The following is a 72,089-nucleotide window of genomic DNA, read 5'->3' on the forward strand; positions in this document are numbered from 1 at the left end:
TAACAAATCCTACCATCAGTAACACACTACGCCACCAGGGACTCAAATCCTGCAGTGCCAGACGTGTCCCCCTGCTTAAGCCAGTACATGTCCAGGCCTGTCTGAAGTTTGCTAGAGAGCATTTGGATGATCCAGAAGAAGATTGGGCGAATGTCATATGGTCAGATGAAACCAAAATAGAACTTTTTGGTAAAAACTCAACTTGTCGTGTTTGGTGGACAAAGAATGCTGAGTTGCATCCAAAGAACACCATATCTACTGTGAAGCATGGGGGTGGAAACATCATGCTTTGGGGCTGTTTTTCTGCAAAGGGACCAGGACGACTGATCCGTGTAAAGGAAAGAATGAATGGGGCCATGTATCATGAGATTTTGAGTGAAAACCTCCTTCCATCAGCAAGGGCATTGAAGATGAAACGTGGCTGGGTCTTTCAGCATGACAATGATCCCAAACACTCCGCCCGGGCAACGAAGGAGTGGCTTCATAAGAAGCATTTCAAGGTCCTGGAGTGGCTCCAGATCTCAACCCCATAGAAAATCTTTGGAGGGAGTTGAAAGTCTGTGTTGCCCAGCAACAGCCCCAAAACATCACGATCTGCATTGAGGAATGGGTGAAAATACCAGCAACAGTGTGTGAAAACCTTGTGAAGACTTACAGAAAACGTTTGACCTCTGTCATTGCCAACAAAGGCTATATAACAAAGTATTGAGATAAATGTTTGTTATTGACCAAATACTTATTTTCCACCATAATTTGCAAATAAATTCATTAAAAATCCTACAATGTGATTTTCTTGATTTTTTTTCTCAGTTTGTCTGTCATAGTTGATGTGTACCTATGATGAAAATTACAGGCCTCTCTCATCTTTTTAAGTGGGAGAACTTGCACAATTGGTGGCTGACTAAATACTTTTTTGCCCCACTGTATACTGTATAGCCATGTTATTTTCTACTCCCTATATACTGTATAGCCATGTTATTATCTACTCCCTATATACTGTATAGCCATGTTATTTTCTACTCCTTTTATATAAGGACCTCTACAACAGGTGGTGTCTGAGGAAGGCCCCAAAAATTGTCAAAGACACCTGCCACCATAGTCATAGAATGTTCTCTCTGCTACCACATGGCAAGCAGTAACTAACCCAAAGCAATAAGAGTCCTGAACAGCTAATGAATGGGCTACTCCGACACCCTTTTACACTGCTGCTACTCTCTGTTTATTATCTATGCATAGTCAAACTCTACACATTACCTCAATAACCTCGACTAACCGGTGACTCTGCACATTGTCTCTGTACCAGTACCCCCTGTTTATAGTCTCACTATTGTTATCTTACTGCTGCCCTTTAATTATTTGTTATTTTTATTTTCATTTTTATTTTTTTATTTTTTTACTTACACTTATTTTTCTTAACTTCTTAAAGCTTGTTGGTTTATGGCTTGTTGTAAGTAAGCATTTCACTGTTGTAATAGGCGCCTGAAACAAATAACATTTGATTTGAGCGAAGGTTTTAATGACGAACTTAGACTTAAGATGCTTTTGGGAAACCAGGCCCTGTTGTCTATGAAGCATGTGGCAAATAAAATGTTATTTGATCACATCCTGATTAAACTGGACCAGATCCCAGAAGACACTGAAGCCTTCCAGGGCCAGTTCTAACACACCTCTGATGTCGCCTAACCACTACTATTCCAAGGGGCCAAGAACACACAGGAATGAAAGAGGGACAGAAAATACATGTAGAAGAGGATATTAATCCGAGTTATTACATTGATTAGATTTCCAGAGAGCTAATTAAAGGATGTTAGGACACGGGCCCTGCCAAGGATCAGTGGGCGCTAATGAGAACCAATCGGCTTCAGCGCTGTAATTTCACCACTAATGAGAGTGGTTTAAATGTAAAGTTTGCAGGGAGGAAAGTGGGGGAGGAGGAATGGAGAGAGGGATGGAGAGATGAAGGAGGGGGAGGGAGCAATCACGGAGAGCTCCCATCTTATACTCTTTCTCATTAGTACCATTAACAGTCATGTTTTACAACCTCAGCAAAAAGGAGAATTCAATTATCCTAAAGGTTTTTTTTACACAATAAAAATATTTTATTATTAGTCAATTAACAGGACTGTTTAATGTCTGAAGGTCACATGGCCCCTTGTCTTGTGTTACGATAAGCGCTTCCAGGAGTAACGGGGGTTGTATATTTTAATGGATGATAAGTTATCCCTCCCCTCTCTCTCTCCCCCTCACTCTCTATCTTACTGTCACTGTCACTGTCTCTCTCTCTCTCTCTCTCTCTCTCTCGCTCTCTCCCCCTCACTCTCTATCTTACTGTCACTGTCACTGTCTCTCTCTCTCTCTCTCTCTCTCTCTCTCTCTCTCTCTCTCTCTCTCTCTCCCTCTCTCTCTCACTCTCTATCTTACTGTCACTGTCACTGTCTCTCTCTCTCTCTCTCTCTCTCTCTCTCTCTCTCTCTATCTTACTGTCACTCTCTCTCTCTCTCCCCCTCACTCTCTATCTTACTGTCACTGTCTCTCTCTCTCTCCCCCTCTCTCTCTCTCTCTTCCCCTCACTCTCTCACTCTCTATCTTCACTGTCACTGTCTCTCTCTCTCTCTCTCTCTCTCTCTCTCTCTCTCTCTCTCTCTCTCTCTCCCCCTCACTCTCTATCTTACTGTCACTGTCTCACTCTCTCTCTCTCTCTCTCTCTCTCTCTCTCTCTCTCTCTCGTTAATTCACCCGTCTCTTAGCCTAGTGGTGTGTAGGGTGAACTGAGGTGGTCTGTGAATCCCTCCCAGGCGGGATGTGATGAATCAACCACTTTCTGACGGCGTTTTGGTTAGCAGGAGGAACATAAGGACTCTGGTTACTGTTAAAGTACCTGTAGTTCTAATGTCATATTCTATTGAATTTGTTTCAGTTGTTTGTGTCTTTATGGAAACAGCGACCAAACAAACATTACAGTAGCAGTGGCAGAGATGACAGAGAGTAATGGTGTGACAATACACAATACCAGTACTACCAGGCCCTGCCACAAGTGATGCTTGATAAGAGAGAATATTTAAAGGGGAGAGAGAGAGATTGCTAGATAGAGAGAGATGGGGAGAGAGAGAGAGGGGGGAGAGAGAGGGAGAAAGAGAGAGAGGGGGGGAGAGCGAGAGAGAGAGAAAGAGAGAGAGAGAGGGAGAAAGAGAGAGAGAGGGGGAGAGCGAGAGAGCGAGAGAGAGAGAGAGAGAGAGAGAGAAAGAGAGAGGGGGGAGAGCGAGAGAGAGTGAGAGAGAGACAGAGGGAAAGAGAGAGAGAGAGAGAGAGAGAGAGAGAGAGAGAGAGAGAGAGAGAGAGAGAGAGAGCGAGAGAGAGCGAGAGAGAGAGCTAGAGAGAGAGAGACAGAGAGACAGAGACAGAAACAGATAGAGAGAGGGGGGGAGAGCGAGAGAGAGTCAGAGTGAGAGAGAGAGACAGGAGGGGGGGAGAGCGAGAGAGAGTGAGAGAGAGACAGAGGGAAAGAGAGAGAGAGAGAGAGAGAGAGAGAGAGAAGAGAGAGAGAGAGAGAGAGAGCGAGAGAGAGCGAGAGAGAGAGCTAGAGAGAGAGAGACAGAGAGACAGAGACAGAGAGAGAAACAGATAGAGAGAGGGGGAGAGCGAGAGAGCGAGAGAGACAGGAGGGAAAGAGAGAGAGAGAGACAGAGACAGAGAGAGAAACAGAGATAGAGAGACAATAATAATTGAGTGAAGCAACATTAGTGAGGTTTTTATTCATTAATCTGATGACACTTATTAGAGAATGAGTCTTCCTGATAGGTACGTCCCATTCACTTACTGATGAGGCCTATTTATTATTAGAATCAATGATAAACAACACCTCATTGTAATTAACTAATCTATCACAAGTAATGAGTTGGGTTTGAAACAAACTCTGGTAAATAGTCAAGAAGAATGAATGCCTTATAATGGATTGTTGATGATTAGACTGCTGTTAAACATTTCATGTAGAGGCAGACTTATTGTCTATTCCGTTTGTCTATGCCGTTTCAATGTTGAATTCCAGCTAACTAAGTAAGAAAATTCTAATTCTATGTCCAGTTGAACTGGATTGAAATGGAAATGAATGTGCTCTCTTGCCTCTATACAGGATAAAGTCACAATCAAGCCTGCTCTCTAGCCTCCACACCGTTCCATATCCAGTCCCACTGTCAACCCCAAAGCTGATATACTGGTCTGGCCAGAGCCTCAGTGAACGTGTCTGTCTGTCAGCTGGTTGGCTGTGATATGACACATGTGCCAGGTACCGCCAGAGAGATGTTTGTTTAACCGAGCTTAAGACCAACCATCCCACCGGCCTTATGATGCAGAAAGAGATGGCTGAAATTACCATGCGGATATAACTATGGTGATAGGCTATAAAACCATGTAATTTAACCCCCTGCCCACTCCCCTTCTAAGCCCCCTCATCAGGGCTTTCCAGTCTAGCCCCCATTAAGCCAATGTATCATCCCCTAAGACAGCCACGACGACAGATTCAGTTTACCTGTCATCTCCTTCTCACACAGACTGAAAATAGACAGTGGATGGTCTGGTCTTTGTCTTCTGGTAATGTGGCTTCCAGACATCTTGAACAATAGTCATGATGAGAGTGATCAGAGTGAACGCTGAGGTCATCTGAGCAATAACACGAGAGAGACGTGAGATGCAAAACACAAAGCAACAATAACCCAACGTAGAAATATATATATTGACACCCATTTAAGTATTGAAGCCCTAAATGTCTGACATCAAGTTTAAAAAATATGAAGGGCAACCACAAAGACTAGAGAAAAGTGAGATTTGAATTTGAAGAAACAATATTAATATGGTGGTATTGGACTATCTTGTCGGGTGTTTTGAAGCGGTTGTTGGATGTGTCACATTTCTAATGAGCTCCCTGGAGGGAGACATCCACATTTGCATTTTGGGTCCCTGCTCCTAGTAATGAAAAAGGTAGAGGGGAACATATTTCACTGGGCCTGTCAAAGCCACTGACGCCCCCTTACACAGAGCCCAGAAACTTAATCCGATCCCTCCCTCTCTTCACGGCCGGTGTCTGATATTGACAATGACAGAATTAGCAAATTGTAGTGTTTTTTTTTCAACTTTTCTCCATCCATCCAATATAATCTTGCCTTGGTATTCAAATATAAAAGTCTCCTTAAAAGTTTCTCAGAGAGGTGGCTCCTGTGCGATATAGACAGGCTAGATTTATGTAATCGGGAGCTTGTTAAGTACATTTCTCAGGCCTATTGACAGTGACGACCAGTACAGTTGGGTTGATATGACGTGTGGAGAGGGAAAGGATTCTGTTGCACCACCACACAGGAGCAATTAGAGGTCTATATTCCCAGACAGGTCAGGACTCTGTTCTATGTTGGAGGGCTGATGTGCGCTTTAGTGTCTTTATTAAGATGACATGGATGTCCGTGGATGTTACACCATCTTAGAATGACAATCACACGGTCGTCATTGAGAACGGGGGATGGCAATCAGTGAGATCATGTTCCGGGTACGAGTCCTGTGTTGACAATCCAGGGTCATCCAAGTGTGTTTTCCAAGTGAACTGGTTTTGGAAATGAGTAATTGCGAAACAAAGACGGACTGAAGTGACAGTGCTTGAGATAAGATAGAGGTATTTACCGAAGCTAGCTGGAGAGATGTAGAAATGAGACAGGAGTTTTTACACAGGGAGATGTCCTATTCAAAGATGCCACTTGGAGACAGTGTTCAGGTGGCTGCAAAAAGGAAGGGTTGTTAATTAGACACGATTCAGTTGCAGTTCGACAAGCTCTGTTTAAACACTTCATTTCCTCCCTGGCGTTACATGGATACACTCTGGCTACTGTAATTAGTTCAGTCTATTCATTAGTCGAATGAACCATTATGGTGTTAACCAAGTGTTGTGGTTAATCTATAACATGTTGCAGCCATGTAATGTTCCAGTAAAACACTGTTTTCAATAACGCTTCCTATCCCTGTAAGGAGGATTATACATCATTAAACAAAATTGAAAGGCATCTTCCCAGCTAACAACAAGCGTTCCCACAACTTTAGAGAACATTCCCTTAAGAGTCTCATTAGGTCATTATCTTCCCATGAAGTGCAAAGAATTTTCCAAGAGACCATTCCCTTCATGTCAAATAGCACGTACCCAGAATGTGGTTACCATGTTCTCAGAACTTAAGAAATTAATGTTCTAGACACATTTCATGGGAACAATGCAAGAACATTAACGTGTCCAGTTTTGTGTGGGTGAGGATAATATTCGGTCAACGTCCCTCGAAGAATACACAGGACATGATTGCCATGTTCTCACAGCATAAGATACTAATGTTATGGAGGACACGTGAAATTGAGAACTTTGCAAGAGCATTTTTGTGTCCAGTCTTCTGTGGGTTAGGAGAATATTCCATCAACATCCCACCAGACACACACAGAACATGGTTGCCATGTTCTCATAACATACGATATTAATGTTCTAGACATTTCATGGGAATGTTCCAAGAAGATTTGCGTTAAAAAAGAATAATAACTACACACACATCTTGTTGCCAAGCCAATCAAGGCCCTGATTGGTGAACCACTCACAGCTCTTTGTCTAGTGGTAAGGTTAGGCATACTCACACACGGTGCTTTTAACATACACGCAGTGTTTTCAACTTACACATTTGAAACACTTTGACAAACATGATTACATTTTGCATATGCATAGTAATTATTATTCAATGTCTTCCCTGGGGTTTGAATTCACAACCTCTTGGTTCACGGTACTCCATTTTTCCAGCTATGCCACCATGTCAGGTATCAGTTACAGTTTTTTCTACAATCGCTAGAACCAATTTCTCAATACTTAGGTCACTTTTTCAAAACTCTTCACACAGTTCTCCTAACCAACTTTCAGCTTGGCATGGCAGTTCATTTCACATCCAAAATGCACTAAAACTACCAAAACACTTCATACATGTCTCAAATCAACTCATTCTTCCATAACACTAGCAAAGGCTGTCACCCAACAAGCACACTTTGTCACTCATAAAACAATGACCTAAACAACACTAACAACAGGTAGCATTACACAATGTTTTCATTACAAAACAAGAATGACACCTCTACTGTTTAGAATTCACTGCAGTATATGTTACAGGAATGTATCAGACATGATGCAATATGCTTCAATATGTTTTATGTCATTCTTTGTCATTGCGTGATTCCAAAATCAAGAATTTGTATATACACCATCTACAGATACAGTAGCAATGCTAGTCAACCCTGTCTTCTGCATTTAGCCACAGGTTCTCATCCACATCACATCTTATGTCATCTTGGGCAATACACCTAGAAAAGAATATTTTGGCCTGGTCCATCCCTGGCAATCTTCTGCAGATATGTTCAGGCATCCAGCATTCATTGCGTCCAGGAGGGACTTTTGATCATGTGGATGGTGGTCGTAAACCTTAAATTCCTCTATGGGTTTGAGGAATGGAGAGTAAGGTGGGAGGAAAGTGACACCATCCTGGGATGGGCTGAAAACCACTCTGTGAACTTAAGTTTAACAGTTTTGAAAAGAGTATGTAAACATGTGCAAATTGGCCTGTAGGTACATAGAGTTTTGGTGGTGGTTGTGTCTGAGTGAGAAAATAATTCATTAAGATATAGTCATTGAATGCATTTTGTGTCAAAGCAATGAAAAATGATCCATAGTTTAGCCCACATGCTGTTGTGCTCACTGTGTGAAGAGTTTTGAAAAATGAAGTATTGAGAAATAGGTCCTCACGATTGTAAAAAACTGTAATCTGACTATCCTCTCATCATTGATTTTCTTCACTGATTTCAGCAACTTAAGGGCTTTCTATATAGTTGACTAATGTTGGTGGGGCATATTAACCTGTTTTAATGATTTCAGAATCAATATGATAAAAAAATATATTTTCTTCAGTGTACTTTTACCAGAGCTGATAGTTACTTTCCTGGTAAACTTACCCTATTGTTTACACCTATCAAGTTGTTTCAGATCTACACATGTGCCTAGGGAGGAGGGGTTAAGGTTTCTTCTGGACAGGGCCTAAATATACTGGCACAATAAGCACATGCCCTAGAGGTATCCCTTATTGCATGGGTCCCCAATTACATTCAGCAGTGGGACGACCTCCCCTTGAGTGGATGGTCTGGGGCTGGAACATAGTTAAACAATTTTACAGAGCAAAAATAAAATAAAATGTTATTTGTCTCATGCAACCTTACCATGAAATGCTTACTTATGAACCCTTAACCAACAATGCAGAATTGTTTAAATGTAAGTAAGAAAAATGTGCTAAATAAACTTAACTAAAAATAGTAACACAATAAAATAACAATGACGAGGCTACATACAAAGGGTACCGGTACCGAGTCAATGTGCAGTGGTATGGATTAGTCGAGGTAATTGAGGTAATATGTACATGTAGGGAGGGATAAAGTGACTATGCATAGATAATAAACAGAGAGCAGCAGCAGTGTATGTGGCGAGAATGAAGGAATGTGTGTGTGTGTGTGTGTGTGTGTGTGTGTGTGTGTGTGTGTGTGTGTGTGTGTGTGTGTGTGTGTGTGTGTGTGTGTGTGTGTGGAGTGTCAGTGTAATATACGTGAGTGTGTGGTTAGAGTCCAATGAGTGTACATTGCACCTGTGCTAGAGAGTCAGTGCAAAAAATCATAATAAATCATAATAAAATAATGGGGTCAATAGAAATAGTCCAGGTAGCCATTTGATTCACTGTTTAGCAGTCTTATGGCTTGGAGGTAGAAGCTGTTAAGGAGACTTTTAGTCCCAGACTTGGCGCTCCGGTACCACTTCCCATGCTGTAGAGAGAACAATCTATGACTTGGGTGGCTGGAGTCTTTGACCATCATTAGGACCTTCCTCTGACACCGCCTGGTATAGAGATCCCGGATGGTACACATTACCTTCTGTAGCGCCTTGCAGTTGCCATACCAAGCGGTGATGCAACCAGTCAGGATGCTTTTGATGGTACAGCTGTAGAACTGTTTGAGGATCTAAGGTCCTATGCCAAATCTTTTCAGCCTCCTGAGTGGGAATAGGTTTTGTCGTTCCCTCTTCACAACTGTGCTGGTGTGTTTGGACCATTATAGGTCAATATTGATGTGGACACCAAGGCACTTGAGGCTATCAACCCACTCCACTACAGCCCCTTTGATGTGAATGGGGCGTGCTTTGCCCTCCTTTTCCTGTAGTCTACAATCAGCTCCTTTGTCTTGCTCACGTTGAGGGAGATGTTGTTGTCCTGGCACCACCTGGTACCAAAAGCGTGCTTCTGATAAAGAGCTACAAAAGTACTTAAATAGACGTACAGTATTAGACCGAAAGATAAACTAATTTCGACAAACTTGTGAGGCTCTCCATGCTCACTAGTTGCTCATTCAACAAACTTTCTGCTACTTCAGTCAATTCCATTTTAACAAAAGGCTCCCATCCTAACTGTTTTACATTCCCCGAGACCAACCAGAAATGTTTTCTTGGCCAAATATTCCAAAATGTTCATAAAACAGCCACACATGCGGTCTCTCCTTTCTGCATCAAGAATAGGCTGCGCTTCAATTGCTTGGTCGGTGCAGTGGACTGCAGGGGGTAGTTCTGCCAGAGCATACCACACCGGAGCGCCACTTCTAGCAATGGTGCTCGTTTAAAAGCTGAATCAATGTCTTGGAAGATCACATAATGATTTAATAGTATTCTACATAACATAGCCACATATAATAGTTACTGTTAAAAAATAAAAACATCACCTAATTTTAGGATAGTTAGCTGAATAGTCCCCAAAAATTGTCATGCGGCCAAAACTCAACAGCGCGGGCACACTAGGAAGATTCATGTAAGTTATATTGTGCCGTGAATGTTCCGCAAAATCATCCTGTTGACTCGCATTTGGATATCTTAAATGTGGTCATCCTACATACACCATCCCCCTGGTCTTACCAGAGGCTGCTGTCCTGTGCAGCCCATGCACTCAAAACCCAGCTAACTGTATATGATCCATGTCCTTGTTCAGCCACGTCTCGGTGAAACGTAGGATATTACAGGTTTTAATGTCCCATCTGAACGGAGCTCATCCAGTTTATTTTCCAGTGATTGATTGCAGGTTCTCCAGACGTTAAAAACAGATTATCCCAAACAGACACAGTATTTGACAACAACTAAATCAACCCAAACCTTGATAACATCACATATAACTCTCTATCTAAATGCGGGAATACTTGGAAACAGATTTCCTCAATTAAAATCACTTTGAGATAATTTTCCTGGTAAATTTACAGTCTATTATTTAGATTTTAGATTTTTTTTGGGGGGGGGGGGTCTCAAAAAAACATGGGGGACAAAATGAAATCAACCATTGGGAAACCCTGGCTTATTTGGACAAGGGTTGGGGTGTTGGTGCTGGTAGCCTGGGTTTGAGACCCACTAGGGGAGTCACCGTACTTTCACATTCTTAGCAATATATGTTAATGCCATTATTTGGCAAATGTTACAACACCCTTATCTGATCTAATTAAGATTCGTTTCTCAACGAAAGATGGAAACCCGTAGGATTACCCCTTGAGCATGAATTACGACCACATTCACTACTTCTCATAAATGATCAGTATATAATCATTCTTATAGCTGAGCATCTCTCCATCGTCTTCTTGAAATCCACACTACATACCATGTATATCATTCATTTAAAGGTTCAAAGATGGATGCAGCAACTGCAGATTGTTCCTTTAACGTATTGTGATTTCTGTGATGTGTCCCAAGTGATTCTGTTGCAGTTTGGAGATGGAACCCTGTGTTGTGTATGGTTTTGCTTTAAATGGTATGTACAGAAATGCTACTGTAAATACACACATTTTTGATATTCTGAGAATATGGCAACCATGTTGTGGGTATGTTTCTACCAGAACCAACACTACCACCAGGACCATGTTTCTACCAGAACCAACACTACCACCAGGACCATGTTTCTACCAGAACCAACACTACCACCAGGACCATGTTTCTACCAGAACCAACACTACCACCAGGACCATGTTTCTACCAGAACCAACACTACCACCAGGACCATGTTTCTACCAGAACCAACACTACCACCAGGACCATGTTTCTACCAGAACCAACACTACCACCAGGACCATGTTTCTACCAGAACCAACACTACCACCAGGACCATGTTTCTACCAGAACCAACACTACCACCAGGACCATGTTTCTACCAGAACCAACACTACCACCAGGACCATGTTTCTATCAGAACCAACACTACCACCAGGACCATGTTTCTATCAGAACCAACACTACCACCAGGACCATGTTTCTATCAGAACCAACACTACCACCAGGACCATGTTTCTACCAGAACCAACACTACCACCAGGACCATGTTTCTATCAGAACCAACACTACCACCAGGACCATGTTTCTATCAGAACCAACACTACCACCAGGACCATGTTTCTACCAGAACCAACACTACCACCAGGACCATGTTTCTATCAGAACCAACACTACCACCAGGACCATGTTTCTACCAGAACCAACACTACCACCAGGACCATGTTTCTACCAGAACCAACACTACCACCAGGACCATGTTTCTACCAGAACCAACACTACCACCAGGACCATGTTTCTACCAGAACCAACACTACCACCAGGACCATGTTTCTACCAGAACCAACACTACCACCAGGACCATGTTTCTACCAGAACCAACACTACTACCAGGACCATGTTTCAACCAGAACCAACACTACTACCAGGACCATGTTTCAACCAGAACCAACACTACCACCAGGACCATGTTTCTACCAGAACCAACACAACCACCAGGACCATGTTTCAACCAGAACCAACACTACCACCAGGACCAGGTTTCTACCAGAACGAACACTACCACCAGGACCATGTTTCAACCAGAACCAACACTACCACCAGGACCATGTTTCTATCAGAACCAACACTACCACCAGGACCATGTTTCTATCAGAACCAACACTACCACCAGGACCATGTTTCTACCAGAACCAACACTACCACCAGGACCATGTTTCTACCACCAGGACCATGTTTCTACCACCAGGACCATGTTTCAACCAGAACCAACACTGCCACCAGGACCATGTTTCAACCAGAACCAACACTACCACCAGGGACCATGTTTCTATCAGAACCAACACTACCACCAGGACCATGTTTCAACCAGAACCAACACTACCATCTGGACCATGTTTCTACCAGAACCAACACTACCACCAGGACCATGTTTCTACCACCAGGACCATGTTTCTATCAGAACCAACACTTCCACCTGGACCATGTTTCTACCAGAACCAACACTACCATCTGGACCATGTTTTGGCAACAAATGAGGAATGTTTCAGATTGAAAGGCAATGATGAGAGCTGATGTGATTCATTATCAGAGACACGTTTGTTCTACTTGGTATTTGTGTTGTGGACGGTATGGAGAGGGATGCTCAGCTATCTAGAATTCCTCTGATTCTCATATTTCAACGAGAAACTCATTTTAATTAGATCAGATCGGTTTCTCATAGCTGTTGCCAGATAATGACATTAACATATATTGCTAAGTATGTGAGAGTAGGATGACTCCACTAGCATGTCTTAAACCCAGAATATCAGCACCAATGACAAACACCCTAACCACTGTCCGTATAAGGGATAACTGTAGAGCTTGTGCTTATTGGGCCAGTGTAGTTAGCCATGTACAGAATAAACCCTAACCCCTCCTCCCTCGGCACCTGTGGAGATCTGAAACAACTTGATAGGTATAAACAATAGCACTTTGAAGTAACTATCAGCTCTGGTAAAAATGTTTTTTGATCATAGTGATTCAGGAGTATCATTAAAACCGGTTAACATGCCATACCAACATTACACAACTATACAGAAAGCCCTTCAATTGTTGAAATAATGAAATCAGAACAACGATGAGAAAAGAGTCAAATGTATTGATGACTGATACAGACATAGTGGCATAGCAGGAATATCTAAATGTCTTGACCCAAGAGGCTGTGAGTTCAAATCCCAGATGAGGCCATACTTATTACTGCATACATGAACAAGCAGTCAAATATGTCCAGTGTATTTAAAACACTGTGTGTTAAAAGCACTGTGTGTGAGTATTCCTGACCTTTTCAATACACAAAAAGAGCTGTGAATGGATTAGCGGTTAACCAATCAGGGCCTTGATGGGCTTGGTGAAAGCAAAAAATGAAATTTATCCCTGTTTCTATGGGACCATCAGGTGACAACTAATACACAGAAATGTTCTTGCAACGGTTCCATGAAACAGGTTTAGAACGTTAATATCTTACATTCTGAGAACATGGCAACCATGTTCTGTGTGTGTGAATGATGGAATATTCTCCTAACCCTCAGAAAACTGGGCACAGGAATGTTCTTGCAACGGTTCCATGAAACTTGTCCAGAACATTAATGTGGTATATTCTGAGAACATTATAACCATGTTCTAGATAAGTTCTGTTTGACATTAAGGGAATGTCCTTCTAACTTTAACACCACAACATTCTAAAAAGGTTCTCAGAAGGTTTTTGCTGACATAGACAGAATGTTCACCTAACTAATGGAAAACTGGACACTCAACATTATGGGAACATTATGGGTAACATTACAAACATGTTCTCTCTCACTAGAATTGTTATCTGGGTTTCAACAAACATTACTCAGCAATATTGACTGCATGCCCAGCTCAGTTTCAATGTGTGTTTAAAGGTTACTTACTAGACACTCTCATTGTGTGGATAAAGGTTACTTACTGTACACTCTCAATGTGTGTTTAAAGGTTACTTACTGTACACTCTCAATGTGTGGATAAAGGTTACTTACTTTACACTCTCAATGTGTGGATACAGGTTACTTACTGTACACTGTCAATGTGTGAATAAAGGTTACTTACTGTACACTCTCAATGCGTGGATAAAGGTTACTTACAGTACACTGTCAATGTGTGGATAAAGGTTACTTACTGTACACTCTCAATGTGTGGATAAAGGTTACTTACTGTACACTCTCAATGTGTGTATAAAGGTTTACTGTACACTCTCAATGTGTGGATAAAGGTTACTTACTGTACACTCTCATTGTGTGGATAAAGGTTACTTACTGTACACTCTCAATGTGTCTTTAAAGGTTACTTACTGTACACTCTCAATGTGTGGATAAAGGTTACTTACTAGACACTCTCATTGTGTGGATAAAGGTTACTTACTGTACACTCTCAATGTGTGGATAAAGGTTACTTACTGTACTCTCTCAACTACACTCAATGTGTGGATAAAGGTTACTTACTGTACACTCTCAATGTGTGGATAAAGGTTATTTACTGTACACTCTCAATGTGTGGATAAAGGTTACTTACTGTACACTCTTAATGTGTGGATAAAGGTTACTTACTGTACACTGTCAATGTGTGGATAAAGGTTACTTACTGTACACTCTCAATGTGTGGATAAAGGTTACTTACTGTACACTCTCAATGTGTGGATAAAGGTTACTTACTGTACACTCTCAATGTGTGGATAAAGGTTACTTACTGTACACTCTCAAGGCGTGGATAAAGGTTACTTACTGTACACTGTCAATGTGTGGATAAAGGTTACTTACTGTACACTCTCAATGTGTGGATAAAGTTACTTACTGTACACTCTCAATGTATGTTTAAAGGTTACTTACTGTACACTCTCAAGGTGTGGATAAAAGTTACTTACTGTACACTCTCAATGTGTGGATAAAGCTTACTTACTGTACACTCTCAAGGTGTGGATAAAGGTTACTTACTGTACACTCTCAATGTGTGGATAAAGCTTACTTACTGTACACTCTCAAGGTGTGGATAAAGAGAGTTTAAAAACAAACAATACAAAAACACATTTGACTCGACATATGTCTTTAGGTTCACAAAACCCTACACACAAGCACGCGCACATGCTCGTACGCATGCAAACACACACACACACACACACACACACACACACACACACACACACACACACACACACACACACACACACACACACACACACACACACACACACACACACACACACAGCTAACGTTCAGCCTGCTTGTCAGATAAAATGTCATGCTTTGGTGGGGCTGAGGAGATGAGCCGGTGGGGTGACAGACGAGGAGTGGTAAACAAGGTGGCCCCTTGCCTCCCAGCTGTGAAGGTGACTCGGGGAGGCTACATGAACAAAACTTTAATCACAGGATATTTACTGGCTCAGATCTAATCAATGATGGCCGGATCACAGGCTACATCATACACGGCCCAAGGAATTTACACAGCAGAGTTAACCTGTCACAGACCACTGTCCCCTCTCTGTTACCGCCCACAAACACAGGACAGAGAGCACAGCCAGGGATATCTACTGCTTACCGCAGGCCGAGCCTGACAGGGAAAACAACACATTATAACTGTCTGTTTTATTTGCTCTGAAACAGTATTATTAGCGGCAGTCAGATGGTCAACACACATCCACTGATCTAAAACCTTATGGCAGAAAGGAGAAACACCCATTTATCTCTAGGTGGTTGAGGTAATGGGAAACATGGTGCGCGGGTGGTGTTTTCTCACAAAGTGAACTTCTGCCAAATAGGGTACAGTGGCTTAATGCTCTTCCCACGGCACTGTAATAGTTCATTCCAGAGGGGATGGAATAATCAAAGGACTAATCCAAGATTACAAGGGAGAGGGGGCATTATACAATGTTGACCTCTGAAGGTTTACAACATGGTCATCATGATCGGTTTTTCACACTCATGAGGACGGTTGTATTTTACAGAGCACAGTTGGGAAGAAGGGGACTGAAGGGCTGTGGCTGCTAGCTGGGAAGAAAGGGGACTGAAGGGCTGTGGCTGCTAGCTGGGAAGAAGGGGGACTGAAGGGCTGTGGCTGCTAGCTGGGAAGAAGGGGCACTGAAGGGCTGTGGCTGCTAGCTGGGAAGAAAGGGGACTGAAGGGCTGTGGCTGCTAGCTGGGAAGAAAGGGGACTGAAGGGCTGTGGCTGCTAGCTGTGAAGAAGGGGCACTGAAGGGCTGTGGCTGCTAGCTGGGAAGAAGGGCTGACTGAAGGGACTGAAGGGTGGCTGCTAGCTGGGAAGAAGGGGGACTGAAGGGCTGTGGCTGCTAGCTGGGAAGAAGGGGGACTGAAGGGCTGTGGCTGCTAGCTGGGAAGAAGGGGGACTGAAGGGCTGTGGCTGCTAGCTGGGAAGAAGGGGGACTGAAGGGCTGTGGCTGCTAGCTGGGAAGAAGGGGGACTGAAGGGCTGTGGCTGCTAGCTGGGAAGAAGGGGGACTGAAGGGCTGTGGCTGCTAGCTGGGAAGAAGGGGGACTGAAGGGCTGTGGCTGCTAGCTGGGAAGAAGGGGGACTGAAGGGCTGTGGCTGCTAGCTGGGAAGAAGGGGACTGAAGGGCTGTGGCTGCTAGCTGGGAAGAAGGGGACTGAAGGGCTGTGGCTGCTAGCTGGGAAGAAGGGGGACTGAAGGGCTGTAGCTGCTAGCTGGGAAGAAGGAGGACTGAAGGGCTGTGGCTGCTAGCTGGGAAGAAGGGGGACTGAAGGGCTGTGGCAGCTAGCTGGGAAGAAGGGGGACTGGAGGGCTGGGAGCTGGGAAGAAGGGGGACTGAAGGGCTGTGGCTGCTAGCTGGGAAGAAGGGGGACTGAAGGGCTGTGGCTGCTAGCTGGGAAGAAGGAGGACTGAAGGGCTGTGGCTGCTAGCTGGGAAGAAGGGGGACTGAAGGGCTGTGGCTGCTAGCTGGGAAGAAGGGGGACTGAAGGGCTGTGGCTGCTAGCTGGGAAGAAGGGGGACTGGAGGGCTGTGGCTGCTAGCTGGGAAGAAGGGGGACTGAAGGGCTGTGGCTGCTAGCTGGGAAGAAGGGGGACTGAAGGGCTGTGGCTGCTAGCTGGGAAGAAGGGGGACTGAAGGGCTGTAGCCGCTAGCTGGGAAGAAGGGGGACTGAAGGGCTGTGGCTGCTAGCTGGGAAGAAGGGGGACTGGAGGGCTGGTGGCAGCTGATATGACGGTAGCCTTTTTTAATAGTTTATATAACAGTTTATATTTCAGGTAATTGATATTGGGGATAAATGGAATCTGTATAGGCCTAGGAACATTTTTAGACAAAAATACCTTTTGTACTGAATGTTATCTGATCTTTCCAAACTTAACCTTTTGTCCGGCTTGTTGAATGTCTCATCGTGTCAGCAGAAGTGTTTCATCCAGAACCAGACAGAGGAACGTTTGTAGTGTAGCCATGTTTGTCAGGGGGTCTGGTTAAAGTGTGCCATTCTCCTTTGTCTCTCCCCCAAAATGTCACTCCACAGGGAGTCCTCTGGTTCACACAGGTTTGAAGAGATGGAACGCAAAACACTACACACACTGACATTCACAGACAGAGATACAGAAACAGCTAGGGCAGTGACAATGGTGGTTTGACCAGGGTGACTTGATGTTAATCAGACCTGGTTGGAGACAAAAAACCACAGAATAATAGTTAGTTATCACTTCCCCTGCTGGGATGAATACAAAGACACTCAGAAATAATTGACCCTCTTGTCTCCTCTACTATAAACAGTGTCAGTGGACAAATACATCTCTGGGCGTTTACAGTACATCTCTCTGACAGGCTCTGTGTCGTAAGAGGGGGGGGGCTGGATAAATTGTTAGTAAATTAGACTAGCATTTTTGTCATTCTTCCAGATTTTCCTCAGAGTGACTAGCCACATTAGGCGCAGAAGAATCATTTCCATGTCACATCCCTTTAGGCTAACCCCTTGCTGACAATCGCCAAGACTTCAACGTCTTCACTTTCAAAAAAATCACATTTGCCTTTTTAATGGAGTCTCTCCTCCCTCTGCCAAGAATTCACAATCTATGTTTCTCCCATTGTGTGGTCCCCTGAAGTTGGGCCCTGGCAGAGACAATGAGGAAGTGACTTCATGGAGTGTGTCAATACTTACATCACCCCTCTGGCCTTCGCTCAGTTCCTCCTGGCGCTGTTAACACTGCAGCGCAGTCATAGAGGCAGGTCTAGATGACACCCTTTTCGTCTGGCAACACGCCATCCAATGTAAAGACTACTACTCTCTATACTGTTCTGCTGTATTCACAGAGACAGAGACACATGGAGGGACTAAAGGGCCAGCAGAGTGAGATGGGGAGTGGATTGGAAGGCCCATTCAAGTTTGAGTGTGACTGTACATTGATTTGTCAAACTTGACAGAAAGAGATTGTCCCATACTGTAGGTCATACAACTACACTGATGCAACATTTTACAATGTTATGAATCCTATGCATGTTCTGGGCCTAAAGATTTGGAAGCATTTAGGATATTTAGGCCATTTAATAATCCTGTCATGATCCAGGAGCAGCCCTGGACCTAGTATGATGTTCTTCCTCTTTCAGGGTGCACAGCCATGTGCACAGCCATCAGTCATCATGGGTAAAATGTTCAAACAGACTCAGCCTTTGACTTCTTTACAAGCAAGGATCAATGTAAAATTACTGGGAAACAAAGCACTTCTGCTAAATCCATGTTCTGAGGAGATTCTGTCAGGTTCTTTGCTTTTTTACAGATTTCATCGCTAAGCTGGGTGGTGTAAATGCTTTAAAACACATTGACATTGCATGGAGTGTCCTGAGACCCCAGTGGGTATAAATAATGGATCTGCAGTATGTTCAGAACAGCTGTCTAGTGGCAAGACGTTTTCTTGAAGGACAATGGCTAGGTCTCATCAGGCATTCTAACACAGAACCACAACAATGTTGAGATAATTCACCCGGCTCTCACCTCCAAGACGATTCGCTTGAATCGGAATCCTCTGTGTGTCGCTGTGATTCACAGTGAAGAAGAATAGTGAGTCGTCTGTTGCTCGACCCTTCCTGTGCCCTCCCCTGCTCACACCTCCTCATAATTCTTTCAGAGCTTGTGTATTTCTTTATGATTGCAACATCTGTTTGCTCCCAGCGGCATCTCCCTCTGTCACCCACCCTGTGTTCAATAATTCCTGTTCTGACCCCTAAGAGCCTCTGACATCACAGCAGTGACAGACTGCTGTTCAAACTTGACTGTGTAACAGAACCGCGGCAGACGGAAAGGGACAGGAACAGGTGCAGGGGACAAATTAGCTTGTTATTTTCAAAGGTAAATAAATGTTGTTGTTTGTCGAACTGAACAAAATCAGACTCCAACAAGGTTATTGTGAAGGGGTTTGCCGATAAGTTAAAAGAACAAGCTTAAAATATTCATAATCAACAACAACTCATTAAATAGAACAAGATCTCACATGAGGGTGTTAAAATGAAGACCATTTGAGGACTCTGACGCTGTGGCTTGCATTGCCGAGGCAACTGTCCACACTGCCGAGGTGATGGGAGTGATATTTTCCCTCATGCTGCCGTTGATGTCATCATCAAAGAGGGACAGGGTTCTCTAGTCTAAACATATGCTAGGCAATGACCTTTAAGGACAAGGCAGAGAGTCCATATGTTTAGGTGACCCAACGACCTTGGGACCAGCTGACTGGCACAATGTTGGAGATAGGGCCTGGCAGCCCACAATGATCCAGTGGCATCAAATCCAGGAGGTTCTCACTTTCCCCTTCAGTTCCATATTTCAGATAGAGGAGGCATGAGAGGAGAGAGTGAGAAATAGAAAGATAGAGAGGGCAGAGAGAGGGAGAGAAAGAGAGTGAGAGTGAGAGAGAGCGAGCAATAAAGACAGAGAGATAAAGACAGAGAGAGAGAGCAATAAAGACCGAGAGAGCGAGAGAGAGAGGCAGAGAGAGAGAGGCAGAGAGAGAGAGGCAGAGAGAGAGAGAGGCAGAGAGAGAGAGAGAGAGAGACAGAGAGAGAGAAAGATAGATAGAGAGAGAGAGAAAGATAGAGAGAGAGAGCTGGACAGTGAGAGAGCGGTGCTAAAGGTTGTCACAGATGTTGAATTCAGCACAAAGCGCTGCCAGAAGCCATCGCGTCAAAGCCAAGTTTGCCGAATGAACAAGAACAACTCCAGGCCCTGCCACTTTGGATCGCGCTCAAACTTCAACAGCTGTTTCTTGAGCGAATGCAGATGGAAAATAATGATAATAATGCTTACTTACAGCTCCTGGTCTGAAGTAAACAAAACGTCTTGACCACACCCAGTAAATAGACCATCTCTGTATCACAGCAGCAGCAGCAGCAGCAACAAAGAGGCAGATGTCTACAGCCAGACAGTGATGGGCATAATGTACCCTCTGGAGGGTGAGAGTATTATCATCACAGGATTTAGACTGCAAGGACACTATTTCAATTCAAATATGTGATAACTGTTTCAAAATCTACATGACCAAGAATGTGGTATTCAACCCTATCTATCTGTCTTTTATCCTTCTGGAACGCATTTATATATTCCTAATTTTATCTGTTTACTGACTCAGTCAGTGTATAGATAGCCATGAAGAAGGAAGGCCAATGTCATGTTACTACAATACATCATTATCTATCTAACTGTCTATCCCTGTTGCTTCAACAGCTTTTCTCCTCAAATCAACACTTGTCCGATCTGGCATCTCAAATCCTTAACATTTTGACTGGCTCCCAGCACCCTCAGTCAGAGAATGTCTTTGTGCCAAGCCTGCAGCCTGTGGTGGTTTCCTTGGTGACAGATGAGCGTGGTGACATGTGTGTGTGGTAAGACTGGCCCCAGAGTGGTGTGTGTGTGTGTGTGTGTGTGTGTGTGTGTGTGTGTGTGTGTGTGTGTGTGTGTGTGTGTGTGTGTGTGTGTGTGTGTGTGTGTGTGTGTGCATGTGTGTGTGTGTGTGTGTGCGTGCGCGTGTGCGTGTGTCTGTGTGTATGGGGCCCTGCAGTGGTGAGTGTGTGGTGACAGGAGGGGCCTTGTAAGCTGTGAACTGCATTCGGGACATAGATCCCAGGCTATGGACGCAGGCAAACAGCAAACACCAGCGGTCTGGCCACCAACATATCAATCTGAGACGCATCAGAGCATCTCAGCTGCCCATATCGACACCACAAACACCCTGGCTCACTCTAGCCCTAAGCTCTGACACATGACAAATAGAGAACACCACATAACCTCAGTCAAACCAAACACTTAGAACACCCCAGAACCTTAACCTACAAAAAATACTATTTGAATTGATAGATTGAGGCAGACTACATACAGAACTATCACCTGAATCAGCCCAGGACAAATAAAACAATGTGTCACTGACACCATAATAACAGCTACATCTAAATCTGTCTACTGTCTCTGTGCGCCTATAGGCATTGGTCAGATCAGCTGTAACAGGCAGATTGCGTGAACAGCATACTGTGACGATCTCTCAACAGGCACGACCAAGGTGTCTATTCCACGACGCTCAGTGAACACACACCCCACTGGCTCGCACAATGCACGCAATACACACTACCCCTCCTGGAACTTCTGGATAGAGGACTGGTAACAGACACAGGGTTTAGGAGAAGGTCAGTCAAGGCAGGAGTAGTATGTAGCACCTGATCGGGGGCCGTTACTGTAGCATGTGGTCGGTTAGAGCTGTGAGATTTTTGTGGTTGTGTATTTTTGTGCTGTCTCTGGTTCACCGTCCAAAAGGAAATGGTTTAGTGGTTAAAAACCCACTGCAGCTGTTTTTAATCTCAATATCAAATAATTTCTGGTTAACAATTAAGTACCTTACTGTGATTGTTCTCAGTTTAAGTCATCAGAAAGAAACAAAAATAGCTTTTTAACAAAGATCAATTTCTCAAGCAAGAATTTTGATAGGGCTGTCTGGGAGTGGGGAGAAGAAATCAAAAAAATGTACTGGCAGAGAGGTTTGGACCTCTCTTTCTTATTGGTCTATGAACTAATATGAAGACACCAGGCAGGACAAAACTCCATCCCACCACTAACAGACCACTATTACCGTTTTCACAATTTCACTGTATTACTCCTACCTTATAGTGTTGAAATATATATAAAACACATGAAATCATGTTTTTACTGAGTCAGTATATAATAAATGGCGTCTGGTCCAGTTTGTTATAAATCAGTTTTCTACCATGTAAATTATTATCAACCAGCTATATCACATTATATTGTTGTAGAAAAAAGATAATGGTGATATATTTTTAGTAATGTTAGAACGACAGCAAAATGATCAAATTTCACTATCCAAGACTAAAAGATTATGCATCGTTTTCTCTTTTTTCTCTTTTTTTCAAATTTGATCTGGCTATGAGAAAAAACGTCTACAGTAGGGACACATTTATAGATCATCCGTTTACATGTTGGGGCACTTTACCTGAAGATATACAGCCAGACTGCCTAGAACAGTGCCTGCTGTCCAGCACTTGTCATAATGGCTGAGTGTCAGCCACGTCACAGGGTGTCGCGGAATGACAGCTCCCAATGTCTGCAGAGATGGACCCTGGGGTAGGAAAAAAGCAGAAGCGATGGAAAATTCATACTCCTAAAGTATATCAAAGTGACTCCTGTCAGCATTGTGTCAAAGGGAAGAAGAGGAACTGTTCATTTTTACAGCTCAGATTATGACTGGAAGTTAGACGGATTTCAGAGGGTTGAGAGGAGAGAGAGGCTGGTTGTAAATAATGTTGCTGAGTGACTGAGAGAAAAATGATGACAGTGAAACATCTTGTCCATCTTAATCAGTTAGTATGATCAAGCCACAGTAGAGGATTTCAATTTTATAGGAATACAAAATGATCAATACACTTCAATCAAAATACAGGGTGATGGAATGCTGTGAAGGACTTCTTTCTCATCATGTGTTTGTGACTTTTAAAATATGCAGTTTGTCATTCATGCAACAATGCTCATCGAATAGACCTTGTTTTACTTGCAACATCTTGAATCCGCTTTTTGGCACATGGTGCAACACCATGGCAACACATTTACCTCTATGGTGTAGGATCCTGATTCATCAGGAGCCATGCTGGTCCTCACAGATACATGTCAAACTGGTTATGTGATATTGAATCCTCTTGACATGGCAATAACATGTCAGAAGACCATCCTTCCTCTTCCTACACAGACACAACTTGGCAGAGAGATTGAAACAGACTCACGCGTTACTATGGTCAAACTGACAAGATGTTTAATTTTCAGATTTTTTTTCTTTCAGTCACCAACATTATTACAGATTTTCAAAACCTTTCCCCCTCCAAATATATTTATATCGAGAAGTTAAAAAACCTCTCACAAATGTCACTTCAGGGGCAATCACATTGAAATCACATTAAGAAATCCAAACCTAACCTTTAACACAAAACCAAATACACAGTGTCGTGAAAGAGGCCTTATTTCGTATTACCTAAGCAGTCTGGATAAGTAAATTAAGGTGTTTCAACCCAAAACACTGCTATGAGATTCAGCAGAGTCACTACGACAAATGTTAGTGGCTCTTGGCTATAAGAATCCCACAACCAGAAGCTGTATGTTTGTCCCAGGGCCGAAGGCTGACTTAGCCGCACTGTGGGCCACAGCTAGCTAGCTGGTATAACAGAACCAGCCATGCATTAGCATTGGCCCTGCAGTGACGAAAAGGCTTTGAGGATCCTGTCAGCTGAACTTATCATACATACGCACGCACACACACACACACACACGCACACACGGAAAGACACATCCATAAAAACATGCACACACACTAAATTTCATACACATGCACATACGTATGCACACACATACCGCATGCCTTCATACTCGTACACACACATTGCAACCCCAATTCGCATCATCCTGTGAGCCAACACGCACTACCCATAAGCTCGACAGACCACTCAAGACATAATTTTCTATCTAACCCTACATATGAGTTATTCCATGGGATATCTCAGTTGATCATACACAGTGGTAAGTACAGTAATGGTGAAGGGACTCTCCCAGGGTAGGATATTAAAGACCCAGGCAGCACCTTCTTCATAAAGCAGCCGGCCTGAACCCCCCCCCCCCACACACACACACACACACACACACACACACACACACACATAGACGGCGGCCTCCATGCAAAGTTCAACAATTGTGAAGAGGGACCTATTAAAGAGGACACACAAAGCGATGACCTTGACTGACAGGTGCTGTTGATCGTTGCCATAAACAGCGGTGGGCCCTGATAAGTGTTCATCGGCGCGGGGAGTAATGACCTATCCGTCAGCGCAGAGGTAGTATAAATGGAACATACATAATGTACAGCTAGAATAGCAGCCGTGCTCACAACCTAATGTATTACCATTACTCTTGAGGGCCAAGGGGTTTTTCCCCTCCTTCCCCTACCAGCTAGCTAAACCGCTGACCGTCTGCCGTAGCGGGGTGTGTAAATGCCTCCCGGGCCACGATAATTCCATTCTAATCTTTGTTCCATATTATAATTTTCATAGCCAGAAATAGGCAGGGAAGGGAGGCAGTGCTGAGTTTCTATCAAGGGCTAAACAGAACAGAGGGCTGTACCTGGGTGGGTTATACGGCTGTGTTACTGCCAACCCCAACCCCTCCATCAATGATGATGGAATAAGCTAGTACATTTATGGCTGACAGACCAGTTGGTTGCTAACAGCGTCATGAGCGGACCACTCCGCTGGTAGAACATGGCTATGCAGATCAGATCCCCGGGGGTACTAGACAGAGGCACTGGTTCTTCTCTAATGGAGAACCTGATACTGCTATAGGAACAACAATAAAAATGCTTGTTCTTCTATTTTACCCCAAAAATGACAAGGAACGCTAAATCTTCCAGACATCTAATATTTTGACAGTAAGGCAGTTATGCAATAAATGAAACTGAGTACATTACAAGCGCCCATTATGGAATAGAAACAAAAAAACAATATAACAGTGTGAAATACTGTTATATTTAACCAGAGAAGTCACATTGCGATGTATATCTATTTAACTAGTGAGTCCTGGTCATAGTGACTTAACCTCCTCAATATTGAAATAGGAAGTAATATCCTGGAATTTAACCACCAAACACATACTGTATGATGAATCACTGGTAGAAAGCTTGACTTGTGTAGTCATAATCCTCAGAGTGGGGCTTAAGGCAAGCAGTATGATCAGTCCAACAGTGACAAACACACACTGTCTGACTGTCTGATCTAGGAGGCCTGAGTCACTCCTCTCTCAGCTTAAAAGGCATCAGTACCATACCTTTCCCCCCGAGCTACAAGTGAAATATGTCAATATGACTAAGTCAGAGACAGCCTGAAGACAGTGTGTTGTGACTGTGAGAGGTAAAGGGACTTGCCCCATGCTGGTGAATGTCTAAGGTGAGACTCTAGACCAGAGGATTACAGTACAGCTCCTCGTAAAACTCCTCACCAGTAAAGAGAGTTAGAACTCCAGTAAGTCTCCTCACATTGCTAGGATCCACATTGCTAGGATCCACATCGCTAGGATCCACATCGCTAGGATCCACATCGCTAGGATCCACATCGCTAGGATCCATATCGCTAGGATCCACATCGCTAGGATCCACATCTCTAGGATCCACATCGCTAGGGTCCACATCGCTAGGGTCCACATCGCTAGGATCCACATCGCTAGGATCCACATCTCTAGGATCCTGCATTTTGAGATAAAGAAGTAGTTATATGGGATTAGTTGTAAACTGTTTGAAATTCTGAACTCCTTGCCAGAAAGACAACTAATTCTTCAATGTAAATACATTCGTAAAAAATGCCTATAGTCCATAAACATGAAGTATAAGAGAAGCTAAAAGCTTGTAGTTTGCCCAAATCCCAGGGTAGAGTGTTATCATATAACAGCATTAATTAACAGGCCTCTCAGACGCCTCCCACATACATACTGGACCACAATGACTGCCAATGGCACCAGCCAAAACCAATGGCACTCTCACTACTCTAACGCAGTTCAATACAAACTGCAGTGTGTGTGTGTGTGTGAGAGAGAGAGAGAGAGAGAGAGAGAGAGAGAGAGAGAGAGAGAGAGAGAGAGAGAGAGAGAGAGAGAAGAGAGAGAGAGAGAGAGAGAGAGAGAGAGAGAGAGAGAGAGAGTATGCCGTGTTTGCGCACACACTTGTGTGTGGTTTGGGTGTATTCAAGTGTCTTCCAGGTAACCCCACAGAGTATCTGTACAGCAGAGATGAAGGATGTCTCTCCCTCCGCAGCCCAGGCAGTAATCACTCCCAGTGGAGGTCAAATCTAACATGGCAGGTTAGTGTGTGTGGAGATTGACAGCCTGGAGAAATACTGCTGCCTGCCAGGCAGACACCCAACGCAACGTGACAGTAAACACCTCCTGGGGAAAAGGCTGGTTAGGAAAATGTATAGACTGTTAGAATCCCCCCTGCCTGACTGAAGAATGACTGACTGACTGACTGACTGACTGACTGACTGACTGAAGAATGACTGACTGACTGACTGACTGACTGACTGACTGACTGACTGAAGAAACTGACTGACTGACTGACTGACTGAAGACTGACTGACTGACTGACTGACGACTGACTGACTGAAGACTGACTGACTGACTGACTGACTGACTGACTGACTGACTGACTGACTGACTGACTGACTGAAGACTGACTGACTGACTGACTGACTGACTGACTGACTGACTGAAGACTGACTGACTGACTGAAGAATGACTGACTGACTGACTGACTGACTGACTGAAGAATGACTGACTGACTGACTGACTGACTGACTGACTGAAGAATGACTGACTGACTGACTGACTGACTGACTGACTGACTGACTGACTGAAGAATGACTGACTGACTGACTGACTGACTGACTGACTGACTGACTGACTGACTGACTGAAGAATGACTGACTGACTGACTGACTGACTGACTGACTGACTGAAGACTGACTGACTGACTGAAGACTGACTGACTGAAAACTCCATAACAGACTCCATCAACACAGTTAAATCAAAACTGGATCCATCATGTGAATTGTTTTTATATAGACAGCTAACTAGTCTTTATCATATTACCATAAAACATAATCTTATCTCTATCCTATCTAACCCATATCAATCATATCCAACCCATATCTATAATATCAAACCCCAATCTATCATATCAAACCAATATATATCATATATAACCGATATCTATCATATATAGCCCACATCTATCCTATCTAACCCATATATAAACCATATCTATCCTATATAACCAATATATATCATATATAACCCATATATATCCTATATATCCCAGTTCTCTCATATCTAACCCATATATATCATATATAAACCATATATATCCTTTCTAACCCATATCTATCAGATCTAACCCATATCTATCCTATATATCCCAAATATCCTTTCTAACCATATCTATCCTATCTAAGCTGTACATAGTCTATCGGTAAATAGCCCACCCAATTTACCTACCTCATCCCCATACTGTTTATATTTATTTACTTCTCTGCTCTTTTGCACACCAGTATCTCTACCTGTACAATGACCATCTGATCATTTATTTAAACTTTCCACCCTCTCCACTACTCTCCCGTTGATGTGGATAGGAGGCTGCTCCCTCTGCTGTTTCCTGAAGTCCACGATCATCTCCTTTGTTTTGTTGACATTGAGTGTGAGGTTATTTTCCTGACACCACACTCCGAGGGCCCTCACCTCCTCCCTGTAGGCCATCTTGTCGCTGTTGGTAATCAAGCCAACCACTGTAGTGTCGTCTCCAAACTTGATGATTGAGTTGGAGGAGTGCATGACCACGCAGTTGTGGGTGAACAGGGAGTACAGGAGAGGGCTCAGAATGCACCCTTATGGGGCCCCAGTGTTGAGGATCAGCGGGGTGGGGATGTTGTTACCTACCCTCACCACCTGGGGGGTGGCCCGTCAGGAATTCCAGTACCCAGTTGCACAGGGCGGGGTCGCGATCCAGGGTCTCTAGCTTGATGACGAGTTTGGAGGGTACTATGGTGTTAAATGCTGAGCTGTAGTCGATGAACAGATTTCTCACATAGGTATTCCTCTTTTCCAGATGGGTAAGGGCAGTGTGCAGTGTGGTTGCGATTGCGTCGTCTGTGGACCTATTTGGGTGGTAAGCAACTTGGAGTGGGTCTAGGGTGTCAGGTAGGGAGGTGATATGGTCCTTGACTAGTCTCTCAAAGCACTTCATGATGACGGAAGTGAGTGCTACGGGGCGGTAGTCGTTTAGCTCAGTTACCTTAGCTTTCTTGGGAACAGGAACAATGGTGGCTCTCTTGAAGCATGTGGGAACAACAGACTGGGATAGGGATTGATTGGACCTATTGGGGCGCTCTGAGGATGCGGCTGGGGATGCCGTCTGGGCCTGCAGCCTTGCGAGGGTTAACACGTTTAAATGTTTTACTCACGTCCGCTGCAGTGAAGAAGAGTCCACAGGTTTTGGTAGCGGGCCGTGTCAGTGGCACTGTTTTGTCCTCAAAGCGAGCAAAGAGGTTGTTTAGTTTGTCTGGGAGCAAGACATCCTGGTCCGCGATGGTCCTGGTTTTCTTTATACGTTTACATTTAAGTCATTTAGCAGACGCTCTTATCCAGAGCGACTTACAAATTGGTGAATTCACCTTCTGACATCCAGTGGAACAGCCACTTTACAATAGTGCATCTAAATCATTTAAGGGGGGGGTGAGAAGGATTACTTTATCCTATCCTAGGTATTCCTTGAAGAGGTGGGGTTTCAGGTGTCTCCGGAAGGTGGTGATTGACTCCGCTGTCCTGGCGTCGTGAGGGAGTTTGTTCCACCATTGGGGGGCCAGAGCAGCGAACAGTTTTGACTGGGCTGAGTGGGAACTGTACTTCCTCAGTGGTAGGGAGGCAAGCAGGCCAGAGGTGGATGAATGCAGTGCCCTTGTTTGGGTGTAGGGCCTGATCAGAGCCTGGAGGTACTGCGGTGCCGTTCCCCTCACAGCTCCGTAGGCAAGCACCATGGTCTTGTAGCGGATGCGAGCTTCAACTGGAAGCCAGTGGAGAGAGCGGAGGAGCGGGGTGACGTGAGAGAACTTGGGTAATCCATGGTTGACTGTAGATCCTGCCACATACCTCTTGTGTCTGAGCCGTTGAGTTGCGACTCTACTTTGTCTCTATACTGATGCTTAGCTTGTTTGATTGCTTTGCGGAGGGAATAGCTACACTGTTTGTATTCGGTCATGTTTCCGGTCGCCTTGCCCTGGTTGAAAGCAGTGGTTCGCGCTTTCAGTTTCGCGCGAATTCTGCCATCAATCCACAGTTTCTGGTTTGGGAATGTTTTAATAGTTGTTGTGGGTACGACATCGCCGATGCACTTGCTAATAAACTCGCTCACCGAATCAGCGTATTCGTCAATGTTGTTGTTTGACGCAATGAGGAACATATCCCAATCCACGTGATTGAAGCAATCTTGAAGCATGGAATCAGATTGATCGGACCAGCGTTGAACAGACCTGAGCGCGGGAGCTCTGTCTATAGGCTGGGAGCAACAAAATGGAGTCGTGGTCAGCTTTTCTGAAAGGAGGTTGGGGGAGGGCCTTATATGCATCGCGGAAGTTAGAATAACAATGATCCAGGGTTTTACTAGCTCTGGTAGCACAATCGATATGCTGATAGAATTTAGGGAGTCTTGTTTTCAGATTAGCCTTGTTTAAATCCCCAGCTAAATAAATGCAGTGTCAAGACTCCCACCGAAGATGGCTCCTCTTCCTGTTCAGGCGGCGCTCGGCGCTCGTCACCGGCCTACTAGCTGCCACCGATCCTTTCTCCCTTTTCTGTTGGTTTTGTCTTATTGGTTACACCTGTTTCTTGTTTAGGTTTTAGTTGGGCTATTTAAGCTGGTGATGCCCGCCTGCTTTTGTGCGGGCTTATTTCCTCTGTTCGTGTTTGTGGTTGTGCAATTTTCTTGTTTTTCTCCGGACTGGTTGAGTCCTGTTTTTGGGCCGGTCTTTGTTATGCGCTTGGTGTTTTGGCATGACCGTTTTCCTGTGCCGGAATAAAAACATTGTCCTTTGTCCTTTACCCTCTGTTCCCTGCGCCTGACTCCGCACCCAATACTCAGAGAAGTGCGTTACATGCTGTCAGGTCCTTTGTTTTGTCTTTATTTAGTATGGTCAGGGTGTGAGTTGGGGTGGGCAGTCTATGTTTGTGTTTCTAGGTTTTTTCTATTTCTGTGTTTGGCCTGATATGGTTCTCAATCAGAGGCAGCTGTTTATCATTGTCCCTGATTGAGAACCATATTTAGGTAGCCTGGGTTTCACTGTTGGTTTGTGGGTGTTTGTTTCCTGTGTCAGTGTTTGTCCCACACGGGACTGTTTAGTTTAATTTCACTTTGTTATTTTGTATTCTGTCGTGTTCAGTTTTTTTAGTAAAACGTGGACACTTACCACGATGCGTTTTGGTCCGATCCTTGCTACACCTCTTCAGATGAAGAAGAGGAAATCTGTCATTACACATGCAGCCTCAGGATATGTGGTTTCCAGTTTACATAGAGTCAAATAAAGTTTGTTCAGGGCCATCGATGTGTCTGCTTGGGGGGGAATATATGGGGCTGTGATTATAATCGAAGAGAATTCTCTTGGTAGATAATGCGGTTGATATTTGAGTGTGAGGAATTCTAAGTCATGTCAACAGAAGGACTTGAGTTCCTGTATGTTGTTATGATCACACCACATATCGTTAATCATAAGGCATGACCCTCGCCCCTCTTCTTGCCAGAAATATGCTTGTTTCTGTCGGCGCAATGCGTGAAGTAATCAACTGGCTGTACCGACTCTGATAAAGAACATCTACAGTCTCTTATGTCTCTCTGGAATGATACCCTTGCTCGGATTTCATCAACCTTGTTGTCGAGAGACTGGACATTGGCAAGTAGTATTCTCGGGAGCGGTGCGCAATGTGCCCATATCCGGAGCCTGACCAGAAGACCTCTTCATCTGCCCCTTTTACAGCGCCGTTGTTTTGGTATGCCGGCTGGGATCCGATCCATTGTCCTGGGTGGTGGGCAAAACACAGGAACCGCTTCGGGAAAGTCGTATTCCTGTTCGTAATGATGGGGAGTTGATGTTGCTCTTATATCCAGTAGTTCCTCCCGACTGTATGTAATAAAACCTAACATTACCTTGGGTACCAATCTAAGAAAAAACACGTATCGATCATATCTATCATATCTAACCCATATCTATCATATCTAACCCATATCTATAATATCTAACCCTCATCTATCCTACCTAACCTGTATTTTTCCTATCTAACCCATAACTATCCTATATAACTCATATATATCCTGTACAACCAATATCCATCATATATAACACATATCTATCATATCCAACCCATATACAGTGGGGCAAAAAAAGTATTTAGTCAGCCACCAATTGTGCAAGTTCTCCCACTTAAAAAGATGAGAGAGGGCTATGACAGGTACACTTCAACTATGACAGACAAAATGAGAAAAAAATCCAGAAAATCACATTGTAGGATTTTTTATGAATTTATTTGCAAATTATGGCGGAAAATAAGTATTTGGTCAATAACACAAGTTTATCTCAATACTTTGTTATATACCCTTTGTTGGCAATGACAGAGGTGAAACGTTTTCTGTAAGTCTTCACAAGGTTTTCACACACTGTTGCTGGTATTTTGGCCCATTCCTCCATGCAGATCTCCTCTAGAGCAGTGATGTTTTGGGGCTGTTGCTGGGCAACACGGACTTTCAACTCCCTCCAAAGATTTTCTATGGGGTTGAGATCTGGAGACTGGCTAGGCCACTCCAGGATCTTGAAATGCTTCTTATGAAGCCACTCCTTCGTTGCCCGGCGGTGTGTTTGGGATTATTGTCATGCTGAAAGACCCAGCCATGTTTCATCTTCAATGCCCTTGCTGATGGAAGGAGGTTTTCACTCAAAATCTCACGATACATGGCCCCATTCATTCTTTCCTTTACACGGATAAGTCGTCCTGGTCCCTTTGTAGAAAAACAGCCCCAAAGCATGATGTTTCCACCCCCATGCTTCACAGTAGATATGGTGTACTTTGGATGCAACTCAGCATTCTTTGTCCTCCAAACACAACGAGTTGAGTTTTTACCAAAAAGTTATATTTTGGTTTCATCTGACCATATGACATTCTCCCAATCTTCTTCTGGATCATCCAAATGCTCTCTAGCAAACTTCAGATGGGCCTGGACATGTACTGTCTTAAGCAGGGGGACACATCTGGCACTGCAGGATTTGAGTCCCTGGCAGCGTAGTGTGTTACTGATGGTAGGCTTTGTTACTTTGGTCCCAGCTCTCTGCAGGTCATTCACTAGGTCCCCCCGTGTGGTTCTGGGATTTTTGCTCACCGTTCTTGTGATCATTTTGACCCCATGGGGTGAGATCTTGCACGGAGCCCCAGATCGAGGGAGATTATCAGTGGTCTTGTATGTCTTCCATTTCCTAATAATTGCTCCCACAGTTGATTTCTTCAAACCAAGCTGCTTACCTATTGCAGATTCAGTCTTCCCAGCCTGGTGCAGGTCTACAATTGTGTTTCTGGTGTCCTTTGACAGCTTTTTGGTCTTGGCCATAGTGGAGTTTGGAGTGTGACTGTTTGAGGTTGTGGACAGGTGTCTTTTATAGTGATAACAAGTTCAAACAGGTGCCATTAATACAGGTAATGAGTGAAGGACAGATGAGCCTCTTAAAGAAGAAGTTACAGGTCTATGAGAGCCAGAAATCTTGCTTGTTTGTAGGTGACCAAATACTTATTTTCCACCATAATTTGCAAATAAGGCCTCTCTCGTATTTTTAAGTGGGAGAACATGCACAATTAGCGGCTGACTAAATACTTTTTTGCCCCACTCTATATCAAATATAAACCACATATACCATTTCTAACCCATATCTATCCTATCTAACCCCTATCTATCCTAACTAAATCATATCTATCATATCTAACCCATATATATCAACTATAAACCATATATTTACCATTCTAACCCATAGCTATCCTATCTAACCCATGTCTATCCTACATAACCCATATAGATCGTATCTAACCCATATCTATACATTATAACACATATATATCATATGTAAACCATATATATCATATCTAACCCATATATATCATAACTAGCCCATATCTATACAATCTAACCCATATCTATACTATCGAACCCATATCTATCCTATCGAACCCATATCTATATAATCTAACCCATATCTATCATATCTAACCCATATATATACTATCCAACCCATATATATCATATCTAACCCATGTTTATCCTTTCTAACCCATATCTATCATATCTAACCTATATCTATCCTATCTAACCCATATCTATCCTATCTAACCCATATCTATCTTATCTAACCCATATCTATTATATCTAACCCATATGTTTCCTACATAACCCTTGTCTATCCTAACTAACCAATATCTATAATATCTAACCCATGTCTATCATATCTAACCCATATCTATCATATATAGCAGTATATATCATATCTAACCCATATACATATATATCCTATATAGCGCATATATAGCCTATCTTACCCGTATCTATCCTTTCTAACCCATATCTATCATATCATACCCAACCCTAAATCCATAAACATGGGCACCCTCATGGACATTATCCTGACCAACTTGCCCTCCAAATACACCTCTGCTGTTTTCAATCAGGATCTCAGTGATCACTGCCTCATTGCCTGTATCCGCAATGGGTCTGCGGTCCAACAACCACCCCTCATCACTGTCAAACGCTCCCTAAAACACTTCTGCGAGCAGGCCTTTCTAATCGACCTGACCCAGGTATCCTGGAAGGATATTGACCTCATCCCGTCAGTTGAGGATGCCTGGTCATTCTTTAAAAGTAATTTCCTCACCATCTTAGATAAGCAAACCCCTTTCAAAAAATGCAGAACTAAGAATAGATATTTCCCTTGGTTCACTCCAGACCTGACTGCTCCTGTGGTGGACTGCAATAGCATCGAATAGTCACCGTAACATGCAACTGCTCAGTGAAGTCAGGAACCAATACACGCAGTAAGTCAGGAAAGCAAAGCAGAAATTATCAACCTGTAGCTCTAACTCCAAAAGGTTTTGGGATACTGTAAAGTCCATGGAGAACAAGAGCACCTCCTCCCAGCTGCCCACTGCACTGAGGCTAGGTAACACGGTCACCACTGATAAATCCATGATAATCAAAAATTTCAATAAGCATTTCTCGGCTACTCCAACCCCTGACCAACAGCTCCCCTCCCCCCCGTACCTACTCGTCCAAGCCTCCCCAACTTCTCCTTCACCCAAATCCAGATAGCAGATGTTCTGAAAGAGCTGCAAAACCTGGACCCGTACAAATCAGCTGGGCTAGAAAATCTGGATCCTCTCTTTCTAAAACTATCCGCCGCCATTGTTGAAACCCCTATTACCAGCTTGTTCATTTTTCCAGCCAAAGAGAGAAGTCACAAAAAGCACAAATAGAGATAAAATTAATCACTAACCTTTTATGATATTCATCAGATGACACTCATAGGACTTCATATTACAAAATACATGCATATTTTGTTCGATAAAGTGCATATTTATATCCCAAAATCTAATTTTACTTTGGCGTGTTATGTTCAGTAATGTTTTGCTTCCATTTTGCAGAGAGCCACATCAATTTGCAGAAATACTCATTATTGGCTGGGGAAGGAGAGGAGGACCAAGGTGCAGCGTGGTAAGTGTTCATATTATTTAATGAAATATGCAACACTAGACAAAACAACAAACACGACAAATAAACAGTCCTGAAAGGTGAAACAAAAACACGAAACAGGAAACAACCACCCACAAAACACAATGGAAAACAGGCTACCTAAATATGGTTCTCAATCAGGGACAACGATTGACAGCTGCCTCTCTCTAAACTAACATAGACAACCCACCCAACTCACGCCCTGACCATACTAAAGACAAAACAAAGGAACTAAGGTCAGAATGTGATAGTACCCCCCCCCCCCAAAAAAAGGTGCGGACTCCGGTCGCAAAACCTGAGGGGAGGGTCTGGGTGGGTGTTTGTCTGACCCTACTCCACCATGGATCATTGTCATGCTGAAAGACCCAGCCACGTTTTATCTTTAATGCCCCTGCTTCTTATCTAAATCATTTATATTATATCTAACCCATATCTATCATATCTAACCCATATCTTTCATATCTAACCCATATCTATCCTATCCAACCCATATCTATCATATCTAACCCATATCTATCATATCTAACCCATACCTAACATATCTAACCAAATCAATCAAATCAAATCAAATGTTATTAGTCACATGCACATCATACAACAGGTGTAGACCTTACAGTGAAATGCTTACTTACGAGCCCCTAACCAACAATGCAGTTTTTTAAAATGACAATAAGAAAAAGAGATAAAAGTGACAAGTAATTAAAGAGCAGCAGTGAATTAACAATAGCGAGACTATATACAGGGGGTACCGATACAGACTCAATGTGCAGGGGCACCGGTTATTTGAGGTAGTATTTACATGTATATAGAGTTATTAAAGTGACTATGCATAGATGACAATAGAGAGTAGCAGTAGTGTAAAGGGGGAGGGCACTGCAAATAGTCTGGGTAGCCATTTGAGTTGGTGTTCAGGAGTCTTATGGCTTGGGGTAGAAGATTTTTAGAAGCCTCTTGGACCGAGAATTGGTGCTCCGGTACCGCTTGCCGTGCGGTAGCATAGAGAACAGTCTATGACTAGGGTGGCTGGAGTCTTTGACCATTTTTAAGGCTGTCACCACCTACTATAGAGGTCCTGGATGGCAGGAAGCTTGGCCCCAATGATGTATTGGGCCGTACACACTACCCTCTGTAGTGATTTGCGGTCGGAGGCCGAGCAGTTGCCATACCAGGCAGTGATGCAACCTACTCTCAGTGGTGCAGCTGTAGAACCTTTTGGGGATCTGAGGACCCATGCCAAATATTTTCAGTCTCCTGAGTGGGAACCCATATCTATCGTATCTAACCCACATATATCATATCTAACCAAAATTTACATTTACATTTACATTTAAGTCATTTAGCAGACGCTCTTATCCAGAGCGACTTACAAATTGGTGAATTCACCTTCTGACATCCAGTGGAACAGCCACTTTACAATAGTGCATCTAAATCATTAAGGGGGGGGGTGGTGAGGAGGATTACTTATCTTATCCTAGGTATTCCTTGAAGAGGTGGGGTTTCAGGCGTCTCCGGAAGGTGGTGATTGACTCCGCTGTCCTTGTGTTTTTTTGTCAAACAGTTTTGACTGGGCTGAACTGTTTCCTCAATGGTAGGGATCCCCAGGTGGATAGTGCCCTTGCTTGGGTGTGGGGTTTGCCACCGGTGTCACAGTCCTAGGCAAGCACCATGGTCTTTTCCCAACTGGAAGCCAGTTGTATTTAAACGGGCTTTGTTTCCCGGCAGTTCTGGATGAGTTTGTATTAATGGCACAGGCAGGGAGCCCAGCCAACAGCGAGTTGCAGTAATCCAGACGGGAGATGACAAGTGCCTGGATTAGGACCTGCGCCGATTCCTGTGTGAGGCAGGGTCGTACTTGCGGATGTTGTAGAGCATGAACCTACAGGAACGGGCCACCGCCATGATGTTTTGAGAACGACAGGGTGTTGTCCAGGATCACGCCAAGGTTCTTAGCGCTCTGGGAGGAGGACACAATGGAGTTGTTGATGAGATCATGGAACGGGCAGTCCTTCCCCGGGAGGAAGAGCAGCTCCGTCTTGCCGAGGTTCAGCTTTTGATCCGTCATCCACACTTTGTTGCCAGACATGCAGAGATGCGATTCGCCACCTGGTTTGTGTGTCTGCATAGCAATTAGGAGAGACCATGTGAGGTTTGTGACTTGGTTTAGCGAGAATAGGAGAGGGCCTAGAACAGAGCCCTGGGGGACACCAGTGGTGAGAGCGCGTGCGAGGAGACAGATTCTCGCCACGCCACCTGGTAGGAGCGACCTGTAAGGTAGGACTGCGTGGTCCGGAGATGCCCAACTCGGAGAGGGTGGAGAGGAGGATTTGATGGTTCACAGGATAGGTTAGAAGGATGAGAGCTGAGAGAGTTAGCTTTCAGTGCGGAGTGCCTCCGTGATACAGAGAAGAGCAGTCTCAGTTGAATGACTAGTTAAGGTCATTCGGAGAGAGATAGTGGGAGAGCTGGCCAAGGACGGCACGTTCAAGAGTTTTGGAGAGAAAAGAAAGAAGGGATACTGGTCCGTAGGTTTTTTCAGAAGGGTGCAACTCTCGCTCTCTTGAAGACGGAAGGGACGTAGCCAGCGGTCAGGGATGAGTTGATGAGCGAGGTGAGGTAAGGGAGAAGGTCCCCGGAAATGGTCTGGAGAAGAGAGGAGGGGATAGGGTCAAGCGGGCAGGTTGTTGGGCGGCCGGCCGTCACAACGAGATTTCATCTGGAGAGAGAGGGGAGAAAGAGGTCAGAGCACAGGGTATCAGCGGTGTCGTTTATAGCAAACGAGGATCTAACTTCTTTTCAAAATGGTTGACGAAGTCATCTAGGGGGAGGGGGAGGAGGATTCAGGAGGGAGGAGAAGGTGGCAAATATCTTCCTAGGGTTAGAGGCAGATGCTTGGAATTTAGAGTGGTAGAAATCTTTAGCAGCAGAGACAGAGGAGGAAAATGTAGAGAGGAGGGAGTGAAAGGATCCAGGTAGTTTTCCTCCATTTCCGCTCGGCTGCCCGGAGCTCTTTTCTGTGAGCTCGCAATGAGTCATCGAGCCACGGAGCGGGAGGGGAGGACCGAGCCGGCCTGGAGGATAGGGGACATAGAGAGTCAAAGGATGCAGAAAGGGAAGAGAGGAGGGTTGAGGAGGCAGACTCAGGAGAAAGGTTGGAGAAGGTATGAGCAGAGGGAAGAGATGATAGGATGGAAGAGGAGAGAGTAGCGGGGGAGAGAGAGCGAAGGTTGGGACGGCGCGATACCATCCGAGTAGGGGCAGTGTGGGAAGTGTTGGATCGAGAGGGAAAAGGATACAAGGTAGTGGTCCTATAGGGGAGTTGCAATGAGGTTAGTGGAAGAACAGCATCTAGTAAAGATGAGGTCGAGCGTATTGCCTGCCTTGTGAGTAGGGGGGAAGGTGAGAGGGTGAGGTCTTAAAGAAGGAGGCAGAGAGGAATGAGTCAAAGGTAGACGTGGGGAGGTTAAGTCGCCCAGGACTGTGAGAGGTGAGCATCAGGAAAGGAGCTTATCAAGGCATCAAGCTCATTGATGAACTCTCCGAGGGAACCTGGAGGGCGATAAATGATAAGGATATGAAAGGGCTGGTAACTGTGACAGCATGGAATTCAAAGGAGGCGATAGATAGATGGGTAAGGGGAGAGAGAGAGAATGACCACTTGGGAGAGATGAGGATCCCGGTGCCACCTGACCAGAACTCGGGGTGTGCGAGAACACGTGGGCGGACGAAGATATCTATCTGTGGTGATCCACCATAGTGCCAGGAAGTCGAGGGACTGGAGGGAGGCATAGGCTGAGATGAACCCTTGTTGGCCGCAGATCGGCAGTTCCAGAGGCTACCGGAGACCAGGAACTCCACGTGGGTCGTGCGCGCTGGGACCACCAGATCTAACCCATAGCGTTTGTATGGTCTGTGCTAGGAGAGAACAGGGATAGATAGACACATAGTTGACAGGGTACAGAAGAGGCTATATCTAATGCAAATGGAATGACAAGTGGTCCTCGAATCTTACCAAGAATCTTATAGACTAAAATCATTGAAATGATAACCCATATCTGTCTAGAAAATCTAGGCTAAACAATTGACCAAATATCTATCATACGATCAAACAAAACAAACCATGTATCTGTCCTATCTAACCCAATATCTGGCCAGCCAACCCAGAAAATATCTAACCCATATCTGTCGATCAAACAAAACAAACCCATATGTAATAAAATCTATCCTATTTAACCCATATCTATCATATCTAACCCATATATATATCAAATCTATCCCATATCTATCCTATATAACCTATATCTATAATATCTAACCCATATCTATCCAATTGAACCCATAGCTGTCATATTTAACCTATATATATACTATCTAACCCATATATATACTATCTTACCCATATCTAACCCATACTTATCCTATCCAAACCATATCTATCCTATTTAACCCATATATATCCTATCTAACTCATATCTATCATATCTAACCCATATCAGTCCTATCTAACCCATATCTATCATATCTAACCCATATCAGTCCTATCTAACCCATATCTATCATATCTAACCCATATCTGTCCTATCTTACCCATATCTATCATATCTAACCCATATCTGTCCTATCTAACCCATATCTATCATATCTAACCCATATCTGTCCTATCTAACCCATATCTGTCCTATCTAACCCATATCTGTCCTATCTAACCCATATCTGTCCTATCTAACCCATATCTGTCATATCTAACCCATATCTGTCCTATCTAACCCATATCTGTCCTATCTAACCCATATCTGTCCTATCTAACCCATATCTGTCCTATCTAAACCATATCTGTCATATCTAACCCATATCTGTCATATCTAACCCATATCTGTCCTATCTAACCCATATCTGTCCTATCTAACCCATATCTGTCATATCTAACCCATATCTGTCATATCTAACCCATATCTGTCCTATCTAACCCATATCTGTCATATCTAACCCATATCTAATCCAGAACTAGATGACTGTTCACAAGTTTTATCATTTCATATGTTTTATGTTTTGGAAATATAGACATCAGCAGACATATTATAACAAATATTATCACAAAAATAACATACTATAAAAAATCAAAACAACTGCTCAAAAACCAAACACTCTTTCTCCTGTGGCTTATAGTGTGTTATTACTGACCACTAATTACATCAAATATGTTATCTTACAGTCCTGTGCTGTGTGAGCTTCATAAACAAAGGCTGACAGATCATGCCCCCAACCAGTAACCCTGCTGTGAGCATATGCACTAATGCAAGGTCACACTGCCGACTGGTCCACATGAGAACAACACAACCTCCATCCGCTTTGCCCTGAGAACCCAAGACTGACACACACTATCCACGTTGTTTACAACAGGAATGTTACGGATATGATCGAATGGTCTTTTAAGTTAGGTGTCATTGTTCTAAATCATAAGTCTCTTCAATTACAGCACATTTGAGCATGTCTTTCTTCATCAAGAAGTTGAATAAATCGTGCTTATATCGAGTGGATGATTCCATATGCATCTGAGAGGGGGAGAAGTGATCAAATGGAACTGCTGGCAAAAATCTGCTTAACGCTCAATGTCATGGAAGGCTCTTTGGCTCCTGCAGTGCTCAGCTGTCCGCGCGGCGATACAAGACCCAGATTTCTATCACGGCAGGTGGTGCCCCTTTAAATTCACAACCTATCTACAATCTAACATCATCCACCAGATACAGAAGCTACGCTACATGCTACATTTAGCCACCCGTGCTACAACAACAAGGAGGTTGTATACTTTAAATATGAGGCAGTGAGAGTTCCCTTTGTTCTGATAAATATTAAATAACAATTATTTTTGAACTCTTTAACCTATCTTTTTCTGTCACACACATTAGGTCTCTGATTTGTCTCATGTATGGGGAGGGAGGGGGGCGTATACCCTGATTTGGTTGGCTCATCCCGTGCTTGCCCTTTGTCACTTGCCCTCCTCACCTCCAGAGCTGTCAGAGGCTTGTCAGAACCAATCAGAGGTTGGAATGCTGTCTGGCAGCTGTGGGTTTGGACAGGATGACGTCAGATTTCGAGTGCTACGTGTCAACGACCATGTGATAACAGATGTCGTCATTACGGGATCGCCTTTCAAACAGCTTTCTGACCTGTTTTAAGAGGTGATAGAGAGAAGCAAAGTGAGGGCTTGATTAGTGACTTTTAGTGAAGCATGTTGATTTTATTTCGTTATTAGGAATTTGAGATATTTTGCAAACAAAAGCGCACAGGGAACAATATATCATGCTACAGCACATATAATGTAAGATAAATGAAGCAATAATTACAAAAATATCCAAATTACAATTATCTGCATCAAGGTAAAACTGTGTTCCGTGTGATATGACAAGTCCATGGACAATGTTGTGTATGGAAGAAGCCCTCTGAGATCATACATGACAAAAGCAACTTTATTGAATAGGACAGATCGCTGCTTGTCTGACCGACTTAATCTATTTGATTGAGCAACGAGACGCCTTCGGCTTCACAAGTCCTTCAAAGCACATTCTGCAAGTGTGAAAAAAAGCAGAGGGAATGAAAAAAAGTGAAAAGAGAGAGAGAGAGAGAGGGAGAGAAAAGCCTATTTTTAACACTCCAACGGTCAAGCAGCAAAGCAATATATAGCAGCTTTTAGAGGATTTATTTATTGGCTTCAAAACATCTTTATTCATTGGGCTACCACCCAACCCTTTCACTTCATCAACCTGCAAACAAAGGCCCAGAGCTCGGACAATCTGTCAAGTGTCACCCGCTGGGAGCAGAACTCTAGCCGGATGATGAGGCTTCATTGAAGCGGCCCGTTGAAGAGTGAAAAGGGAAAGAAAAGGAAGAGTTTGGGGAGTTTTCCCCTGATGATACTGCTGTTGTGTACTCCTGGCTGCTGCCTGCTGCACTCAAAGGGATATCTTCCCCATTACTGGACCATGCATTCATTTGCCCACGCCTCATGATCTTAATATGAGGATCTGACTCTCCACTCCTCCCCCTGTCTTTCACAGGGCTGGCCCCAGCACAAAGCAGGCCTCAGACATCATTGTGTTTGATTAGAATTGTATTTAGCTCTCCATATGCTTCTCCAGACTCTCTCTCTCTCTCTCTCTCTCTCTCTCTCTCTCTCTCTCTCAAAGCCCGGTGTGGATGCTGCTTGCCCTCTCTCGGCCCGTCAACTGTTAAAAGTGGGCGCACTCCATAACAACATAGGCTATTGTACGGCCTTTTAAGGTTAAGAGACAAAAGCGTTGGGATCATGAATGAGTGCTTGGCAGTCTATTGGCCGTACCCACACACTGCAATGAGAATGTGCCCCTGATGCAATTCAAGCCTCTGCTTTGAAAGTGGGGGATGAAAAAGAGGCGGCCTAATGTTGCTCTCTACCAGAATGGCCACGTTAAATAGAGGTTTTACACACATTTCACTCACATTCTCTTGACTCACACTCACTCTCTATTCTCTATGACAGAAAGAGGCCTAACGTAATGTCCTTGACATATTGGTTGTGGTCTCCATCCTCTACTGCACAATAGACTAACACAGATTCTACCCAGTCTCAAAACTGATATATTTCGTCTACACATAGCGGAGGCTCAATTCGGTAACCTGCAGAATTAGCCATCGGGGTCAGGTGTGACTTTTCTTTACTCTACAAAAGCACAAAATGAAGCCAATAGTAAACATTCTCTGTCTGATGTTTCCTCCAACATCCTAATCTAAATGCAGAGCCTCTCCTTCCCCTTCCTGGGTGTGTTACAGCAGTAACAGTGTCTCCAGGTCCCCCCTCTGTGACAATTTGTCCACATCAGAGAGCTGTCAGCCTTAACAAGGTTTGACTGGTGACACACAGCTCGGAAGGGAGAGGCCAGGCACGGCGTGTGCTAGCCTAGCACTGGGTGCCTGCCTAGGTCCCTGCCTGCCTGGCTGGCTGGCTACCCTGGGGCTAGAGAAAATGCCATGCGAGAGGAGAGAACACCACTATGAGAAGAGAGAACACCACTGTGAGACCACTGGACAAAAGGACTGGACACCTGGACAAAAGGAACACCTATGTGAGAATGCTATTCAATGACTACAGCTCAGCGTTCAACACCATAGTGCCCTCAAAGCTCATCAATAAGCTAAGGACCCTCCGACTAAACACCTCCCTCTACATCTGGATCCTGGACTTCCTGACGGGCCGCCCCCAGGTGGTAAGGGTAGGTAACACCACATCTGCCACCCTGATCCTCAACACAGGGGCCCCTCAGGGGTGCGTGCTCAGTCCTCTCCTGTACTCCCTGTTCACTCATGACTGCACGGCCAGGCACGACTCCAACACCATCATTCATTTTGCCAATGACACAACAGTGGAAGGCCTGATCATCGACAATGATGAGACAGCCTATAGGGAGGAGGTCAGAGACCTGGCCGTGTGGTGCCAGGACAACAACCTCTCCCTCAACGTGATCAAGACAAAGGAGATGATTGTGGACTACAGGAAAAAGAGGACCGAGCATCCCCCCGTTCTCATCGAAAGGGCTGTAGTGGAGCAGGTTAAGAGCTTCAAGTTCCTTGGCGTCCACATCACCAACAAACTAACATGGTCCAAGCACACCAGGACAGTCGTGCAGAAGGCATGACAAAACCTATTCCCCTTCAGGAGACTGAAAGATTTGGCATGGGTCCTCAGTTCCTCAAAAGTTTCTACAGCTGCACCATCGAGAGCATGGTTGCTCACTGCCTGGTATGGCAACTGCTCGGCCTCTGACCGTAAGGCACTACAGAGGTTAGTGAGTATGGCCCAGTACATCAAAGGTTCCTGCCATCCAGGACCTCAATACCAGGCGGTGTCAGAGGAAGGCCCTAAAAATTGTCAAAGACTCCAGCCACCCTAGTCATAGACTGTTCTCTCTGCTACCGCACGGCAAGTGGTACAGGAGCACCAAGTCTAGGTCCAATAGGCTTCTAAACAGCCTCTACCCCCAAGCCATAGGACTCATGAAAATCTAATCAAATGGCTACCCAGACTATTTGCATAACCCCCCCCCCCCCCCTTTACACTGCTGCTACTCTCTGTTGTTATCCTCTATGCATAGTCACTTTAATAACTCTACCTATATGTACATATTACCTCAATTACCTCGACTAACCTGTGCCCCCGCACATTGACTCTGTACAGGTCATCCCTGTGTATCCCTTTATTTTTACTTTACCACTGCTCTTTAATTACTTGTTCATTTTATTTATTTTTCTAATTCGTTTTTTTTATAGATTTGTTTATAACTGCATTATTGGTTAAGAGCTTGTAAGTAAGCATTTCACTCCAAGGTCTTACCTGTTGTATTTGGCGCATGTGACTAATACATTTTATTTGAGAGGAGAGGAGAGAGCACCACTGTGAGAGGAGAGAACACCACTGTGAGAGGAGAGAACACCACTGTGAGAGGAGAGAACACCACTGTGAGAGGAGAGAACACCACTGCGAGAGGAGAGAACACCACTGCGAGAGGAGAGAACACCACTGCGAGAGGAGAGAACACCACTGTGAGAGGAGAGAACACCACTGTGAGAGGAGAGAACACCACTGTGAGAGGAGAGAGCACCACTGTGAGAGGAGAGAACACCACTGCGAGAGGAGACAACACCCCTGTGAGAGGAGAGAACACCCCTGTGAGAAGAGAGAACACCACTGCGAGAGGAGACAACACCCCTGTGAGAGGAGAGAACACCACTGTGAGAGGAGAGAACACCACTGTGAGAGGAGAGAACACCACTGTGAGAGGAGAGAACACCACTGCGAGAGGGGACAACACCCCTGTGAGAGGAGAGAACACCACTGTGAGAGGAGAGAACACCACTGCGAGAGGAGACAACACCCCTGTGAGAGGAGACAACACCCCTGTGAGAGGAGAGAACACCACTGCGAGAGGAGACAACACCCCTGTGAGAGGAGAGAACACCACTGCGAGAGGAGACAACACCCCTGTGAGAGGAGAGAACACCACTGCGAGAGGAGACAACACCCCTGTGAGAGGAGAGAACACCCCTGTGAGAGGAGAGAACACCACTGTGAGAGGAGACAACACCCCTGTGAGAGGAGAGAACACCACTGCGAGAGGAGACAACACCCCTGTGAGAGGAGAGAACACCACTGTGAGAGGAGAGAACACCACTGTGAGAGGAGAGAACACCACTGTGAGAGGAGAGAACACCACTGTGAGAGGAGAGAACACCACTGTGAGAGCAGACAACACCCCTGTGAGAGGAGAGAACACCACTGTGAGAGGAGACAACACCCCTGTGAGAGGAGAGAATGCCACTGTGAGAGGAAAGAACGCCACTGTGAGAGGAGTGAACGCCACTGTGAGAGGAGAGAACGCCACTGTGAGAGGAGAGAACACCACTGTGAGAGGCGAGAACACCACTGTGAGAGGAGAGAACACCACTGTCAGAGGAGAGAACACCACTGTGAGAGGAGAGAACGCCACTGTGAGAGGTGTGAACGCCACTGTGAGAGGAGAGAACGCCACTGTGAGAGGAGAGAACGCCACTGTGAGAGGAGTGAACGCCACTGTGAGAGGAGAGAACACCACTGTGAGAGGAGAGAACACCACTGTGAGAGGAGAGAACACCACTGTGAGAGGAGAGAACACCACTGTGAGAGGAGAGAACACCACTGTGAGAGGAGAGAACACCACTGTGAGAGCAGAGAACACCACTGTGAGAGGAGAGAACGCCACTGTGAGAGGAGAGAACACCACTGTGAGAGGAGAGAACACCACTGTGAGAGGAGAGAACACCACTGTGAGAGGAGAGAACACCACTGTGAGAGGAGAGAACACCACTGTGAGAGGAGAGAACGCCACTGTGAGAGGAGAGAACGCCACTGTGAGAGGAGAGAACGCCACTGTGAGAGGAGAGAACACCACTGTGAGAGGAGAGAACACCACTGTGAGAGGAGAGAACACCACTGTGAGAGGAGAGAACACCACTGTGAGAGAACACAACTGCTTCCTGCTAAACCAGACTATGCTCGGCTCAGCATTGCCAGCTAGCAGCACTAGCAGCCATCCGTGTAGCTGTATCAGTGTTGTTATGTGAGAAGGAACAGCCTAGACTGTAGCTCGTTCTACTGTGTCAGATACTTTTTAAAGGTCTGAAGTATTCAAAAAGATAGTGGGTTTAAACATTGAAATGCTGATTTTTCTTTAGGTAATATATTGTAGTCTTAATGGTGTTCTATGATCTGTTAAGCAAAACATTTTTATCAATAAGTAAATTGCCTAAAATAATGCATTTAAAAATCAAACCACAGCATATGCTCCTGGTTTGCACACAAAGAAAGTGAAATTCCACATCACTTTTATTCACCACACTTGTCCCGTGACGAGGAGAAAACAACAATGCATTTCACTTCATTAAACTGGTGACAACAATTAAAGCCATTCCTTCTCTGCAATTAGCCTCCAATGAGGCCTCGAGTCGGTGATCAGGAACAACACACTGACACAAAGGAGGGATGGAGAAAGGAGGGAGAGAGTTAACAGCTCCCCCTCCTTTCAACCCTTCTACATGATCATCCTGTGCATGTGAAAGAGCCTCACATTTGTATTGAGTCACAGGGATGGGCAGGTGCTGCCGGCTATTGTTTGTCTGAGGAGTTGGTGAGAGGAGTGGAGGGATGTTTTAAGGGAATAGCATTACACATAGCACAGGAATGTGGGGAGTATAAAACATTTACTGATAAAGTATAATGGGGTTTTTTCTCAATCAAAACAATGTATTACTCAATAAAAATAAAAATTAAAAAATCCAATAAAATTGTTTATGAAACATCTATAGATGAAAAGAATATATAATTCAGCTTAGTTCCTGAAACAACCACTGAAACTATCATGATCATTAAAGTGCTTTGTTGAATAGTGTGTGTGTGTTTCTGTAGGACTGTGAACTGCCACACATGACCTCACACACACAAACCCATCCAGACAGGTTGGTCCTGTTTCCTCAAATCACAGATTGGCTTTTCATTCCGGTCAAGTGCCTCAGCCAGCCAAATTTATGCAACTAGGTCACTGTGATAGCCTATATATGTGGCACAGATCACGGGTCATTGATACAAAATATAAGTGATATCTAATTAGGAAAAAGGACAATTCTAGGGTGTAATTTTCCTATAAAAAAAGGCGACAGACTTGAAGGAGATAAATAAAGTGAGGAGAGCGTGTGTACAGACTGTGCATGATAAGAATTAAATTACGCTCCAATATGCTGTGTTTACCCGGTGCTGGCCTTTTTTAAATGTGGAAATACGCGGGCAGATTGTGGCGAGGCTGCCAAAGTGTGTAATACTAAGTCTGTGTCCCAGCCTTCTTTGGCCTTCTCTATCTCTCTCCATCCTTCCCATCACTGCCCTGTTTTTCTCCCTGCCCCAGCCTCAGTGACAAATTAAATCTTGTCTGGGCCTTGCTCTGCTTCCACCTGTCTTTCATCTCCAAGTTTATGAGCCTCAGTTCTCCCTTCCTCCCTTCTGTCTCTGAACCAAAACCCCAGTCCTAGACCTATGGCTCCATTGACCTTCCTGTCTCTCGTTATATGTCCTTCTCTGCCCTATCACTCTGCCCTATCTCTCTCTTCCCCTCGCTCTCCCCTGCCTCAACACTGCTGGCTCCTCTCCCCTCTCCTCTGAGCCCTCTGGCACTCACCCCTCAGACTCTGGCTCGTGAAAACCTCACCCGCTAAGCTACAGATTGGCCCCAGCACAATGCCCCACATCCTCATTCACTAGCACACATCAACACAATACACACCAGCCATCTACCTTTACTTGTTTAGTATGCTCTATCTCAGGGTTCCCCAACTGGCGGCCTGCGGGATGAATTTTATCCACGGTTGATTTTATTTGGCACCCTAACTTTTTTGAACAAACAGATTGTTGGACACAAAGACTGTAGAAACACCAGCAAATCAGCTCCAAGCAAATCTGTTCCAAAAGATTCCCACACATAATAGAGAGATACTGTACATGTGGTCGATATACAAATGTAAGCAAAGTTTGAAGTGATTATGTTTTCGTCAAATTGTATTTCTGTTTAGGCTTCTTGAGGTCAATTTGCAGTCTACAAATGATTATTATAATTATGTTCCAGTCCCCTGACCCTCCGCTCAAGACAATATCGGCCCGCGGCTGAAACTAGTTGATGATCTCTGGTCTATCTATTCTTATCTTTTTTCCTGTCTCTCTGTCATCCCTCTTTTTCTCTCTCTCTTCCTCTCTCTCTTTCACTCCCGTCCTCTCTCTCTCTCTTTCCCTCTCTCCTTCTCTCTCTTCATCTCTATGGCGACGTCAGGATTGACTGGTGAGGCTGATAATAGCAGCCGTCTCTCCTGCGTGGTGTTGGGTGCTGGCCTGGCCGGTGTGAGTGGGCCGAGTCACAGAGAGCTCACAGCGCCATCACACTGCCACCGTCACAGTGCTAAACAAAGGTCCTGCGCTCCATCATTCAAACCCGGGACCACTCCGACAGCTGCCACCGCCACGCTCGCATTGACAAACGGCCAGCAAAACAGATGGTTTGTGCATTCATGACCAGTTTAGTGGAAGCCCAGGAGTCAGCTCCATTCAGGGGGTGGGTTTGTTGTCAGCCAGTCCACAATAAAGCTTTTCAGTCTGGTAGGAAATTAGAAATGCATTATAAAATTGTACCTTAATTATTAAGGTTACCCTGGCTCTGTGGAGCAGTGAAGCTCTGGCTTTGTGACACATGACTGATCTGAAAAGATGGGCACCGCCTCATTTAGCCTTTTTCAAACCTGTCGCCAACACATTTACATGTGTTTGTCAGTTGCTCCTGAAATGTGAACGCGCATGGAATTTTCTGAGCCCAATCGGGTCCTTCCAAGTTTACAAAGTTTGATGGAAAGTAAGTCAACATGAAGTATTCCACCATTATTCACATTTGAATCTCTGAAAAGTTTATACAGCAATAAACTAGATAGCATCGTCATAGGCCTCAGTGCCAATGTCTATTTGTGGGGTTGCCAACTTGACATTGTGAGTTCATTCATGTGCTGTGCTTTTGTCCAGTCTGCCTCTCTCCCGTCAATCAAAATGACACAAATACACATGCACATCTGCAGCATAATCGATAACAGATGAGTGAGTCCCAAGCCCTAAATCTTTCATCACTTTCTCTCTCTCAGTGCCAGATGGAACAACCACAGAGCCCTGGCCATCTGGAGGGGGTACCAGGCAAGACCTCTCCAGGATGGGATGTCTGAGTCCTGGGTATGAGGCCCCTGGAACTCTGGGTCTCTGGAGTCTACATCTGGACTCCTGGTTTTGGGTGTGTCTACAGCTGGGCTTTTAGATATTGACCTGTCACTTGTCTATTTGAGCTGTTTTGGTAGTCAAAAACCAGAAAAGGAATTATATGATTCAATTTTTTTTATTCCAAAACTGATTTTGTTTTATGAATGTATCAATAAAGATTTACAATTTACAAATGAATCCATTACTGTATTGTTGTCATAAGGCTATTGGAACCAGCGATGCGTAAGCCATACTGCCTTTCTGAGAATCATCATCAAGTTCTTGGCAACGTCCCCCCGAAAAGTCATCTTCAGTTCTGAGAAAAGCCTTCCCATAATAAGTACTATATCATTACAATGTACTGTACAGATGCATTAGCTAGGGTGCCAGGCAAACTGACACTAACTCAACTTATTTAACTCTCCATATTTAAATAGCTGCAACTTGCGTGGCTTCCAGCTCCCTAGAGGAATGTCTAACAATGTGGCGAGGAGCGCCTGAGAGGATGTGAATTAAAGATAAAGCCAACATGGCCACTGGATGTCTGTCTCTGCTCTACAACCATCTGGACGTTCAATATTACCTCCTGTCTGCTCAAGTTTTCATGCTAATTCTGGTCAGGGTTCTGACAGCTCTATCATGATTAATCCATGCCAAAGTTGGAGCTACTGACTTGACATTGTGAGGGGTGTTTCTAGGATTGGAAGACATACAGGGCTTCACCAAAAGCCAGTAGGGGGATCCGGTGCAAAAAAATTAATTTCAACAGCTTAATGTGTGGATTTGGTGCACTTTGAGATGAACAGGTCACTTTGAGATGAACAGGTCACTTTGAGATGAACAGGTCACTTTGAGATGAACAGGTCACTTTGAGATGAACAGGTCACTTTGAGATGAACAGGTCACTTTGAGATGAACAGGTCACTTTGAGATGAACAGGTCACTTTGAGATGAACAGGTCACTTTGAGATGAACAGGTCACTTTGAGATGAACAGGTCACTTTGAGATGAACAGGTCACTTTGAGATGAACAGGTCACTTTGAGATGAACAGGGCACTTTGAGATGAACAGGGCACTTTGAGATGAACAGGGCACTTTGAGATGAACAGGGCACTTTGAGATGAACAGGTCACTTTGAGATGAACATTGAGAGATTAGATATTTTTCAGGTCACTTGCGCCTTCCCACCGCAGACACTTCCAGTAGTCAATTGAAACACACTGTACTCTGGAACACTCTCTACTCTGGAACACTCTCTACTCTGGAACACTCTCTACTCTGGAACACTCTCTATTCTGGAACACTCTCTACTCTGGAACACTCCCTAAGCTGGAACTCTCTCTACGCTGGAACACTCTATACTCTGGAACATCCTCTACTCTGGAACACTCTCTACTCTGGAACATCCTCTACTCTGGAACATTCTCTACTCTGGAACACTCTCTACTCTGGAACACTCTCTACTCTGGAACATCCTCTACTCTGGAACACTCTCTACTCTGGAACACTCTCTACTCTGGAACACTCTCTACTCTGGAACACTCTCTGCTCTGGAACATTCTCTACTATGGAACACTCTCTACTCTGGAACACTCCCTAAGCTGGGACTCTCTCTACGCTGGAACACTCTACTTTGGAACACTCTCTACTCTGGAACTCCCTCTACTCTGGAACACTCTCTACTCTGGAACACTCTCTACTCTGGAACACTCTACTCTGGAATACTCTCTACTCTGGAACACTCTCCACTCTGGAACTCTCTCTACTCTGGAACACTCTCTACTCTGGAACACTCTCTACTCTGGAACACTCTACTTTGGAACACTCTCTACTCTGGAACTCCCTCTACTCTGGAACACTCTCTACTCTGGAACATTCTCTACTCTGGAACACTCTCTACTCTGGAACACTCCCTAAGCTGGAACTCTCTCTACGCTGGAACACTCTATACTCTGGAACTCCCTCTATTCTGGAAGACTCTCTACTCTGGAACACTATCTAAGCTGGAACACTCTCTACTCTGGAACACTCTCTACTCTGGAACACTTCTACTTTGGAACACTCTCTACTCTGGAACACTCTCTACTCTGGAACACTACTTTGGAAAACTCTCTACTCTGGAACACTCTCTACTCTGGAACACTCTACTTTGGAACACTCTCTACTCTGGAACTCCCTCTACTCTGGAACACTCTCTACTCTGGAACACTCTCCACTCTGGAACTCTCTCTACTCTGGAACACTCTCCACTCTGGAACTCTCTCCACTCTGGAACACTCTCCACTCTGGAACTCTCTCTACTCTGGAACTCTCTCTACTCTGGAACACTCTACTCTGGAACTCTCTCTACTCTGAAACACTCTACTCTGGAACTCTCTCTACTTTGGAACACTACTCTGGAACACTCTCTACTCTTGAACATTCTCTGCTCTGGAATAGTCTCTACTCTGGAACACTCTCCACTTTCTACGCTGGAACACTCTAATTTGGAACACACTCTACTCTGGAACACTGTACTCTGGAACTCTCTCTACCCTGGAACTCACTCTACTCTGGAACATTCAACTCTGGAACTCTCTCTACTCTGGAACTCTCTCTACTCTGGAACACTCTACTCTGGAACTCTCTCTACTCTGAAACACTCTACTCTGGAACTCTCTCTACTTTGGAACACTACTCTGGAACACTCTCTACTCTTGAACATTCTCTGCTCTGGAATAGTCTCTACTCTGGAACACTCTCCACTTTCTACGCTGGAACACTCTAATTTGGAACACACTCTACTCTGGAACACTGTACTCTGGAACTCTCTCTACCCTGGAACTCACTCTACTCTGGAACATTCAACTCTGGAACTCTCTCTACTCTGGAACACTCAACTCTGGAACTCTCTCTAGCCTGGAACACTCTCTACTCTTGAACACTCTACTCTGGAACACTCTCTACTCTGGAACACTCTGTTCTGGAAAACTCTGTATGCTGGAACACCCTCTACTCTGGAACAGTCTCTACTCTGGAACACTCTCCACTCTCTATGTTGGAACATTCTAATTTGGAACACTCTCTAATCTGGAACACTCAACTCTGGAACTCTCTCTACTCTGAAACACTCTCTACTCTGGAACACTCTCTACTCTGGAACACTCTCTACTCTGGAACACTCTACTCTGGAACTCTCTCTACTCTGGAACACTCTACTCTGGAACTCTCTCTACTCTGGAATACTCTACTCTGGAACTGTCTCTACTCTGGAACACTACTCTGGAACACTCTCTACTCTGGAACTCCCTCTACTCTGGAACACTCTACTCTTGAACACTCTCTACTCTGGAACACTCTCTACTCTGGAACACTCTCTACTCTGGAACACTCTACTCTGGAACACTCTACCCTGGAACACTCTCTACTCTGGAACAATGTACTCTGGAACAGTCTCTACTCTAGAACAATGTACTCTGGAACAGTTTCTCCTCTGGAACACTCTACTCTGGAACTCTCTCTACTCTGGAACACTACTCTGGAACACTCTCTACTCTTGAAAACTCTCTGTTCTGGAACAGTCTCTACTCTGGAACACTCTCCACTCTCTACGCAGGAACAATCTCTGCTCTTGCGTACGGTAGCAGAGAGAACAGTCAATGACTTGGGTAAATGGTATCTTTGACCATTTTTGGGGCTTTCGTCTGACACTGCCTGGTATATAGGTCCTGGATGACAGAAAGCTTGGCCCCAGTGATGTACTGGGCCGTACTCACTACCCTCTGTAGCGCCTTGCGGTCAGATGCTGAATGGTTGCCATACCAGGCGGTGATGCAACCGGTCAGGATGCTCTCGAAGGTGCCGCGAGAACATTTTGAGGATCTGGGGACCCATTCCAAATATTTTCAATCTCCTGAAGGGGAAAAGGTGTTGTCGAGCCATCTTCACGACTGTCTTGGTATGTTTGGACCATGATAGTTCGTTGGTGATGTGGACAACAAGGATCTTGAAATTCTCAACCAGCTCCACTACAGCCCTGTCAATGTTAATGTGGGCCTGTTCGGACTGCCACGATCAGCTCCTTTGTCTTGTTCATATTGAGGGAGAGGTTGTTGCCCTGGCACCAGACTGCCAGGCTTCTGACCTCCTCCCTATAGGCTGTCTCATCATTGTTGGTAATCAGGCCTACCACTGTTGTGTCGTCAGCAAACCTAATGATGGTTTTGTAGCAGTGTTTGGCCATGCAGTACAGGAGGGGACTAAGCAAGCACCCCTGAATGGCCCCCGTGTTGAGGATCAGCGTGGCAGACATGTTGCCTACCCTTACCACCTGGGGGCGGCCTGTCAAGAAGTCCAGGATCCAGTTGCAGAGGGAGATGTTTAGTCCATGGTCCTTAGCTTATTGATGAGATTGTGGGCCCTATGGTGTTGAGCACTGAGCTGTGGTCAATAAACAGCATTCTCACATAGGTGTTCCTTTTGTCCAGCTGGGAAAGGCCAGTGTGGAGTGCGATTGAGATTACATCATCTGTAGCTCTGTTGGGGCGGAATGCAAATTGGAGTGTGTCTACGGTATCAGGGATGATGCTGTTTTGTGAGCCATGACCAGCCTTTCAAAGCACTTCATGGCTACCGAGTGCTATGGGCGGTAGAATAGAATGGTTACCTTCGCTTCTTTGGGCACAGGGACAATGGTGGAATTCTTGAAGCATGTAGGTATTATAGATTCAGTCAGGCAGAGGTTGAAAATGTCAGTGAAGACAATTGCCAATTGGTCCACACATGGTTTGAATACACGTCCTTGTAATGTGTCTGTCCCCGCATTTGTGAATGTTGACCTGTTTAAATGTCTTGCTCACATCGGCTGTTGAGATTGTTATCACACAGTCGTCCCGAAACAGCTGGTGCTCTCATGCATTCTTCAGTGTTGCTTACCTCAAATTTAGCTTGCATTTGGCCCAGCTGGTATGCTTGCGTCACTGGGCAGCTCGCGGCGGCGTTTCCCTTTGCAGTCCGTAATAGTTTTTAAGCCCTTCCACATCCGACGAGTGTCAGAGCCAGTGTAGTAGGATTCAGTCTTAATCCTGTATTGACGCTTTGCCTGTTTGATGGTTCATCTGAAGGCATAGCATGATTTCTTGTAAGCGTACAGATTAGTGTCCCGCTTCTTGAAAGCAGCAGCTCCAGCCTTTAGCTCGATGCAGATGCTGCCTGTAATTCATGGCTTCTGGCTGGGATATATACGTACGGTCATTGTGGGGCTGACGTCGTCGATGCACTTATTGATGAAGCCGATGACTGAGGTGATATACTCCTCAATGCCTTTGGATGAATCCCGGAGCATATTCCAGTCTGTGCTTGCAAAACAGTCATGTGGCATAGCATCCACATCATCTGACCACTTCCGTATTGAGCAAGTCACTGGTACTTCCTGCTTTAGTTTTTGCTTGTAAGCAGAAATCAAGAGGTTAGCATTATGGTCAGATTTGCCAAATGGAGGGGCGAGGGAGAGCTTGTTGTGTATCTGTGTGTGGAGTAAAGGTGGTCTAGAGTTTTTTTCCTCTGGTTGCACATTTGACATGCTGGTAGAAATGAGGTAAAATAGATTTAAGTTTGCCTGCATTAAAGTCCCCGGCTACTCTGGAACACTCTCTACTCTGGAACACTCTCTACTCTGGATCACTCTCTACTCTGGAACACTCTCTACTCTGGGAACACTCTACTCTGGATCACTCTCTACTCTCTACTCTGGATCACTCTCTACTCTCTACTCTGGAACACTCTCTACTCTGGATCACTCTCTACTCTCTACTCTGGATCACTCTCTATTCTCTACTCTGGAACACTCTCTACTCTCTACTCTGAAACACTCTCTACTCTGGGAACACTCTACTCTCTACTCTTGATCACTCTCTACTCTCTACTCTGAAACACTCTCTACTCTGGAACACTCTCTACTCTCTACTCTGAAACACTCTCTACTCTGGGAACACTCTACTCTCTACTCTTGATCACTCTCTACTCTCTACTCTGAAACACTCTCTACTCTGGATCACTCTCTACCCTCTACTCTGGAACACTCTCTACTCTCTACTCTGAAACACTCTCTACTCTGGGAACACTCTACTCTGGATCACTCTCTACTCTGGATCACTCTCTACTCTCTACTCTGGATCACTCTCTACTCTCTACTCTGGAACACTCTCTACTCTCTACTCTGAAACACTCTCTACTCTGGAACACTCTCCACTCTTAAACACTCTATGCTCTGGAACACTCTGTACTCTGGAACACTCTCTACTCTGGAACACTGTACTCAGGAACACTCTCTACCCTGGAACACTCTGTACTCTGGAACACACTCTACTCTGGAACACTCTACTCTGGAACAACATGTACATCACCTGCAAATTCTTTGCAAACTGTTCAAAACCACTCAACACCTTCAACCATACCCAAACACCTTCTCTCTCTCTCTCTCTCTCTCTCTCTCTCTCTCTCTCTCACACACACACACACACACACACACACACACACACACACACACACACACACACACACACACACACACACACACACACACACACACACACACACACACACACGCACACACACACGCACACACGCACACACGCACAGTGCATTAATTAGAATCCATAAAGCAACTTTAAGTGGTAATGTACTGTGTGCTCACCCCTCCTCTGCCTCTCTCCATCGTTTTCTCTGTGTCGTCTGTTGCTGTCTCTTGACTGCTCTCCTCTCTCGTCCTGTCCTGGTGGTAAAAGTAAACAATCATTTTAATAGTAATTTCACGGGCTTTTTCACCTCTCCTGCAAAATCTATGTAAACCCTGTTTTAATTTTTCCCGGTCTGTTATAATTTGTGCAACTAAATAAAACTAATGGGAATCTATAGAGCAGCTTGAAGTGATAAAGTTGACTGTGTGCTCAACACCCTCCATCTGCCCTCTTCTGTCACTTCCTCTGTGTGTTGTCTGTTGCTGTCGCAGCTTCTCTTTTCTATTATGGCCTGTTCTGTTCTTCTGGTGTCCCTCTCCATCATATCATATTCTTCTGCTGCTGTCCCTGTGTCTTGTCTGGTGTCTCTCTCCATCCTCTGCTCTTCTGTTGCTGTCTATGTGTCTTGTCTGGTGTCTTTCTCCATCCTCTACTCTTCTGTTGCTGTCTCTTTGTCTTGTCTGGTGTCTCTCTCCAACATCTATCCTTCTGTTGCTGTCTCTGTGCCTTGTCTGGTGTCTCTCTTCATCCTCTACTCTTCTGTTGCTGTCTCTGTGTCTTGTCTGGTGTGTGTCTTTAGTTTGCAAGGGTATGCTGAGGAAGCTTAACTTGTTTTGGGCCTACATCTGAGTCACCTAAATCATCCTCTTCCCTACTGTTACCCCTGACTGCTGCTGCCACTGACCTACTGTTGTCATCTATCCTCCTCCTTTGCTCATCTACAAGGAAGCAAGGTAGAGGTGCAACATGTCATTAGTTAGTTTTAAACTAAATATACTGTGATATACTGTGAAATAACTCTGACTGACACTCAATAGTTTAAAGATGCTGAGCGCTAAGGCTATCTTATTAGCACTAGCCAGCCCTTATGCTGAGGGAGACTAGCTAGTTAGCTACCACCAACCATTATGCTGAGGGAGACTAGCTAGTTAGCTACCACCAACCCTTATGCTGAGGGAGACTAGCTAGTTAGCTACCACCAACCCTTATGCTGAGGGAGAATAGCTAGTTATCTACCACCAACCCTTATGCTGAGAGAGAATAGCTACTTAGCTACCACCAACCATTATGCTGAGGGAGAATAGCTAGTTAGCTACCACCAACCATTATGCTGGGGGAGAATAGCTAGTTAGCTACCACCAACCATTATGCTGAGGAAGAATAGCTAGTTAGCTACTACCAACCATTATGCTGAGGGAGAATAGCTAGTTAGCTACTACCAACCATTATGCTGAGGGAGAATAGCTAGTTAGCTACCACCAACCATTATGCTGAGGGAGAATAGCTAGTTAGCTACCACCAACCATTATGCTGAGGGAGAATAGCTAGTTAGCTACTACCAACCCTGCACAAACATGTGGGTAACTCTGCTGCTGCTGCGCTTTGACTTTCTGGCTGTTCTGCCCTCTCCACCTCATTCACTGCTGCCTCAACCTGCTCAACCTGCTCGCTTGTTTTGCAACTCTTTTGGAAGATGTTCCAAATAACCGTATTTGCTCTGTGCTATGCTGCAGACTCTGGCTGAGTGACAGGCGTTTTGCTGAGTGATGACATTGACATCGAACCGGTGCTGTAGGGGTGGGGGACGGCTCAAGGGACGTGAGCGGTCCACCTCTCAAAATGTTTGGGGCTGGATCAAAAACATCGGGGTGCGGCCCAATGACGCCACAGTTTTGTTTGATGACAGAGTGTCTCACTCCTCCTGTTTGAGCCACGCCATAGCCTTTAATGATGCTCATCACAGACAGACATCACAGCTGGAGTATGGCTGAGGAGTATGGCTAAGTCCCAACCAGACATTCTGCTGTTGAACATCTCTTAGATGTAATGTGACTGACTGTAACATGACAGAGACCTCACTTTAAACATGGATGTACAGCATAGAGCACGTTAATATGTGCCCTTTGTCTCACAGAGCAACAGTGGGATTCAAAATGATTAAAAATGATTAAATAGGAATAAATATGACTAAATATGATTAAATATGATAACATATGATTACATACGAATACATATTATTACATCTGACTAAATATGATATTCAGTTAATATTGTAGATACAGCTGAGAAGACAACGAGCAGGTGGACAGTTGAGGATGAAAATAACACAATTATTTTCATAATTGGACATTTAAAAAATATTGCAATATCAGCATTTTCTCTTCTGCAAATCAATGTCTGATAGAGTGATGCTGGTACAGTGATAAGATTGACTGAATTAATATGCGGACAGGAAACAGTGCATTCCACATTGTCATTTCATACCATATCCTCTGGGCCACTGAAAACACATGCCAAGACTAGTAAGGACAAACAGTACTATAGAGATATAAAGAGCATGTTGATCCCATGTGATCTAACTGGTAGTGATCCTATTAATAGTCCAACTAAAACGCTATCCCAGCACTGGACTAGTACAAATGAATTAACATAATCATTGGATCATTAGCATAATGCTTGTGCTAGTCTGTCTATGTTACTTATTGTAATGTATAGCACAACAGAGACACCTAACAGCCTGATACAACACACCCTGATTGACCTGGAAGAGAGAGAGTGTAATGTTGTTTGTTGGCATGTGGTTATTACAGTATATTGTCGTTGTACTGACCATATATTCATACCTACATCTGTATTTACCATCACCCTTCCCCTAACACACACACATAAACACACGCACATAGAAATACAGACACACACATACACACACAGACATACACACACACACACACACACACGTAAACACACGCACATAGAAATACAAACACACACAGACACACACACAGACACACACACACACACACACACGTAAACACACACACATAGAAATACAGACACACACACACACACACACACACAGACATACACACACACAGACACACACACACACACACACGTAAACACACGCACATAGAAATACAGACACACACAGACACACACACACACACGTAAACACACGCACATAGAAATACAGACACATACACACATACGTAAACACACGCACATAGAAATACAGACACACACACACACACACACACACGCACACCCACCCAACACAGACACAAACACACACAGACACAGACAGACACATAAACACACCCACACGCACACACACACAAACACACACATAAACACACACAAATACGTAAACACACGCATACACATAGGGACACACACATTAACACACACACCAAATTCATCATCAACTGAGAGCATGTGGTCGCCCTCTTAAGCAGTGCCCTCCTCTGACTACACAAGGAAGTGCACGAGACAGAACTGTCCATCTACTTCAACAGTCTATTTCAACAAGGGGAATATCTATGCCTCAAAGTAGAGTGGAAATCTAGTTTTATAGAAGATAAGCTCAAATACCGTAGGAAACATGTTTTGTATTAATTAGAAGAATGGATGAAGCCATTGGAACTGTGGATGAGAGCGGAACCCTCTGTAACATTTGTGGTTGTTGTTGTCCTGCAGACCTCTGGGAATGGATGACTTAATTTTCTGTAAGCTGCTCCTCAGAACAGAACATTGTGTGGCACGTGACTACAGACAAACATGATCTATTATATTGAAAAGATATTGGCCTTTCTTCTCTAACAATGGGAATACATTTAAGCAATGGCAGTCAGGAGGAGACAAGGGCAGGTGGGACCATTCTAGCCAATGAACAACAGGCAAAATATATAAAATAGTTTTTTCTCAAAGTTGCCGGGATGCCATGTGTGACTTATGTGTGTACATTCGCAACAATCTAAATGTTACGAAACTTCTGTTCACTCAAATAAGCATCACTTAGCAAATTAGCAATTAGCAAAACTTTATGTTGACCAAATGCGACACTTCCATTGACCTCCAGACAAAAAATCCTCACTTGGTCTGCTTCATGCTTTCTTCTCGCGTGGACAGATTTTGAGGCTGAGTAAGCCCTTTCTCTTCACCTCTTCCTCTCTGCTGAAGATAGACTCCGGTTGGGATTGGTTGGAGCCAAATATGCACCAGCCTTTTTTCACACTCAGAGTAACACCAATAACAGCATTTGGACAAAAAGGCAATTAAATATATATTTTTTTATCAGATTAAATGAAATGCAACAGAGAGCCAAAAGCTATTTTGAAAAGGTTATTTGCGGTCCAAGCTTGTGATATGAGTATGTACTGTATGCATGTCGTCAGCTGGAACATGATGACTGGTAACTAAGACAGGTAAGTCCATCCTCTCCAGGGTCTTTCAAACCCCAAAGTGGCCTTACTGCTATAGTATCCCCCACAGTACCTACATCAAAGCAAGGTAATTAAAGCTCATAGCTGATCTAATCAGCATTCATGACTGGATTCATCTCAGAGTGTAATATGCAAGTCCTGTCACAGGACAGAGTGTGTGTGTGTGTGTGTGTGTGTGTGTGTGTGTGTGTGTGTGTGTGTGTGTGTGTGTGTGTGTGTGTGTGTGTGTGTGTGTGTGTGTGTGTGTGTGTGTGTGTGTGTGTGTGTGTGTGTGTATATGTGTGTGTGTGTGTGTGTGTGTCTATTTGTGTGTGCCCACCTGCTATTAACCCCCCCTTAACTAACCATGACCTCCAAAAAGCAGCCCCGACCTGTCGTCCATGGCTCATCTGTGTATCCACCCCCTGAGTGCATGTCTGTGGGACAGGATCACTCTGTCTACCCCTCCTCTCCCCTGCCTCCCCCTGTATCCACCTGCCTTCACCTGCCTCCACCTGCCTCCACCTTCCTCTCCCCTGCCTCCACCTGCTTCTACCTGCCTCCACCTGTCTCCACCTGCCTTCCCACTCATCTCCTATGCCTCCACCTCATCCACCGGCCTCTACCTGCCTCAACCTGCAACTACCTTCCTCCCCCCTCCTCTCCCCTGCCTCCACCTGCCTCTACCTGCCTCAACCTGCCTCTACATTCCTTCCCCCTCCTCTCCCTGCCTCCACCTGCCTCTACCTGCCTCCACCGGCTTTCCCCCTATTCTTCCCTACCTCCATCTGCCTCTACCTGCCTCCACTTGCCTTCCCCCTCTTCTCCGCTGCCTCCACCTGCCTCCACCTGCCCCCACCTGCCTTCCCCCCTTCTCCCCGGCCTCCTCCTGCCTGCCTCCACCTGCCTTTACCTGCCTCTACCTGCCTCTACCTGCCTTCCCCCTCCTCTCCCCTGCCTCTACCTGCCTCCACCTGCCTTCATCTACCTCCACCAGCCTAAGGATAGGAGACAATGCAACTCAAGGATCAATGAAGTAGAGTGGACTCACCGGCTGACCAAAGGAATGAGATTCCTATTGCTCCCAGCCTATAGACAGAAACTAAAACAGAAAACACCCCTGCTCAGGACTGATCAACGCTGGTCCGACCAATCTGATTCCACACTTCAAGATTGCTTCGATCACGTGGACTGGGATATGTTCCGGATAGCATCGGACAATAATATTGACGCTGATTGACGCTGTATACGCTGATTCTATCACGTCTGCTCCCGCTCTTCCCTTCCCCTGGTGCTTGAGGGCGCCAGATGACCCTTCATCACGCACTCCTGCCGTCCATCACACACACCTGCCTTCCCTCGTCACACGCATTCAGCGTTATTGGACTCACCTGGACTCACTTATCTCCTGTTTATTTCCTCCCCTGTATTTGACAGTTCCCCAGCTCTGTTCCCAGGGGGCTGCAATGATTGTATTTTGTCTTTAGTTTTAGTCTTTGACGATGTTCTGTCTCGTCTATGTCAGTTATTTATTAAATGTAACTCCCCATACCTGCTTTGTCTCTCTAGCATCATTCCATGTGACAGATTCGGTGAGCGAGTTTATTAGCAAGTGCATTGGTGATGTGGTACCCACGGTGACTATTAAATCCTTCCCCAATCAGAAACCATGGATTGATGGCAGCATTCGTGCAAAACTGAAAGCACGAACCACAGCTTTTAATCATGGCAGAGACAAAGTAGAGTTGCAATTCAACGGCTCAGACACGAGACTTATGTGGCAGGATCTACAGTCAATCACGGACTAGAAAAAGAAAACCAGCCCCGTCGCGGACACCGATGTCTTGCTCCCAGACAAACTAAACAATTTCTTTGCTCGCTTTGAGGACAATACAGTACCACTGCAGGATTTGAGTCCCTGGCGGTGTAGTGTGTTACTGATGGTAGGCTTTGTTACTTTGGTCCCAACTCTCTGCAGGTCATTCACTAGGTCCACCCGTGTGGTTCTGGGATTTTTGCTCACCGTTCTTGTAATCATTTTGACCCCACAGGGTGAGATCTTGCGTGGAGTCCCAGATCGAGGGAGATTATCAGTGGTCTTGTATGTCTTCCATTTCCTAATAATTGCTCCCACTGTTGATTTCTTCAAACCAAGCTGCCTACCTATTGCAGATTCAGTCTTCCCAGCCTGGTGCAGGTCTACAATACAAGTTTCTGGTGTCCTTTGACAGCTCTTTGGTCTTGGCCATAGTGGAGTTTGGAGTGTGACTGTTTGAGGTTGTGGACAGGTGTCTTTTATACTGATAACAAGTTCAAACAGGTGCCATTAATACAGGTAACGAGTGGAGGACAGATGAGTCTCTTAAAGAAGAAGTTACAGGTCTGTGAGAGCCAGAAATCTTGCTTGTTTGTAGGTGACCAAATACTTATTTTCCACCATAATTTGCAAATACATTAATTAAAAATTAATGTGATTTTCTGGATTTTTTTTCTCATTTTGTCTGTCATAGTTGAAGTGTACCTATGATGAAAATTACAGGCCTCTCTCATCTTTTTAAGTGGGAGAACTTGCACAATTGGTGGCTGCATCTTGCCTATGCCGTTCGGCCATCGCTCATCCATATATTTATATGTACATACTCTTAATCATGCATGTTAACATTAGAAGCCTACTCCCTAAGTTTGTTTTACTCACTGCTTTAGCACACTCTGCCAACCCAGATGTCTTAGTCGTGTCTGAATCCTGGCTTAGGAAAACCACCAAAAACCCTGAAATCTCCATTGCTAACTGTAACGTTTTCCGACAAGATAGAACTGCCAAATGGGGCGGTGTTGCAATCTACTACAAAGATAGCATGCAGAGTTCTGTATTACTTTCTAAGTCTGTACACAAACAATTTGAGCTTCTACTTCTAAAAATTCATCTTTCCAGAAGCAAGTCTCTCACTGTTGCCGCTTGCTATAGACCTCCCTCTGCTTCCAGCTGTGCCCTCGATACTATATGTGAACTGATTGCCCCCCATCTATCTTCTAAGCTCGTGCTACTAGGTGACCTAAACTGGGACATGCTTAACCCCCCGGCCATCCTACAAACTAAGCTTGATGTCCTCAATCTCACACAAATTATCAATGAACCTACCAGGTACAACCCCAAATCAGTAAACACGGGCACCCTCATAGATGTCATCCTAACTAATTCGCCCTCCAAATACACCTCTGCTGTTTTCAATCAAGATCTCAGCAATCACTGCCACATTGCCTGCATCCGTAATGGGTCTGCATCCGTAATGGGTCTGCGACCAAACGACCACCCCTCATCACTGTCAAGCGCTCCCTGAAACACTTCTGCGAGCAGGCCTTTCTAAACGACCTGGCCGGGGTATCCTGGAATGACATTGACCTCATCCAGTCAGTAGATGATGCCGGCTATTCTTTAAAAGTGCCTTCCTCACCATCTTAAATAAGCATGCCCTCTCAAAAAATGTAGAACTAAGAATAGATATAGTCCTTGGTTCACGCCAGACCTGTCTGCCCTTGACCAGCACAAAAACATCCTGTTGCCTTCTGCATTAGCATCGAATAGCCCCCGTGATATGCAACTTTTCAGGGAAGTTAGGAACAAATATACGCATGCAGTTAGAAAAGCTAAGGCAAGCTTTTTCAAACAGAAATTTGCATCCTGTGGTACTAACTCAAAAAAGTTCTGGGACACTGTAAAGTCCATGGAGAATAAGAGCACCTCCTCCCAGCTGCCCACTGCTCTGAGGCTAGGAAACACTGTCACCACCGATAAATCCACTATAATTGAGCATTTCGAAAGCCAAGTTAACAAACAGATTACTGACCATTTCGAATCCCACCATACCTTCTCCGCTATGCAATCTGGTTTCAGAGCTGGTCATGGGTGCACCTCAGCCACGCTCAAGGTCCTAAACGACATCATAACCACCATCGATAAGAGACATTACTGTGCAGCCGTATTCATCGACCTGGCCAAGGCTTTTTTTGTAAATCACAACATTCTTATTGGCAGATTCGGCTTTGGTTTCTCAAATGATTGCCTCGCCTGGTGCATGCATGCATGCTTTTCAATCGTTCGCTGCCCGCACCTGCTCGCCCGTCCAGCATCACTACTCTGGACGGCTCTGACTTAGAATACGTGGACAACTACAAATAGCTGGGTGTCTGGTTAGACTGTAAACTCTCCTTCCAGACTCACATTAAGCATCTCCAATCCAAAATTAAATGTAGAATTGGCTTCCTATTTCGCAATAAAGCATCCTTCACTCATGCTGCCAAACATACCCTCGTAAAACTGACCATCCTACCGATCCTCGACTTCGGTGATGTCATCTATAAATAGCCTCCAACACTCTACTCAACAAACTGGATGCAGTCTATCACAGTGCCATCCGTTTTGTCCCCAAAGCCCCATACAACTACCGACCATTGCGACCTGTATGCTCTCGTTGGTTGGCCCTCGCTTCATACTCATCGCCAAACCCACTGGCTACAGGTTATCTACAAGTCTCTGCTAGGTAAAGCCCCGCCTTATCTCAGCTCACTGGTCACCACTCGTAGCACGCGCTCCAGCAGGTATATCTCACTGGTCACCCCCAAAGCCAATTCCTCCTTTGGTCATCTTTCCTTACAGTTCTCTGCTGCCCATGACTGGAACAAAGTACAAAAATCTCTGAAGCTGGAGACTCACATCTCCCTCACTAGCTTTAAGCACCATCTGTCAGAGCAGTTTACAGATCACTGCACCTGTACTTAGCCTATCTGTAAACAGCCCATCTATCTACCTACCTCATCCCCATACTGGTATTTATTTATTCATCTATTTTGCTTCTTTGCACCCCAGTATCTCTACCTGCACATTCATCTTCTGCCGATCTATCATTCCAGTGTTTAATTGCTATATTGTTATTACTTCGCCACCATGGCCTATTTATTTCCTTAACTTACCTCATTTGTACTCACTGCCCTGCTCTGTTCCACTCTGCTCTGTTCCACTCTGTTCTGCTCTGCCTGTTCCACTCTGTTCTGCTCTGCCTGTTCCACTCTGTTCTGCTCTGCCTGTTCCACTCTGCTCTGTTCCACTCTGTTCTGCTCTGCCTGTTCCACTCTGCTCTGCTCTGCCTGTTCCACTCTGTTCTGCTCTGCCTGTTCCACTCTGTTCTGCTCTGCCTGTTCCACTCTGTTCTGCTCTGCCTGTTCCACTCTGCTCTGCTCCGCTCTGTTCTGCTCCGCTCTGTTCTGCTCCGCTCTGTTCTGCTCTGCTCTGCTCTGCTCCGCTCTGACTTTTTGTTTTCTTTTGTTCTACTGTATTATTGACTGTATGTTTTGTTTATTCCATGTGTAACTGTGTTGTTGTATGTGTCGAATTGCTATGCTTTATCTTGGCCAGGTCGCAGTTGTAAATGAGAACTTGTTCTCAACTAGCCTACCTGGTTAAATAAAGCTGAAATAAAATAAATAAAATAAATAAAAAATTCCTTTACTCTTGTGTGTGTATAAGGTAGTTGTTGTGAAATTGTTAGATTACTTGTTAGATATTACTGCACGGTTGGAACTGGAAGCACAAGCATTTCGCTACACTCACATTAACATCTGCTAACCATGTGTATGTGACAAATAAAATGGGATTTGATTTGATTTATAACTAATAATAGCACAGCTAATACAACAATTACATTAGTTGTTTTTCTATAGGATATGACCAAGACCACCACATAAATGACAACAACAACAAGGAAAACAGAACAGAGCAGAACAGAGTGGAGCAGAACGGAGCAGAAAAGAGTGGAGCAGAACGGAGCAGAGGAAAACAGAACAGAGCAGAACAGAGTGGAGCAGAACAGAGCAGAGGAAAACAGAACAGAGCAGAACAGAGCAGAACGGAGCAGAACAGAGTGGAGCAGAACGGAGCAGAGCAGAACAGAACAGAACAGAAAAGAGCAGAACAGAGCGGAGCAGAGCAGAACGGAGCAGAACAGAGTGGAGCAGAACGGAGCAGAAAAGAGTGGAGCAGAACGGAGCAGAGGAAAACAGAACAGAGCAGAACAGAGTGGAGCAGAACAGAGCAGAGGAAAACAGAACAGAGCAGAACAGAGTGGAGCAGAACAGAGCAGAGGAAAACAGAACAGAGCAGAACAGAGCAGAACGGAGCAGAACAGAGTGGAGCAGAACGGAGCAGAGAGCAGAACAGAGCAGAACAGAGCGGAACAGAGAGGAACAGAGCAGAGCAGAACAGAGAAGATCTTGGCTAGAGAGCAGAGGTAGCAAAAGACAATGAATGATGTTAGGGATAAATGTTAATCGTGCCACTGTTAGAAAACTACAGACAGTCTATTTGCAATGTGCAGCAGAGCAGACCAAAGAGACAATAATGTCTCTTGTCTGTACAGTCACCAAATGGCTGCTGCTTGGTTACCTGTGATCTCTATTTTGGGACCTTAGGCTCCCATATTGAATGAAAAGTCCATTATCAGATCTTGGTGTTACTGAGCTGCACTGCGGCCTATACGTTCCAGATTTGCTGTCTTCATTCGTCTTAAATGACTAAAATGGCATGATTTCTCACCCTGTCTTTCTAGCTCATTAATAAGGGAAGTTGATAGGAACCTATTGACAAGTGGAGATGTTGGTGAAGAAAACATCCTACTCCATAGTTATGAAGCCTGTATATAAGGCCTGTGTAAACAGATGGATACTAATTGTTGTGAATAGTGACCGTAACTCTCTCAGTGTCAATAGAACTCATTCACTGAAAGTAGAAATCGTGCACCACATCACACCACTGTAAAAATGAACAGCATGTCTATATTTAATTACTATGTTGTGACAACATCAGTAGACACACTGTATGTTTTACCTGTCGTGTAAACACACACACACACATACACATACACCCCCCCCCCCCCCCACACACACACACACACACACACACACACACACACACACACACACACACACACACACACACACAAAGCAACTTGAGCAGACCTTGTGGCCGACAAACAGTTGTTTAGGCGGCACTTTAATATTCAAAAGGCAACGCTGCCAAAGCACCTTGAGCAGATGCACACTGGCACACATCTCTGACGGCCTTAGTGAGCAGTCACATTATCAGCACCAAGCCTAACATGCACAGGAGAGAGGGAGAGGGAGAGAGAGAGCGTGAGAGAGTGAAAGAAGGTGGAGAACGAGAGAGAGAAAGAGATAGAGAGAGAGAGTGAAAGATAGAGAGAGCAGAGAGAGAGAGAGAAAGAGAGGGGAGAGAGAAAGAGAGAGGGAGAGCGAGAGTTAGCTGAGTTCCCCTTCACTTCCCAGCACCCCTCTGCTTCATTGTTACCTCAACGATTGCAGGCAGGCAGGACCCGGCTCCCCTGGCAGAAACTAAGTGGCTTTCTGGCATATGGCGTAACCTCTATTTGAGTGCTAAAAGCTGGATATTGTTTTTGTGTAGCAGATGTTGGCGGGCATGGAAAAAGGCACAGCTGACTGGGGGGCGAACAGCTGGGAACGGTGTGTGACCCACATACAGCCAGAGTAGTGGCCATCTGAGGGCCTCTGCCAAATGGAGAGACAGAATGGAAGGTTTGTTCCACCGTTATGCCTTTCCTTGTTTTTAGGTGGTGGCTGTACTAGACTCATATCAGAGCATGTTTTCAAGGCATGTTCCTTCAAATCTGAACGTTTTGTGAGTTCACTTTGCCCGTATGAATTCTGGGACATGTAGTCTAACACAATAGAAAACCAACAAACCTGCAGTTCATGTTGCCCCTCAAAAGATATGGTAATATGCTAGCTTCCCACTGTAAATGGGAGTTAAATGAGCTTTCATGGCTGATTTGAGTTCATGGGAAAGAAACGAGGACCCTTAGGGATCCTGATGTTTCCAAACCCAGAAATGTCCCATTGCCAACTGTGGACAAATGAAGATTACGCTGAGATTATAATAAGGATGCCAAAGCCATTATGCAGTCTACTTTGACAAATGTTGTATCTCTCTGCGAGCAGATGGGACCAGGACTTTGGGTGGGGAGACAGACAGAGGATCCTTCACCTAGTTGGCTGGTAGAACTGGGAGATAAACAGATAGGATAACGATCACATAAAAAAATGTCAGGGTTGAGAACACAGGTTGAGTCTTCATGTCTGAGAGTTTGATAGAGTGCCCGACTATCTTGTCATTGTTTGTCATAAAAGACATCATATTAGAATGCAACTTATTAGCAATGAACAAATGGTGCTGTCTGTATTCTTCAAAATAATGTTGAATATTGATCTGCTTATGTGATCCGGTACAATGTAGAAATGAATACCTCATATTCAAATTATTAATATATACAGTTGAAGTCGGAAGTTTACATACACCTTAGCCAAGTACATTTAAACTCTGTTTTTCACAACTCCTGACATTTAATCCCAGTAAAAACTCGTTGTTTTTGTCACTACTTCCGCAGAAGTCGGCTCCTCTCCGTGTTTGGGCGGCGTTCAGCTGTCGACGTCACCTGCCTTCTAGCCATCGCTGCTCCACTTTCCATTGTTCCATTTGTTTTGTCTTGTTTCATCGCACACCTGGTTTACATTCCCTAATCACAATACATATATATTCCCTCTGTTCCCCCCATGTCTTTGTGTGGACTTGTTTTTGTTCCGTGTTTTGTGTGACGCGCCAGGCTGGTTTTTCTCCGAGTGCCATGTTCAACCCGTAGTATGTTTAATTGTTAAACATTTAGCATCTTTGTGAATTTATTGCGCTTTTCACTTTTGCCGTTGGCTGGAGGTTTGTTTGACGCAGTGTCCATCTGTTGTTGCTTCTGCCAAATAAAGTTTGCGCCTGATCACAACTCTCTGCTCTCCTGCACCTGACTTCTACACCAGTAGATCACAACTCTCTGCTCTCCTGCACCCTACTTCTACACCAGTAGATCACAACTCTCTGCTCTCCTGCACCTGACTTCTACACCAGTAGATCACAACTCTCTGCTCTCCTGCACCTGACTTCTACACCAGTAGAGCACAACTCTCTGCTCTCCTGCACCTGACTTCTACACCAGTAGATCACAACTCTCTGCTCTCCTGCACCCTACTTCTACACCAGTAGATCACAACTCTCTGCTCTCCTGCACCTGACTTCTACACCAGTAGATCACAACTCTCTGCTCTCCTGCACCTGACTTCTACACCAGTAGATCACAACTCTCTGCTCTCCTGCACCTGACTTCTACACCAGTAGATCACAAATCTCTGCTCTCCTGCACCCTACTTCTACACCAGTAGATCAAAACTCTCTGCTCTCCTGCACCTGACTTCTACACCAGTAGCGCAGAACCTGACAGTTTTAGGTCAGTTAGGATCACAACTTTATTTTAAGAATGTGAAATGTCAGAATAACAGTAGAGAGAATGATTTATTTCAGCTTTTTCTTTCATCACATTCCCAGTGGGTCAAAAGTTTACATACACTCAATTAGTATTTGGTAGCATTGCCTTTAAATTGTTTAACTTGGGCCAAACATTTTGGGTAGCCTTCCACAAGCTTCCCACAATAAATTGGGTGAATTGTGGCCCATTCCTCCTGACAGATCTGGTGTAACTGAGTCAGGTTTGTAGGACTCCCTGCTCGCACACACTTTTTCAGTTCTGCCCCCAAAAAATCTATAGGATTGAGGTCACGACTTTGTGATGGCCCCTCCAATACCTTGACTTTCTTGTCCTTTCACCATTTTGCAACAACTTTGGAAGTATGCTTGGGGTCATTGTCCATTTGGAAGACCCATTTGCGACCAAACTTTAACTTTCAGACTGATGTCTTGAGATGTTGCTTCAATATATCCACATAATTTTCCTCCCTCATGATGCCATCTATTTTATGGAGTGCACCAGCAAAGTACCCCCATAACATGATGCTGCCACTCCCGTGCTCAATGGTTAGGATGGTCATTATGGCCAAACAGTTATATTTTTGTTTCATCAGACCAGAGGACATTTTTTCAAAAAGTACGATCTTTGTCCCCAGTTGCAAACCGTAGTCTGGCTTTTTTATGGTGGTTTTGGAGCAGTGGCTTCTTACTTGCTGAGCGGCCTTTCAGGTTATGTCGATATAGGACTCGTTTTACTGTGGATATAGATACGTTTGTACCTGTTTCCTCCAGCATCTTCACAAGGTCTTTTGCCGTTGTTCTGTGATTGATTTGCACTTTTTGCACTAAAGTACGTTAATCTCTAGGAGACAGAACGTGTCTCCTTCTTGAGCGGTATGACGGCTGCGTGGTCCCATGGTGTTTATACTTGCATACTATTGTTTGTACAGATGAACGTGGTACCTTCAGGCGTTTGGAAATTGCTCCCAAGGATGAACCAGATTTGTAGAGGTCTACAATTATTTACTTTTTTTTAGGTTCTTTTGATTTTTCCATTATGTCAAGCGAAGAGGCACTGAGTTTGAAGGTAGGCCTTGACATTCATCCACAGGTACACCTCCAATTGACTCAAGTGATGTCAATTAGCCTATCAGAAGCTTCTATAGCCATTACATAATTTTCTGGAATTTTCCAAGCTGTGTAAAAGTACAGTCAACTTAGTGTATGTAAACTTCTGACCCACTGGAATTATGACACAGTGAATTATAAGTTAAATAACCTGTCTGTAAACAATTATTGGAAAAATGACTTGTGTCATGCACAATGTAGATGTCCTAACCGACTTGCCAAAACTATAGTTTGTTCACAAAAAATGTGTGGAGTGGTTGAAAAACGAGTTTTAATGACTCCACCCTAAGTGTTTGTAAACTTCCGACTTCAACTGTATCTGTAACACATATTCCCTAGCCAAAGGATGTCAGCACATTGACTACCCTTCCTCTCTCAGCTGTCAGTCAAAGCCAGCCCATAGAGTTAGGTGGCAAGGAGCACTCTGGCTTCAGCCACTTGATTATTTTAGTTTTAAACGTCACGCCAGGGACACAACAACCAGACTTGGCCCTCCCCTTTAAAGAATAGTACCCCTGTGAATAGGATGTGTGTGTGTGTGTGTGTGTGTGTGTGTGTGTGTGTGTGTGTGTGTGTGTGTGTGTGTGTGTGTGTGTGTGTGTGTGTGTGTGTGTGTGTGTGTGTGTGTGTGTGTGTGTGTGTGTGTGTGTGTGTGTGTGTGTGTGTGTGTGTGTGTCCATGTTTATTCCCCCTGTGAATAAGATTAGATAGACCAGTCACTCAGCGGGTCCAAACAGTGCAGAAACATTACTTAGTCATTTAGAGAATGAAGATCCTCCCAGTCGGGCCCGGGAGCAAGGAGAGGGAAACTAGAACACTGAACAAAACACCAAAACAGAACACAGACAGACAGCCTCAAGGCAACCTCTGGCTAACCTATCCCCAACCCAGCAGTGTTGTTGTGATGCTTATGTGGTGTTGTTGGTCCGGGATGCTGAGAGACAAGCAGGGTCGTTTTAAAGGCCTTCTCTCTTTAATTACCACCAGAGTTTGTTGACTATATTAACAAGTCTGGTTCTTCAGGGAGAGACACGGGACACAGGGCAACGGCATCATGCAAATCTCACCAGCGAGAGCTCCAGCACACCAAGGATACCCAGGCAAAGTAATTCTGTTTTTGTACTAATATTTGTGTGTGTGTGTGTGTGTGTGTGTGTGTGTGTGTGTGTGTGTGTGTGTGTGTGTGTGTGTGTGTGTGTGTGCGTGCGTGCGTGCGTGTGTGCGTGCGTGTGTGCGTGCGTGCGTGCGTTCGTGCGTGCGTGCGTGCGTGCGTGCGTGCGTGTGTGTGCGTGCGTGCGTGCGTGCGTGTGTGTGTGTGTGTGTGTGTGTGTGTTTGAAGCTAGGCCCTGAGGAGAGGAGAGGGAGAATCACCTGCAGCAGTGTGTGATGGATGTAGACAGGATAGAGAGGAAATGAAAACATGCCTCCTGCAAAGTGATCAGGGACCCGACTCCGCTGATTACTACAGAGTTCATTCAACATTCAACTACTGACGCTCAGCTTTTTGGTTTGAGTGAAAATGCAGTTTATATATTTCCAAGAACTTGAACGAATTTCAATCCAAAAAT

General features: G+C 44.7%; 1 long non-coding RNA gene across 1 annotated transcript; it reads right to left on the minus strand.

Moving 5' to 3' along the window:
- Positions 1-5,671: 5,671 nt before the first annotated feature.
- On the minus strand, positions 5,672-55,800 carry LOC135523200 (uncharacterized). Its single transcript, XR_010452796.1, has 8 exons — positions 55,776-55,800; positions 54,330-54,527; positions 54,017-54,198; positions 40,764-40,927; positions 22,374-22,499; positions 18,881-18,921; positions 17,220-17,551; positions 5,672-5,759 (listed from the first exon to the last, which is right to left on the minus strand). It is a non-coding gene; the product is annotated as an uncharacterized LOC135523200 (long non-coding RNA).
- Positions 55,801-72,089: the final 16,289 nt, after the last annotated feature.

This window comes from Oncorhynchus masou, chromosome 30, assembly GCF_036934945.1.
Source record: "Oncorhynchus masou masou isolate Uvic2021 chromosome 30, UVic_Omas_1.1, whole genome shotgun sequence".
Taxonomy (NCBI): Eukaryota; Metazoa; Chordata; class Actinopteri; order Salmoniformes; family Salmonidae; genus Oncorhynchus; species Oncorhynchus masou.